At 41.1% G+C, this 72,089-nt stretch overlaps 1 protein-coding gene across 6 annotated transcripts; it reads right to left on the bottom strand.

Moving 5' to 3' along the window:
- Nucleotides 1–29,210: 29,210 nt before the first annotated feature.
- On the bottom strand, nucleotides 29,211–64,614 carry SNX10 (sorting nexin 10). 6 transcript variants are annotated; one of them, XM_066554811.1, is made up of 8 exons: nucleotides 64,594–64,614; nucleotides 60,896–60,984; nucleotides 48,631–48,686; nucleotides 43,383–43,469; nucleotides 40,647–40,747; nucleotides 39,969–40,067; nucleotides 31,864–32,079; nucleotides 29,211–31,422 (listed from the first exon to the last, which is right to left on the bottom strand). In XM_066554811.1, the coding sequence occupies exons 3-8, from the start codon at nucleotides 48,652–48,654 to the stop codon at nucleotides 31,344–31,346; spliced, it is 606 nt and encodes a 201-aa protein (XP_066410908.1). In that variant the 5' UTR covers nucleotides 48,655–48,686; nucleotides 60,896–60,984; nucleotides 64,594–64,614; the 3' UTR covers nucleotides 29,211–31,343. The 6 variants fall into 6 exon arrangements, with proteins under 6 accessions (XP_066410908.1, XP_066410944.1, XP_066410899.1 ...); XM_066554847.1 differs by lacking the exon at nucleotides 60,896–60,984 and adding an exon at nucleotides 45,306–45,432 and having other exon boundaries at nucleotides 64,594–64,611; XM_066554802.1 differs by having other exon boundaries at nucleotides 64,590–64,606.
- Nucleotides 64,615–72,089: the final 7,475 nt, after the last annotated feature.

Here is a 72,089-nt window from a genome sequence, read left to right as displayed (position 1 = left end):
GAAAACATTCAGTTTTAATGACCACAGAAAATAAATCCCTGAAGATCATGAGTGTGTTTCAAATGATGCATCAAAAGCAATACTGCCATTTCCTTCTAAAGATATTTTCCCAGTAGCTCAGTGTGGTAACAGTCTTTTCCCCCACACTTCTGACTTTAATTCAGAGCTACAGCTTGAATCAGATGAACCTTTTGATTTCCAAGATCACGGACGAGCTAGAGCAAAATTTTCACAATTCTGAATTGTGTTTGCAACCCCAGTTGATTCATCACTTCTTTCTGTCTGTATCTGGTTCCCACTCGATCACCTGAGGTGCTCCTGTGGTGTTCCACCTGCTCTGCTCTGCTCAGCCATGTGTGGACATGTGTGGGGTCAGGGCAGGGAAATCAGACTCAGCCTTAATCCTCCAGCCTCAGTGCAGAGGTCCAGCTACTGCTGATCTGCCTTAACAGTGTTCATAGTGCCAGTGTTCATGAACACCATGAACACTGCCTTAACAGTCTTCATGGTGTTCATGGTCTCACAAACTCCATTGCTGGAGTTTATGAGACCCCACACCTCTTTGGTATCGCTTTTAAGATTTGTCTTGCACAAAAAAATTACACAATTTTGTAGCTTTTTCTTTTCAGCAAAGCCAAGATTTGCTGCCTTTCCTCCCCCCACCCCTTTTTTCCTGAGAAGCTTTTATTCAGATTTGCCTTTAGCAGCCTTTTCCACTGAGAAAATCTTTCATAGAACTGAATGCTGTTTACCATTATCAATGACTCATTATCAATGACAAAGGGAAGTACCAAATACTGAAGATTTTATTTCTTCTAGTTATTAGTGTCTTAGCTGTCATCCTGGTCTGGGATTCTGTTGATCTCCTGTTGCTCTGCTACATTCCTGTCAATCTCCTCAGCACACTGCCTGGGTACCAAATTATTTGGCATTGCCCCTCAGATGCCCTCTGGACTCATTACATGGGTAATAGTGTTTTCTGTACTACTGTCTCCATCTGCTAAGGAATTACTTTCAAAGTATACCGTGTTTTCCTGAAGATCTCCCTCTGGTATGCTAAAAAAGAAATATTTATCCCTAAGAAGGTCACCACCTCTATTTAGTCACCTGTTGAATGGATTCAAGATGCTTTGATTGCAGGCTTTCTGGGGCAGGTTTTCTTTGTGTCACTCATTGATACTTAACACCTGTTAAAATGATCCTGTTCTTCAGAAGGAGTCTTCATCTATTACTGCAGCAAAAACAATAAACACAAAAAAATACACTTCCTAGATCTGGGGTCACAGTGATACAATTTTTCCTCATTTTGGTCACATTTGTTGTCCCACAGAAATTGATTCATGAAGTCATTTAATTTCTCAATCCTTTATGTGATCAACGCAGCAAAATTTATAATGCCCATATACTGTGTGGAAGGCACCAGTATGTTGCAGCATTTTAACCTTTTAAATATTCCGTATTTCAGCTGGCTAGCCATCCTACCCCTTCTGCACAGTTCACTGCAGCTGTAAATAGTGGAGGTAGAGGAACAGACAGCCAATCAAATTACAAAAAGCTGAAAAGGTCAAAACCGCACAATTTACTACTACCTTTTCCAAAATACAGGAGGCTTTAAGATCCCATTATTTTCTCTTGAAACACTTAATTAAAAGAAGCAAAAATTGTGTAAAAGGAGTATGTGGATGGAAAAATAAGTAAGGCAGTCCTTGTATAATATGTGTCACCAGTGTAACTGTTTCTTTACAGTCTTAATGTCAACTACTTCTAGTCTTTCTCTGTTATTAAGAGCCAGTCCTGCAGCTGCCTCCTTCAATTTTCTGTAGGGCATCCCAGCGACTGGCTAGCTGTCAGCCTACCACCCTTCTTCTGCTTTTCATCTGTTCTTACAAGCAATTGAGCGAAAACCTGGCAATTTTCTTCAGGGAGATAAATTTTGCAAACACACAAAATTCACTTCACAGCTTCCAGCAGACCGGAGGACACCAATACGTAGGAAAAGGAAGAAGACAAGAATTTATCTTGACATATGCAACCCCTAGACAGCACTACAATCTCCTTTGAGTAATATGCAAGGAGCCTTCTTTTAGGCTGAAGATGACACTGGAAAATGTCCCTCCCTTCTATATTTGAAACACCACCATTCATATTGCAAGTCCATTTGCTGTTATTTCTGGCAGGATCAATGTCTATAGCATCACACCACTGTCCCTGTACTCTCCCCACGCTGCCCTTCTGTCCATTGCAAATAGTTTAAAAAATTCCTGCTGTACACAGAAAGCAGCACCACCCCTCTGCTCCTTGGTGCATGGAGAAACAGCTCAAGGATGACAGACTGCCACAGCTCTGTCACCCCCAGGTGTGGGCTGGTGTCCCAGGACTCCATGATTTGCAGGCAGAAAAGGAATTTTTTGTTCTGTGTAACTTATTCAGCCAGTTCAGCAGGTGAAAAAGAGGCCTCTGCTACTTTGTCAGCTGAGTAGTCTTCTCTGTGGAAACACTGTCAAATAATTGTTAGAGTGTGTTTTCCAGAGACTTTTCACTTTTTTCTTTCTGTTGAAGTCATATTTATGTAATTTTATGAATTTTGCTTGGGTATCTTTGAGAGTAAATTAAAGCAAAAGCAGCAGAAAATGAACAGAAGATAGACCCTTTGGGTTTTGGTACATGAGAAGTAGGGTAAAAAGAAAGAAAGAAAAAAAAAAAAGTGGAAAAGAAAAACCTCCTCTCCTGTTTTTCCACAGCTATTTAATGGAAAATTTTAAAGAATACCAGAATAGTTTTTCTTCTGTCAGGCTGTATGTATATTTTCCTAAGGAAAAAGAACTAAGATCTTATGGAAGCTTATTCATTTGGTCTTATTTTCTTTTTCTGCAAAAAGGATCCCCACGTTTCGTGTCTGGTCTCTGTACTGTACATGGCAGAGGAGCCCTGGCTGAGGATGTGCTGTTGCAGCTCTACTACAGCCCTGCACTAGGGCGAGAAACCATCCAAGTGCCAGCGCAGTTTAGTGGAGCCTCCCTCTTCTTCCAGGGCTGAGCAATGGCCCCAGACAGGTAACTGGGAAGGGAAAACTCTGCTGGGGCTTGGATGAAGGGGCAGCTGCTGAAATGAAGCTGGCTGGGGTGCTGCCAGTTTAGCTGCCAGGGACCGAAGCTGGCACTGGTGCTGCATTGCCTCCGTGCAGTCAAGAGGCAGAGGTCAGTCACACAGTCACACAGCGTGGGTGCCAGCCAGGAGGAAGCAGTGTGTAACCTCATGCTCAGGGTACAAGGGACTACAGCTCACACCAGCCTGGTGAGCAGCAATTTGTCTGAGGTTACCTACTGTCTGAGGGTTCACAAGTGTAACCTGTGGAATCACATCATTGATAGAAAGGTGCCATTTCCAGATTTTTTCACAGACAGACCTTTCAATTCACTGTGCTCAAAACACTGAATGCACAATTCTCAGGTATCCTATTTTGTTAAAAAAAACATCTTAGTCTGGATTTCACATGCTCAGCCATGGGGAAACGGCCCCCACTCCCAGTGAATCATTCTAATGGTCAGTTTCTCTCTATGTAAACACTTCAGTGTTTATATGATGAAAGGGAGCTTTGGTAATTGACTTTAACTTGTAGCCATTTCCTTCTCCTTCCCGCTTTGAGTTTTCTGCTTCCTCATGTCATTTTACTCCCAACTATTGTTTATCTTCTTTCCCCTCAACTTTGCTTCCTACCCACCTTCTATTGTTTCTGTTTTCTCAGCCTTTTTGACCCTCCATTCCTTCTCTCTCTTCGTTTCCTCTTACAACATCCGCCTTTTTCTGAATTTATCTGCTCTGCAGAATTTCACAGTGTCCGAATACAACCATGGCACAAAGCCTGCTGTGATTTAGTCACCAGCAATCTGTCACTCAACCATAATGAAACCCTGTCACAAACAAAATTCCATCATATGAGAGGAATTTCCTGTATGGAAATTATATTTTTGGATGAGAAGGGCATTTCTCTTGTGGCAACTCTCCCCACAACATCCCATTCTTTGCAGAGCCAAAAATTGATCTACTTCGATATAAGAGAATGCCAAACAGAGCCTTTTGGGGAGGGAAGAAGTAGTGCAAACTACCGATAAGCAAGATAAATCAAGCCATGACGTAGAACATAAGCACTATGCTCCATTCAATTCAGCTAGGGAGCTCAACTTGTTCAGCACTGTAGGTTATTTTCCATTTGTAATTAGAGCAACAAAGAAACAGCCTTTCCCTGTTCTGCTCCATCAGCACAGCCCCAGCAAACATCCTCATTTTCAATAACTCTTCCCCTTTATCTCACTCTGCCTGATGCCTAATAAGCTGATTGCTATTTACTTTGGACCAACAGCTAATCTGTTAATGATTGATTTTAAATTTTTACAGCCATTTGTCTTTGGCAGGACTTGAGAGTGCGAGCAGCAGTCTTTCTTACCTGATGAATTGGCTTTTCTTTAAAAAAAAAAAAAAGGATTTAAGTCAAAAGTCTTCACTGTTATGTTTTGCTGACAAACAGCTGACACACAGTGAGCAAAGCTTGGACAAAAGGGTAAATCTTCATCAGAAATTTCATAAGCCTTTGAATCCACCAGTAAATAATATAAGTGGGCATTTTGTTAATAGTTGTAGAGGGGTAAAGACCTACTTATGAACTAAAACACAATTGTACTATAAATTCACAGGGCTTAAAATTCTTAGTTAACAAAATTGATGCTTGTAACGATGGTTCGGTAGGGAATAACAACTAATCCTGCTACTGTGCTCGAAAATTATCTAAATTGTATACCATATGATATATGTATTACCATGATATATGCCTAAAAGTGAATTTCATTTCCCATTAAAGGACTGCCAAATAGACAGTAGTTATTTTAATTGCTACAATACAGCAGTGTGGTGCAATTTAATTGTTGATTCTAAAAATGGAAAAGTGAATAATAACAGCTTAGCCTGTATATTCTGAAAAGAATAGGAAAAATTCTATACCAGGAAGCTATGCATATTTATAAATGTTGTTTCTTCAATGAGCCACTTAGGGACAGGCCCAGCAAGGAAATAAATCATGCTTAGAATGCCTATACTGTGTCTCACCCATAGATCTCAACACTCTTTAAAAAGCTATGCAAGTTGTGTGATTATCATTTTACAAAGGGGAGAAGCCAAATATCAAAAAGTGATTTCCCTAACATCTAGAATGTTCCAGATCCAGAGTTTGGTTTAGGACTCACACTGGAAAAGCAATCCCTGTTCAAGAAACCAGAAAAGCCCCTTTGTGCTAAACTATCAGCAAGTTCTAACAATAAATGCCTTTTAATCAGTCAATAATTGATTTATAAGATGATCTAAAAAGCTGTATATTCATTATACATACTGTATATACATTATTATATGCATCCAGGATCCAGGTACATAATGAGGGATAGTCTGACAGAAACAGGGAGGCAACCTAAAAGGTTGTGCAGCTGCTCTGTCCCCTTGTTGACAATGAAATAGCAGAAGAGAAGGTTGTTTAATCCTCACCAGTCCCACACCACAGTTCTGGTACCACAGGTAGCCTCTGTCAGGTTTGTGTTGTGAAAGCCTAAGAACTCCTCCCAAATAACCCCAAAAGCAGACTGATGCACCATTTCCTTATGTATATTTTGCATAATTTGGCCAGGACTAATAAGCTGTAACCAAACATAAACTCTGTATATACATCCAAACCTCTCAGCTCCAGGCTGAGTTACCCAAAGCTTACTACCCTTCACAAAAATTTTGAACTTATGGCTAGCTTAAAATGCAAACTGGCACTTTCTCAAAGGAAATGAACACTGGGGTAACCAATTTTGGCAATACCAGCCCAGGCCAGCAACCATCGGTGCAGAGGTTTTGCATTCCATGGACTGGATGCATAACTGCAAAGCACCGAAAAGGAATCACTGAACTCTTTGAAGGATGCAAGCTCTAATCTCATTAATATTTTAGATGCCACAAGACATGGAAGCTCCACCTGCTGTCAGCAATATCGTGAAGACAATCAAGGTGACTTGGGAACAGGACTCATGGGCCTCCACAATGGTCTATTGACCTTCTGGTGAAGCAGATACCGTGTGACAGAGATTGCCTATCTCAGCAGGCAGGATGGAAACAGGAGAAAGTGTTAAATATAACCAGGTAGACAGTGATGAATTGACATGCTGAAAAATCGAACGCTTCAGTAATCAGCCTAAGGATCTGATATCAACAACATTTTTCAGTTTTGTCTGAATTCATTGAAAGGTGTAGTTTAGCAAGCTCACTTCTCATTGGTAAGACCTTTCATCTTTATGCAGGTTTTCTGATTGGATTCTGAGACATCATCCTGGGCTCTCTGTCTTGCTGTTCTTTGCATAGAAAACAGAGAAAACATTTGCATGAGAGTGAAGTGGCCTGAGCAAACCACAGAATTGGAGAAATTACTGGATTTGTGACATTCAAAAATGTTACTCTGCTCCACTTACCATAAGAAGTCAGGGCCAGATTCATCCCCAATATTCCCACACATGGTTGTGCAAGGTCTCCAAGCAATTTCCAAATTGTGATCCTGTGATCCTCATCTTACATGAAGAAAACATCAGGGCGAGAAATTAGGGATCTATTTGAACCTTTCTTGCAAGCTGGAGGTGACATTTAGTTGAGGCATGCTCCATAGCAGCCCCCAAAAAGAGGATCTTGGAAGGTTGCAGGAAGTCTAGAGCAGGTGGTCTCCAAAAATGTAGTTTTGTGGGTTATTTGCCCTGTTTGACACTCAGAGCCCTCTCACCAGTTTGGAAGTGAATCCCTCCTCCACAGCTCTGAGTTCTTCCCTGGATGAAAGCTGTTTATTGAAAGCTTGAAACAAGTAAATGTTGCATGTATATTTAGCACTCTGAAGCCTTTGTAGCTATAATTCTAATTACAGAAGTCTAATGAATGTCTTTATGGCTTCATTAAATCTTTGGGATATTTATATTATCCAAAGAAATAATCTCCATCCATTAAGAGTGCATAAATCCTGAAGCAGAACTTTAGATATTGCTACAGATATGTTTATTTCATTGCAAAACACATATAGAGAATTTAAAGAAATCCATTAACAGAATTATATACCTTTCTTCTAAAATATATTTTGAACATAATATTTTATTACAGAAGCCTGACTGCTAGCAAAGCAGTACAGGAGAGGACATTCTAAAGTAATTACTCAGATGGTCAAATGGGCAAATATTATTCAGCTAATGTTTGAAAGATCTTTCATAAGGAAAAGTTTCGTGTACTTTTCATCTGTATATTATCTCAAAATTAAATACTAAGGGTACAAATGTCAAAATCTGGAAGTTTTTAAAAAAAAGAAGAGTATTTTTCAGGGTATATTTATCTCAGGCATGTGCACAGGACTTAAAGGTTCTCAGGACAGCTATAAATTGCACATGCAAAGCACCAGTTTTGCAACAAGACCTGCATTTTTATGGGACTGAATCTGTTACCTAGACAAGGGGGCTGATACCACCTGAGATGCCCTTGGACAGCTGGGATAGGCTTCAGCTGCCACTGCAGATGGGCAGAGGTCTCGCACAGATCCTGTGTCACCCCACCCAGCCTGAACAGACCCCTGAAGTGGCTAAGGACATATCCAATGGGAGAAGGCAACCATGTACAGATACATAACTGAGATTCACCCCATCCATCTTCACACAAATCTCATGCACCTTTATACCAGAGGGTGTCAGGAGGTGTCCCCAGACCCCGGGGAGCTCTTCTTTCAAGATACCCACTGAAAAGTGGGTCTGACCATCTGAGGAAAAAAAACCAAACAAGCACTTCTGAGACACAGATGGATTTCTTGTATTCTTTCCTTAGATCGCAGTCTTTTCCCTTTCTTCTTCCTCACATCTGTGGAAAAAAGAGCCTCAGATCATTCCCTGAGCTGACTCTCTCAGATGTACTTACTGATTGCCAAGCTGAAATCAGCCAAGAACTTTTCCTTTTCCCTCATTTCTCCGTCTATTTCCAACTTGGACTTTCCATTCCTCCACATATATCACGACTGTGGCCATATATTTTTATTCTTTAACAACTTGAGAGTTGGGGGTCTAATTTGCAGCATGATTTTGAGCACAGTACTAACTGGCATTGGTTAGGTTTCACAAGAAAGAGAGAGAATATAATTATTATTCCAGCCCTTCAACTTCTGAATGCATCAGATCCATGTTAGGTTTTACACTTTTGCATCATTTCCCATTAATATTGCAAAGAAAAGCAGTATTCTCTCTCAAATTGGCTGAAGTGTGCAGTATGTCTAGGAGCAACCTCAGCAGAGATAGATAGTGGCTGTCCCCAGGGTATCCTGCTGCTACTGATGAGGACAGATTCAGCCCTGTTCAGACATTATACGGTGCTACTGAAAGCATACCAAGCATGTCTGCACAGAACATTTTCAGAAAAATAGGAATTTGCTCTAAAATTGTGTGTATGGGTATTCATAGATCTCTTACTGGGAATAAACTCTCTGGACTATGGCAGAAGGTTAGGGCCATGGCAGATTGGTGTGGAAAGCAAGCAGGTACTAGGGATGCCACATGTCTTCCTTCTGCCTTCACTCTTCATCTTTCTTAACAGAAACAGGTACCATTTGTTGTGCTTTACCCCAGCCCCACTGAAGTATAATGATGCCTTGTAGTTTAGTCAGCTTGGGTGAAATTTTTAGTTCAGTTCTACATACACCAGGGACTGGCAAAAGTGCCTCATTCTGGTTAGCTTACCAAAACAATTATACAATTACTTTTTAAGTAGTGAATACTGTGGGCAGCATATTTTTTTTTTCTTTTTGATACTGCAATTTCACGATGCACAAATTTACAAGCAAAGGAGTATAGAGGAAGATTGGCTAAAAATGGAGCAAGATTTGTGGAAATAATGTTCTTGAGAAGAAAAAGTCTTTATAATTCTCAAAATGGGTGAATCCACAGTATGTATGTATATATATATACACACACACACACACACACATATATACACAGAGCATGCTAGGGATGTTTGCTAGTACTAAAGTAGTGGTTGTCTCACCTGGAATCAAGTCCCATGGTTTCTCCTTAAATGCAACATCACCCCAGTATCTGGGATCTCTGAACATCAGCAGAATCATCAGCTGTCAACTGAGATGGGTTTCTTAAGCCTCTGTTGGAGGTAGATGGTGAAGAAGTCAAAGCTAGGTGTTATGAAGAGCATTTCCAAATATATATTTCCATTTTTGAAGACTAAATGATTCTTCTGTATTTCCAGTACTTCTTGAGGGAGTCTCCCCTCTACTTCTGCCTTCTGCAAACTGTGTTGAGTGCCAGTCTGCAGCCCAAAACAGATTACTTAATACCCTGATTTCCTACTGCATCTTTACTTTGCTGTCCAAGATGGGGTCCCAGTTTTCACTACCTTAGCACTAAATAACATCTACCAGTTGACTTTCTATGGCAGAGAGAGAGGTTGGTTGAACAACTGCTTATAACCTTTTCTGTTTTATATTTCTTGGAATGAACCATTAGCAAGCTGAATGTTTGCAATAATTTCTGTTGCTCAAATCTCCACACTTGTCATCAAAAATTGTCAGACCTTTATGGAAAGGGAACTTCTATGAATGGGGAAACTAGAGTAGTTTACTCCTTAAAATCAGCTAGGATTTTTCTCCTGGGAAGAGAAACTTTTACCTCATACATTATGAAATAAAGGAATTCTTCCACTTAAACATGATTAAAGTAGCTGTATGTATGCTATAGATAAAGTGATATCTTCCATTAAATGGTAAACTTAATGAAATTTGTAATTTCAGGAATATAAACAGTGAAAATGATTTGGAATTTAAGCCCCCAACCATCAGTGATGATCCCTGGACTCTTCTCAGTAGCACATATTTTACCTCTGAAAATAAAATGGAAGTCAGACTTCACTTTCTGTGAAGGTAAAATTACGTAGAAGATGGAAATACTCTTAAAATTCTTAATATGTGTACCTTTTTCCCTGACTGTCAGGAGTCAAGGAATTTAAACATTTCAGAAGATGGTATATTATAATGGAAATTTTTATAATGAATGTCAGTGGACCTGAAAAGCCAATATAATGCATCCATAAGCAGCATTTCATCAAAGAATCCAGTTGTCAATGTATAATGTATTTGTTTATATTGTAATCACAGTCAAAGACCTTCTCCCTTTTTTCGATTAAATGTATTCAGATTATTATTAATTTCTTCTGAGATAGCTTTGTGAAGGCTGATGGAACTTCAGTTTTAATTGTATGTTTGAAATTTTATATTTTTGTTTCAATCCTTCAAAATTGGATGTTTTAATATTTTTGACTCTGCCTCTCCTGCTGTTTCATTTGCAACCTGATTTTTTGACATCTTAACTTTTCCTCCACCATAGCAATTCTAAAGCTTGAGTAGCTGAAGGTGAAAATGCTGATGGAGGATGCTGCAAATGCCAGACAATTTCTGGATGACAAACACTTGCTAACACTCTCTTCTTACATGTCTCTGTCTTCCTGACTTCTTCTGTCCTGTCTCCACAGAACAGGACAATATTATTTCAATGTGTTAAGCCACTGCTGTTGGTTTTGAGGCATATTAGGAAAGGCTGTATTTTGCTCATAGTTGCACTGCAGTCACAGGTTTACAACATTAAATTTGTTATTCACCAATATTCCCATTTGTGCAAGGGGAGGTTTACAACTGTTGGAGAGGCATTTTCTGAGATGCAAGTAAACAGAATAACTAGGCATTATTATGGTTTGGGTTCTCATTTCCCCTCCCTATCCTGCTCTATAGTAGGGATTACTCTGCTCTTTTGCATAGGAAGTCAGTCTGTATCTAGAATGACTCTCCCTCAGTTTGAGTTTTGGTACCCTCAATGATAGTGACAGAATTTTAGGGTGACAGTCTGCCTCTCCATGAAGAAAGATTTATGCATATAAAAGGTATGAGTGCAGTTGTCCACTTTTTTTATATGAACCTGCATGTGCATGTACATACACAAGCAGAAGCCACTCAAACTACAAAACTGCACCACTGAAGACACTCCTCAACTGATACGAAGGAGGAGAACATTGTGAAAACTTTGTCCATGTTCCTGTAGCACCCAAAATAGTCAATATTACTTAAGTGGGACAATTTTAGCTTAGGAACCACAACAACTCTGGTCTCAGTGGATCTGCACAAGACACTGTCATTATCACCGGATCATTGACACGATAGACCAAAACAGCTCCAGTCTATCGTGTCAATGTGCACTTAGGGAGCCCTTAATCCATGGATCATTGGCATAGGATGCTGTAAAATCTCTGTAGGAGATGTTATGGTGTAGCGAGTCAATGCACACCTAGGGACTCCTCCATTTGTGAATCATTTACAGTGCATCATGCCAATTTATACTCAGGGAGCCTTTAATCTGCAGGTTGGTGCATTTAGAGTAGTCCTGTATACTGGAAATTCTTGTAGGCTAAGTGTACTGTAAACATGAAGTTCACTTTCTCAAATAAATTTTGGGTTCTCCAAAAGGAGCTCCTGAAGGCATATGAATTCCAATGATGTATCATGCCATGAAAATTTGTAGCTTGCTAGGGTTCTAGGGAATCTTTCAAAATCTCATTGTAAGAACAAAGGCCAAAAAATGCTGCTGCTGAAACCTTTGTGGTTTTGACCCTCCTCTAAGTTTTTAAAAAATGCTTGAACCGGTCTTTTCAGCATGCTGCTTACAAAATAAATTAATCCCAGGGGCCTTCTGTGCTAAAGAATCATTGATCATTTTCATAAGACCACCAAAAGTATCCTTTTCTGCAAATAATGAATGAGTTGCTGATTCAAGAATGAGACTATTGAGGTACCTAAATATTTACCAGGGTGATGAATTTCTTTAATGGTTTTCTGTTTCACAGTGTATATTTGACAACCTGCAAATTCCTATCTACCTAATGACATCTGCCCATCAAACCTAGAAGCTATGATTTGTGACCACAAGTGGGTCCAGTTACTGAAAACAGAGAAAAGACAGCCTTTCTGTTAAGTATCCATCCCCCAAGTCTTCATCCTGGTATAAATCACTGTCACTCCATTGACTTCAGTAGGTTTGCACCAATTAACACCAGCTGAGAGCCTAGCCCCATATTTAGTAAAAGCTAGTTTCCAAGGCTAATGGGGTTGATTCAGACCTTTTGCTTACCAGGTAGCTTTGCCACAGGGAATTTTTAAAAATCTTTTCCTCCTAAAATGGATGCAAAATTTACCAAAGGCCAGTTCTAACTGCCTTGTCATTTATGATGCTGTGGTTCCCTTTATGAGGACAAGGTATTTCTGCAATGCCCTTTGCCAGCATTCCCTGGTGAACACGAGTCCTGGGTACGACTTGGTTGCTGCCTCCCTCCCAGCTGTATGCACAATTTGCACCACGTTCTGCTCCTCCACAGCAAAAGGGCATGGTGGGCACACCAAGCACAAACATGCCACCTCACCTTGAAAATCAACAGCAGTGTGAAACCCTTCTCTTCTGTTTGACCACAACAAATTGCCCCAGACATTCAACCTGGGATTAATGTGATGTCTTGGGAGCTTTCCTTGCAATCTTGTCAGGACTGCTGCTGCAGGCAAGGCCATGGTGTGACCGTCCAGGCACTTCAGTGAGCCCTGACAGCCCGTGTGCGTGGGCAGTGTGGGCAGTGTGCGAGGGTGGGCAGCGGTGTGCAGCCAGGCTGGGGCTGCCTGCTCCCTGGCTTGGAAACAAAAGCACTTGACAGGGGCAAGAGTGCAAGCGCAGTCGGAGCCGGGGAACCAGCCAAGCAGTAATCCAAGAAGTCAGTAGATCAGCTGTGGGGATGGGGGGAGAGCGGGGAGCAGAGGGCGGTGGTGAGGAGAGGGGAGAGCTGGCAGGTCTATTTGAATATCAGGCTCTGCCACACTCGAGGCTCCGCTGACAACTTCATTACCTCCACATATAAAAATGACTGCAGGGTAATGCAAATGGCTTTTGCGTTGTACACTCGCCTGCGTTCTCCGTGCTGGCTGCAGGCTGAAAAGACCTGGCAATGGAGCCTGGAGGCAGACGAGCTTTTGTCCAATTTAATAGGATATCTCTTCAAGGCATAATCCTCCCCTCCCACTCCCCATGCATTATGGAGTCCGGTGACCTGGCTCTTCAGGCACGGCGAGAGAAGGGGGGCTGTCTCCGGCTTGACCTCATCTGTCAATCACAGAAGAAAGAAAGCGAGGGGAAAAGGAGGGAGGGATGCCTATCTATCTATAAGAAATTTCTAATGAATGTTAAGCAAATTTCCTACAGCCTGACACGGTGATCTAATTAATATTATAGAAATGTCGACGGAATATCATTCTGCAGATAGGATTTATCACCTTGAACTGCTGTATAACTGATGGTGAAGGAATGGGCACCCCCGTCCCCCCTGATGCTGATTAAATTAGACATAAGCATCAATATGTTACTTATTGGAGACTAGAATTTCATGCTATTACTCTTCAGTTAATCAGAGAACTGTATCTTTTTTTAAAAGATATCAGACTCCCAGTTCTGCTTGTCTGATAAAACAGATGAACGGTTTGACTATACGACACTCACTGTGTGGGGGAAAAAAAAAGAAATCCTACCTAAAGCAGGCTGAAAGGTCCTGCAATGACTTTGGGAAAGCTCATTCTGAATGCACCTGACCCAAAATTCAGGGTGCCGTTTGTTCAGATGAAAGGAGAAGGAATGTAATATTATTGCCCCTTTATTGAGCATGAAGAGACTATTTTGGAGGAGGTCTGCCATTCACTTACCCAAGATATTTGGAGATAAGCCTTTTTCTGCTGTAAAAGATGCATCCAAACCTTATTTCCTGAAGCAAGGGCACCCGAGAGTGCCTGAGAGCCCTGGGTTGTGGCACAGTTCTGCTGCCTCTTGCCAGAACCAGTCACAGCCCATTGGGCTCTAGTATTTACCTACCTACCAAAACCTGGAAATACAGAGTAAGCCTCAAGCTCTTCTTGTAAGGAGCTTTATCCTAATTATTTTTTGTTAGGGGACTCTCATGTGTGAGTAGCAAACTTCTCTTTCCACAGTAGTGCATAACATCTGAAAAGTTGTTGGGTTTTTTTTCCAAGACTTTCTTTTGTTCAGCCTTTAGCATCCTTCTTCAAAGGCTGTGAGCAGAAAACTTTTCCTCTTGGAGCAACTTCATTCAATGCAGAATGATCAGGGCACATCAGCACTGGCACGCCACCAATAATGATAACCAGTGGGTGAAATAATTGACTTTTTCTTTTCTCTCCTGCCTAGGAAACATTATACCAAAAAAAAAAAAAAAAGCAAGCAAGGGGGGGATGGTAACTGTCATTATGTTTTGCAATGATGTGGCTATAAAAGAAGATAGAACTGTTCAAAAACATGTAACTATGTAAAAAGGCATGAGTCTAAGCAGAGGAAGATTGTGGCAGAATATCAGGAAACATTTCCTTACAGTGAGGCTTTCAATTCTGCAATGGTCACTCCAGGGAAGTGATAGAAGTCTTGGCACTTGAGTAATTTAAAATTAGAGTGGGTAAAGCACAGGGGAATATACTGTTGGGAACAATCCTGTATTGATAGTTGAATAGACAGAGTCACCTAATTGGTCTTTTCAGGGAGAAGTGGGAGTCTGTGATGACTGATCTGTCCCTTAGGCATTAGGTTTCAGAATGACCATTTTGCATCACTAAATGCCTGTTCCTGATTTTCTGGTTGGACAGTTTAATGCATTTCTAAGCTTGGCTAGCAGAGATGAATATTGTTGCATCCTACATGAAGCATAAAAATGTTAAGCTTGAAAGAAGTTCTTATGGCAAATAAGAGGATTTGTGATTCTGATCCAAAATGTTGTGATTAAAATCTAACAGCAGGATACAAAATTTAATGAATGGGTGTCAGCATCCTTTTGCTTTAGGTTCAATTTCACAATCTGTTAATTTTGCACCGCCACCAGCAGCAGCAACCCGGCCACCTCACAACATCGGCAATCACTGCCTTCCCATCTTTCTCCCTTGTACCAGCACTAGTGACTGCGGGGCTGCATGGTCAGCTAGATCTCTAAAAATGAAAAGTTACGCTGTGACACCCCCCAAAGACTTGTGCTCAGCCAAATCAGCTCTCAAAGCAGCTGCCTGCTGTGCTCTGTGGATGCTGAGGCCAGCAGAAGTGAGGGATACAGATATAGCAATGCAGCTTCAAGCTGGGGGCCCTCAGTGACAGCCCAGGCTTAGGTCAGCCTCTGCTGATCAGCAAATCCAGTCCTCTTTATTTTAATATTTTGGGAAAATAAGGCACAGCCAGCATAAGCACTTTGCTATGGTTGTGTGCTCAGTCTCCCAGAGCTTCAGCTACCTTAGGATCATCATTTGATGACCTTCCCTTAAAGATCCTCAGCAGAAGTCAGATCCAGAGGCACAGTGTGGGATTCAGCTCATCTCATTTAGCAGACTAAAATGTTAGGCTTCCAGTATCAGCTTCCTGCATCCCAAAAAGAGAGCCAGCATCTCCAGAGAGTGATTCACCTCCTGTAACTTAGGCTTAGCCTCGAGCACCAGTTTCAGGCTGGGATGAATCTCAATGACTATGAATGGAACCCAGGTGACTAATTCAGACTAGATATCTAATTTTCCACAGCAAAAGTGAGCTGGGGTGAATGCCTATCCTTGGATATAGAGAATTAGCCCATGAAGTGTTTGTGATAATGATAAGCTTCAAAATGATATTGAAATATTGTTTTAAATATGCTTTTAGCAATCAAATCTTCTTTCAGAGAGGGAGCTTTGAAAAATACCTTTTGGGATTGAGAAAGATTTTCTGTGGTCCCACAGCAACACTTCTCTGTCTCAAACAGGTGTTTCATCTCTCACACACATTCTTCTCAGACCCCAGAAGGCGTAAACTCACAGAGTAATTTTGTTTGGTTTTTTTTTATTAACTAGAACCATTTTCCCCTTAATTTGCAAAAAGCAGAAACAACTTGATAGCAAGCTAAGGTGAAGGAGTGGTAAGAGTGACATGGGACACGGTTCCACTTTTAAAGCCTTTTAGTCTGGCTGATATTCTCCGGGGTCCAGGCACAGCCACACAACTCCTCACTCAGGTCACCGCCCTTGGCAATACATTAAGGTTTGTGTTCGTGTGGACCAACTCACCCACGGCCCAAGAAGTACTCAGATGCACTGCTCCACTCAAAATAGATGTCTTATGGTTGTTACATCTGGCTATAAACTTGGACCACTAAAAGTTGAGCCTTTCTAATGCCCCAGGCAGACATGCATTGTGTGAAGATGGTGTCTGTGTGACTTCTGCTAAGGCACAACACAACACACAACTCGAGCAAACACAGACTGCACCACCCACCATTTTGTGCCACCTATGTGCTCTCCCCCAACAAATGTTCAGTCATATTTGTGCTTATGTGTAAGCATTCATTCATCACCTTCAGTCCTAAAATGCCAGGGGATAAATACAGTGCAGTTCATCCCTCTTAAACACTTGGGAACTCCTGTGTCCTAAGGAAAGCAAGAGTGGGATATAACATTCTCTTTAAACTACACAAAGCTGCAAAACCTCTCTTCTTTGATAGCTGTCTGTTTGCAGAGATGACAAAGTGCACCTTTCCAGCACAACTTAAAGACTACTCTTCTTACACATTTAAAACAGAGATGAGGAAAATATATAACGATTTACTAACATTCCAAAATGATGAAATACAGTAGGAGAGGAATGATAACTTTCCTTTTCAGCAGCTGCTCTAACCTACACTAATGAGTAGACTGTTAGGAATTTTCTTCACTTAGCATTTCTCATTATTAATAAATTTTGCACTGACAACTATAAAGTGAACACTTTGGATTTATGCACCTAACCTAATTACATATGCTGCATGTACGCATTTCATTATTTACTTGACAGATTCATTCCTTGATACCATAAATAATTAAAGAAGGATCAAATATTAACAATCAGATTCATGTTAATTCTCCTCAAATCTGGGGAAACAAACACATTTTATTTTCTGTTCAATAAAAAAATGGAATAAAATAAAATGCTTTCATTAGAAGGATTTAAAAAATTAGGTAAAGTTCTTGAGTGTCATTTTTATTTTGCATAGAGTGAAAATTAAAATGTCCAGCTGGTGCCTAGTCCCTTTACAGGAACACATACAACAATTTCAACAAGTATAAAAGGTTAGTAATTCCCTTTTGACAGTTTCTAAATGAAGCACTTTGGTTTAGTGTTTGTCAGGCAGTTTGTCAGAGGGAGGTGACTTCAAATGTAAAGTCTGATCTTGTTCCCATGAATGTCAACAACAAATTTGTACGGAACTTCAAGCAGGACAGAATCCATCCCATTATTTCCTACATATTAGTGGTTCATTTTTTTCCAGACTAAAAATCCAAGCTTGCCCTCTACCATCAAGCACAATTAGCAAAGCAAGGGCCTGATCCTGCTCACTGAGCAGCCCTGCTACAAATAAAAGGTGAAATTCTGCTCCTGCCCCTCTCTGCTGCTGTGTTACATCCTCTCTGGAAACATCCTACTCTGGGTTTGGTGGGGTTTTCTCTAGAGGGCATTGCACAGCAGGAGCCAGGCAAGGCAAGGAACTATGTGGCCTTTCCTGCACTGCCAGATAGCCCCAGGAACTGCTCAGGGCCTCCAGAGTTAGGGTTCTTCTCAGAAGAGCTACTGCTTAAGCTCTGAGTGATAATTAAATCTGCAAGAAAATTATTTGTGACGGAAAGTTGCTCCCAGTCACAAACCCGTACAAACTGTCTTGCCTGCTGTGCAATTTAAATTGATGTTTAAATATTTCTCTTCACATTATTCAATATCTCCATTTGATCAAAAATATTCTCCAATTTGAGCAAATTTACTTTTGGATATCACATTCCACAATTTTATCATTTTAAAGGTGTTAAAAATTCATAGATTGCCACATTATTCATCATGCAAGATTAATGCCAGCCTGACAGGTTTTGCAAAGATGTGGGTTTTTTTTTTTTTTCTAAGTGCATATACCATATCTGTATGAGATGTACCATGGTTGTTGAATATTGATTATTCACATCTCCTTTCTTATTTCTGATGCTAAAGAGAGAATATTAGGGTGTGATTGTCAGGGTTAGCGTCTCTCTGACCTACACATGTACTATTAATAATTTATGAGTTGATTTGAAATAGATCTCTGTGAAATGAGCTGGCAATAAGCAGGGCTGTCTAAGATGACAAAGATTCAGAATAGGCCAACTCATGTACATTAGCTTCCTGGTTTCAATCTGAAAACAAAATAAAACAAAACCTCACTGTGCCTTATGCAGCAGTTAGGGATATATTATTTGAATACACAAAGCAATATCACTGCTCCGTGTGAATCTGTGTCTGAGTGATGCAAACTTTAGTCAAACTTTTTAAAGTATTACACTTTTTCAACTATATAAATATATCTACATGAGGCATAAATGAGCAATACAAAGTACGGCAATCTGTTGGTCAAGCCCATGAACAGAGCCAGCTCACAGACTCCTAATTCCATTTAAGAGTCGTCTCCCTGAATCCATAGAAGATAAAAATAACAAAGGTCAAGACCTGCAAGTGCAGCTGCTGGATTGGCTTGAGGTTGCCAGCATCTAATGGGAGCTCTTCAAAGACTACTAACATTATGGAGTTTCCTTCATTAAAAGCAATCTTTCTTTGCACTTTATCCCTTAATTTAGAAAGCAGCCCTACGTATGTCCACAGACTTACTACTGAGGATGCCCAGATTGCATTTAAGGGGTGTTCTCAGGAGCAGACCTGGAAAAGGCAGCCTGTCCCCTGATTGCTAACAGCAGGCACACCCTGAGAAGGTGCCTCTGGCAGAGCTGCACCCTGCCAGAGCTGCTCATGGAGAGGAGCTGGCAAGGGGCAGTGGGACCACAGAGTGTCCCACCAGAGCAGGGCAGGGGCAGCCACACTCAGGACCTCCCAGCACCGGCTTAGGTGAAATGGCAGCAAGTGAGACACAGCCAAGAAATCACAACAGGGCTCCCCACTGCTTTCCAGAGGGCCCTTGTAGAAATTTCATCCTAACACTGACTTCTGCCAGCTCCCCCAGAAGAAAGACTTCTAGTAAACCTCAGGCCTCATCAGCTAATATTTGGCTCTCTGTGTATATGTCCTTCTTTTCTTGACTGCTGGGTTACATGTGTTTGTTACTCACTAATGAGGGGTACTTCTGGTTTCCCTGTCACAGGAACTCTTGAGATCCTGAACCCTTAACCTGCATGGAAATATGTCATATAAAGTTGGTTTTGGTTTTCTATTTTTTTTAATATGATGGAAAATCAAATGGTAAAAGCAAAAATCCAGCTGACCTGAACAGGAAAGAGACATTTATTTAAACAGCAAACAGCCAACAGTTAGGCATAGGGAAACTAGTTAATACCTTGTTGCAATTTTAAAATAAAGATGTTCAACCAAGGAAATTACATTGAACTGCACAAGCTAGGGCAGCACAGAGCAGTGTGTCAGTCACAGGGGTGTTGCAGTGACACAGAGACAATGAAATTGGATGACACCAGCTCTTCTCGGTGGGAGGGTTTTCTCTGTCTGTCTCCTGGGAGTTTTGCTGCACATTCTTTGCAGGGAACCTTTCCACCCAAAGTGGCAGCAAGCCTTTTGGAAATCTTATTAATATTCTTCCTCAGTGCTGTGAAGTATGCTGCAGACAGGAGATGACAGTTGCCTTACCATGAGCAGGGGAAGAGCAGGGGACTAACACCAGCACTGACATACTCCAGTAAAATTGCCTTGCTGGTATCTCAGAACAAGAAATGAATCAGGAGGGAGAATTGACTCATAATCCCAAGCCCAGCCAGTGGCCAAAGCAGTTATTTATTATTTGTGATATGGCACACCAAACACATTCTTCCCAGACAAATCAGAGGGCAAGGTCCTTGCCCTGAAGAACATACAATTTATGGAGCTGACCCTGTGAGATGCGGTGGGCCCTCCCGGGAAGAGCGAGGCAATTTCATCTCAGGATGATTTTGGCTCATCTTGGGAGGTCTCACCTCTCTTGCTAACACAAATTGTTCTTCTGACCCCAGGGGATGACTTCTGTAAGTGAGGATGGTTTGGTTTTTAATCTGTGACTCACAAGACGTAAAATCTTTTATTTGGCTGTAGAGTTTCTGCATGTGCGCAGTATCAATACCTGCATAACTGAGAGGGAAGCTTCAACTTCTCTGGGGAGCTGCAAACCATCATGCATTCAAGTAGCAGAGTTCAGCATACGTTTCTCAGCAGGCTCCAAAGCACCATTTTTGGGGGGTGATTTAGGCAGGACAAAACCACATTTAAAAAAACAGGGAATGAGCAAGAGAGGTGATTCTCCTGCTGCTGACATCACTGACACTATCCACAGCCCTTGTTGGGTCAGGAGAGCTTTAGCCAGGGGCCCCCTTACTGTCCTCCCTGCTATGGCAGACAGAGAAACTGAGAAGTGCCAGAGGAACCTTCTGTAGGAACAGCAATTCACGTTACAAAAGCAATTCTTTAAGGTCTCCTTCTTGAGTTGTTCCCACAGGGGAATTTGGGTCCTGTCTTCTAAGAAATTTCAGAGGGTGCTGAGATTGATGGTTATGAATTAGTGCAAGCACATCACCACCACTGCCATGATCTGTCTCACCAATGTTTCACTACATTTAACATTCAGATCTCTGCTTTCTTGTGTTGCACCCAGAAAAATACCAAGCACTCAGTTCTCAGACCACCAAAATTCCTTTTGGACTTCTAAGCCCTGAAGTAGCCCAGAAAACTCTTCTTACAGGATGCAATGCAGCAGGGAACATTCAGCTCATCAATCCAAAGCATCAATGAGTTTGCCATCTTCAGAAGGAAACATAAGCCTCATCTTTTTACAATGGCTCCAACATCATCCAGGAACAAGGAGGGACAAACTAAACCAAGGAATTTCCTAATGGCTCTCCTCTGTGGGAAAGAGGAAAGATAACATTGTACTTCTGGCTTTTGGAAAGGACAAAAACCTCTCTTATTTACAGGCAGTGGCCTGCCCTGATAAATGTGTTGTAGGAAGCCACTGTGATTAGTAAGGAACAAAGTGGGAGGGAAGAGCCAGTCAAGCTCCAGGAACAGCACAATGCCCTGTCCTTGGCACAATCTTCATCTCCTGCTCAGAAGTCATCGTCACTTTCTACAAACAATACAGAATTTAGGATAAACTTGAAGAGCCTTCTGGTGAAGTCTCTGTCACTACCCCAAGAAAAAAAATCTGTCCAGAAAGCAAAATATGAACCTTAAAAGATTCTGCTTGGATTTAATCAAATGGGTTGTTGTAATCTAGAAAATTATATTTACCTATAGTGCTTGCATGTCGTGTCGATTTTTGAGAATTGTTTTTACTTATGAAAGGCCAGATCATACATCCCACCAGCAAAATAAACTCACATGGAGAGGAGGTCTGCTGAAATCAGCTGAATAGGCAACATAGCTTTGGAAAAGGAAGTTTGCAGTGCTCACTTACACCAATGGTCTTTACTCATACTAGCAATATGAGTAAAGACCATTGGTGTAAATGGTCTTTATGAGCAAATTGTTTTAATAACTAGAGTAATGGATGAATAAAGACTGAAGGATCTGGCCAAAATCAATCTTTCCTATACTTTTTAGTCAACATCAGCTCTCTTTCCTTCAGTCCAGTTCCAGCGATAACGCCATCTAATATCAACAAGACTGCAGCACTTCTGCAAGTGTCCCTCAGAGAAAATCCTGTCAGTCCTGCTTATTTAACCAAGCTAAACAAGGTACCCTAATTACCTCTTTCTTCTCACTTCCTATTTTTTAATTAGTGAGAAGAGTGAGTAACTCTCTTTTTGCAAAATCAACATGAATCTCTGTTATGAATGCTGCAGCCCAAAATTTACAAATGCAATAGATGCCAGGGGGAGTTTGGTTTCCAAGTGCCAGAGTGCACGGTGCTGGGAAGCAAAAAGCAAATCCCTTTCAGGTTTCAAGTCAAACATCAAAAACCGGGACCCCCCCCTGCTACCTCTCTGGAGTGCTTTGTGCTGGCATCTGGGGGTGAGATTTTCAGAAGGAGCGTGGCACTTCATCCCTACCAGCAAGTAATGCAGTGGAGCCCAGCAGCAGGAGGAACACTCCTCCTCCCTCATCTGAGAGAGATGTCCTGTACATCATTGTGGTCACCTTACTGTTCCTCAGTTTCCTCAGCTGTAAAAAGAGCAGATCCTGTTTATTGTAAGGCTGAATTTATTCCTCATTGCAAAAGACTTTGAGACTCTGGACAGGAAAGCTTTATCATAAACACAGACAAATTATTAACTTCCTATATCCAGCCCATGATGTGTGGACTCTGGTGCCAAGGTGGATGTTGATTTCCCAGCAAAACTCAAACCATTCAGGAGCCAAACTTGCTTTCAGACTTCTTTTTGTGTGTGACCAAATTGGCAGTATTTTTATGGACAGACACTCATATCCCACCTCCTCTCTCAAGGCCTCAGATCATTAGAAGCAGCAACAGTCTTGAGTCTTTTAGAGAGCAGGAAATAGTAATAAAAAAGATTCATATAAACAGCACTTAAAGGGTATTTCTTGCCAAAAATTAAGAAACTATCTTATATAAAGAGGTCTCTCTGCCAACAAAGTTACTTATTGGGGTTACAAGAATATCCCAAGGTGGACATACATAGGTTTCTTTTCTGTCCTAGGACCAGGGCTCCCAAGGCTCTTGCACATCAGGAGAGTGATGGGCTTCTTCAGTGAGTGAGCCAGAGTAACTAAATTTGTTTAGGAACTAAACTCCCTAGGTCAGCATTAGCTTCTAAGAAAAGCCATCCCTGCACTTTTAGTGCCTCAGTCTCGCAGCTCAACACACAAAGCTCTCAAATGACCATCAAAAGTAAAAAGTGTTGTGCAGACACAAATGGGAACACAGGAATGAACATTGTGGGTGAACTCCTGTCCCACATTTGAGGATTCTAATTGAAGCCCAATTTCATGGGATGAGTGCTGGTCAGACCAAATTCTACATTACTGCGGGACAGCCATTGCCTTCAAGAAAAGTAAGAACTGGGCAAAACAAGCAGGTCCTGGGACTCTGAATGTGCCCTTGGATAGGGGCTGCCAGCACATGGTGAAAGTAGACTGCAGGGGCAAGACAGAAACAGGGTGGTGCCTCTCTCCTTGGAGACCTGCCCAGCTCTCAGCCCTACACTGGCTGTTCTTATCCACAGACAGGGATAAAAATACAAGCCCAAAATTTATCAAAAACTAACCAACTCCAAAAAATAATTTTATGTCCAGAAATGCATAGGTCAAAGAATAAGCTGCTAAAATACCTCATCCAGGCATAAGTGAGGAGTGTTATGAATAGCTCAGGGCTGCATTTTCAAGTTTTTAACACCCTCATCTGACACAGGTTTTTAAGAGCCCTGGCCACCTATGGCTGCTGACTGCCTTTTCCTTGCAGAAACCTTTTAAGAATTGTATTGCTTATACAGGAAACAAAACAGAATCAGGATTTCTGACACTTGGCTCAGAGGAGTGACTTCAGAAAAATCACAAGTACTCTCTTTCTGAAGCACAAGGAGATACTGTTCTTTTGAAACTGTGAAATAACAGGAAATAAGAACTTATGAGAGGTCTTAGAAACTGGAAATATATGGCATTTTGAAAGCATGAACATGAAAAAGGAAAGAATAGACTTTGTAGTCCACTTTATCATCACTATTATTGATCCCGTAGGACAAAGGAAATAGCTTTAAACTGAAAGAAGGTGGGTTAAGATTAGATATCAGGAAGATACTCTTTACTGTGAGGTTGATGAAACACTGGAACAGGTTGCCCAGAGAAGTTGTTGACAACCCATCTGTGGGAGTTTTCAAGGCCAGGTTGGATGGGGCTTTGAGCAAACTGGCCTAGTGGGAGGTGTCCCTACCCATGGCAGGGGGTTTGGAACTTTAATATCCCTTCCAACCCAACCCATTCTATGAGCCTATGAAGACCCATGACTTAACACAAGTACACCAAAAATAGGAAATAAACCCAAAAGCTCACCTATATATTGTCTTCCAGAAATAAAAAAATCACTGTATTTGAAAATGACTGTTTTAAGATGTTCTCTATTTCAAAGCAAACATTTTTTCTGTTTTCAGGAAAAAATTTACTACAGCATATTCAAAAAGGCCACATATTGTTTCCAACAAGAACGTCATTTTTAATCGCAGCGTCATTCAGAAACCAGAATCTTTTAACCCCCACACAAGCAACACAAAGTTTTTATCATGGACTTCAACTGAATCAGTGCTTGATACGTCTTAACCACTTTTACTGTGAAATTCGCATTTAGTATTTGCACAAAGACTAAATCAGTCCTCTGGTATAATTCTAAGTAACAAAATATCTGAAGCAAATACATTTTTGCTCAGAAGGCCTAACTGTGGGGCTTTTTTCTGTATAATTTTTCCTTGCTTTCTGAATAACCACTGAAGAATAAAAATAGTGTAAGAATCTGACAAAATATCCATCTCATCTGATGACTGTTTTCTTATCTACAAGCCAAAAAAAGAAAATAAAAAGGAGCAGATACTACAAGTAATTTTGCAAGCACTCAAAATCATGGGTATCACAGGAAAGTTCTACCACTAACACATATTTTAAATATAACTATGGGAAGAAATGAGAGAATGTGCAAATACTTGTAATTACAGTATCCATTTAAACTTTAAAATGTTTTTTATTGTTGTTTGAAATAATTGCAAACTCAGACATATGCTGGCACATTTAGCATGGAAATTAGATATGCCTGATCAACATTTTAACAAGAGGAACGTTTGGATAAAACCTATAATTGCAACAGTACCTGGGTGGTTTGCTGCTCCTAATAATCAGAAAAGCAAAGATAAACTGAGTGAGACAATGGTTGAGTTGGGTGTACTGTCATAAACAATAACTCATTCCCTAGCTTTTGGAAAATATGAGATAGTTGACATGTGTCAAGATTTTTTAATGTATCAGGAGCCAGTAAGACAAAATACATTCTTTGAAGAAGAACAATCCAATTGCAATCTATTGGTCTGTTTTGTTTTGTTTTGTTTTGTTTTGTTTTGTTTTGTTTTGTTTTGTTTTGTTTTGTTTTGTTTTTACAGCAAGAAGATCAAAGCTATGATCCAGATTATTGGCCCAAATTTAGGACTGAATACATTTTAGTGCCTGGTTTCATAAATTATCCCTACACATCAAGGCCAACATGTATATGGTCAAAGATGTCCAGAAGATAAGAGCCACATATGCCTTATTAGCTGTGGGGTTTTTTAAATCAGCATTTGACTTTACAGTCTTTGCAGACAATTGTGGTTTTACTGTCCATACACATTTTACGACTTTTCTCCTCACAGCAGCAAATGGTGGCTCTAAGCAATTGTGAAGAGGAAATGTTCAAGTGCCAAATGGCATAAAGCAAGGAAAAAATGAGAAAAGGAAAAACACTACTCCATTTCTGCATGGCATTTATCACAAGAGTAGGTAAACACTTAGCATGTAGAAATATGATGAGGCCTCATGAAAACCTTTTAATGTCATTGCTAACAAAAGTATTCACTACCAGGGCAGTCATTAACAGGTTGCCAGGAGAGAAAATATAAGCTCCTAGACTGTTTCCATACAGACTGCACTCAATGTTATTACTACCACATCAATGCCAAGAAATGATAATGGGATGAGGGCACTCCCCAGCCAGGCACCACAAAAAACTGAACTGAGAGGTTGTCACAAAGCAGCAGACATAAGAGACTTTTCTTTTTCTTGTTCTTGTACTGGGGAAATTGAAGCATATAATGTGCAGTCACCCTTGCCATGGCTGCATGGAGGCTTGTCCTTGTCCTTGGATCTCTTACCCACCCTAAGCATTGTTTTCCCCATGAGGGAGGTTGCCACAGTCCAGGCTGTGGGGGTGTCACAGTAGCTGTCTTTACAGGTACCTCCCAGTCCTGTCTTCTCCAGGATCATGCACCAAACCCTTCTTTTCCTAAATCCCTGCAGCTCTTGGCAGCCCAGACCCTGTTCCCAGAACCTCTGACACTGCTGCCCAAGTGCTCAGTGGCTCCTGGGAGGGTCCATCTGAAGGTCAGCCCAAGAGGCAGCAAGGCCCATGGTGACAGCACAGACCTGTCCTCCTTTCCCTTTCCACCACCCCAGGGCTGCCTTTGTGGCATTTTCATTGCCACAGAGCTGGGAAAACCCCACTCTGGTGCCTGTGCTGTCCAGGATAAATCCCTCTTCCCTCTCCCTTGCTCTGCTCCATCCATGAATACATTTCTCCTTTTTTTTCTCTCTCTGTATTTTTTTTTCTCTTTCCCATTACCCCTTTAATGCAGAGCAGGGCCACTGATTACAAAAGAGGCAGTTTGACTTGAGCAATAGGTCTTCTTCACTAATCCTCACTGTCATGGAAATTCCAGCTGCTACAAGAATAAGAGGCTCAATCCATATTTGCCAGCTCTAATATGAAATCTGTCAGGGCCCAAATTAATGAGTTCCAAATTCCTTACATCACGATAACAGGTTAAGACTGGTCAATTAATTACATAAATCCTTCCCGATTCATTGTGCATTTTGAGGCGTGATTGTGTCTTACATAACCGGGTGACACAAGGCCTTTTGGCTCTCGCTGTTCCGCAGAAAGGCCCCCATTTAAAGCAGCCTGCCTGCCACCGAGACCGGCAATGTCGCACCTGGGCTCTGCACGGGGTCCCAATTGCCTTTGTATAAAAATATAAATAAATAAATTAATTAATAGGAACATGTGCTTTCAAAATAGGGCGGAGCTGTGGGGGTGGGTGCACGGAGGGCGGCGGGGGCTTTCCCGTGGGGCGGCAGGTGATGCCCCCGCCACGCCGGCTGCGCCCCTCCCCAGTGCGGTGAGCACCTCCCTGTTTCGCCCGGCTGCGGAGCTGCGCGGCTGCGGGAGGAGCTCAGGGATGGGGGGAACCGGTGGACAGCAGGAAAACACAGAAATGACCCAGAAACACTGGGCAGCCCCCGCGGAGAGCCGCGCCCGCGGAGCGCGCTCCCGGCGCGGGGCCGCGCCCGCTCCGCCCTGGCCCCGCCCGGCGGCGGCTCCCGCTGGCGCACAGCGCCCCCTGGCGGCCGGCGGCGGGCGCGGAGCGGGCGCGGCCCCTCCTTCCGCGGGGGCGGCAGGGAGGCAGGGAAGGAGGGAGGCAGGGAAGGAGGGAAGGAGGGAGGGAAGGAGGGAGGCCGGGAGCGCTGCGGCAGCGCTGTGGCCGCCCCCGCCCCGGCTCCCCCTCCGCCGTTGCCATGGGCTGCGGTTGCCACGAGTTACCGGATGAAGGCTGGGCGGCCCCGCTCCCTGAGCAGCGGGCGCGGGGCGGAGCGGGGCGGAGAGCGCGGCGGCGCCAGGTAAGGCTCTGGCCGCGCTCCGCTCCGCGGCCCCGGGGCAGGGCAGGGCGCGAGGAAGGGCCGGGCCGGGGCGCAGCGGGGAGCGCGATCCGGGATGCTGCCGTCCTTTTCCCCTTTTCCCCGCGTTGGTTGTTTTGTTCTTTTTTCCCCTGTCCCCCTTTTTCAAGTCCTCCCGGCCGCTCGCCGCTCGTAGGGCTGCGGAGCCCCGTGGGCGCTGCCGAGCCGCTCCGGCGGGCGCACACGCACCCACGGCCGCGGCCGCCGAGCATCCACGGGCGCCCCGCTAGCCCGAAGGCCGCAGTTCGATTTCTGTTTTACAAGGCCATTTGAATTAATTTATAAGGAGGTTTTGTTCCAGAAGGCAAAGAAGCGACTTAACCCGTTATGGTGCATTTTTAACACCGAAGGAGAGAATAATTGTAATAATTTCCTAAAGCGTTTACGCCTTTCGTGAAAACAATCAGCCCGAGACTGGAAATTATTCTTTACATTTTTGCTACCTCGTAAAAGCTAGGGAAGAAAAGTAAAGCCCCCGGTTCTTAGCCCTGAACCTAGTCCTGCAATTATAGGGAAACGACACAGGACCATACAAGGTTTATTCTTCTTATCCATACCGTGTATAACAGAGCAAGTCACAAACAGTTTTTGTTTCAATAATTCATAGTAATTATGTAAAATTTAAATATTAATCTGGAAAACAAATTCAGTATGTCACCTGTCAAAAAAATACATGGACACTGAAGTTTGCACTGTTCTACAGTGTGGGATTTAGAGTGTAAATTTCCCTCCGTGCTTATAGAAATACATTGCAATATAAGCAACAATTTGCACTCCAAATACACCATCTTTGTGGAGTTTCTTTGCTGTTCTTTTTGTAAAAAATGTAAAGTGGAAACCCAAACACAGCAGAGTGTGTGTGTGTATACACAGTGTGTATATATATCTACACATATATATACTATATATATATGTATACATATATTTATGTATATATACACATATTACAAAAATAATTGAAGAATAAATTACATGTGGTAAGTCATAAAGTGATTAGGATATTGATATTGAAATAAAGGAAACCTCACTGTCAGGTTTAAACATGAGCTAGAAAGTAGTAACTTGTTTTATTTAATTACTTAAAAGCTTTTAAGAAATCATCATAAAAATGAGGATGTAAAGCTATAAGCGAAAGAGGGAAAAAAGCTTTTGAATGCAGAATTATTGCAATTAGATATAATGTAATCTGATTACTACTTCTAATTTATAAATTAGGTATTATCCTGTTTTTTAAAAAAGCTAGCAGGAAATGTCAGCATTGTTCAAAACTAAAAAATGAGAATCAAAGTACCAGTGACAACTGATCAAAGTGTGTGTCATAGTGCTGAAAAATTACCAAATCATTAAAGTAAAAAAAGGCATTAAAATTATTTTTTGTTTAACATTTACATTTGTAAAAGTTACATTTAATGTTCCAATGAAACAAAATACTTAAAGCCTTTATATGTGATTATATACAGCTGATACATGAAGGAGACATACTAGAGAGCATGGAGTACTTTCCCTCCCCCATTACGAAGAAAAATTCTAGTAACACTAGCTACACAAACATCATTCAAAAGATAAATATTTGAACAAATTTCTGTCAAAGTTCAGAAGAAAGTTATAGTAGTCTTAGATTTTTTTAACAGAATGACAAAGAAAATAAGAGAATAACAATAGAGCTATTAGAAAACAAACATTTATTTCAGAAACATCTTCATTTGGAAAACACTTGCTGGTGTACTGATAAGCTCCTAGAATTAAAAAATGCAATTAGCCACAGAGGCTCTCCAAACCTTGTGTTTCTGTAATTTTTGTCAGGTACTGAGGATGTGTTAGTAAGCCAGAACTGTAAAGTGCTTTAAGAGTTTAGCTCAATCTTTTAAAACAAAAGAAAAACTACATTGTCTTAAATAAAAATGGTAATATTCTTCTCAACATTATTCCAGTTTTCCTTTTTAAATTCTTCCCACCTTTTAAATAAATTTGCTAAACCATTTTTTTGTAACGTGCTATCTTAAAAATAATATAGAAAAAAAATCAAATAATGAAAATCTCTGAAAATTACTGCCAGTAACAGCTGTTTTTAAGCTGCTTTTAGTGATAACTTGTTGCTTTAGTTAAGCATAATCACTTTTACATTAAAAATAGCGTTGCTGCTAACTCACATAGAAGCTGAGACGGTGAATAGATACATTTGTGCAATTCAGTAAGACCGAGCAAAAAGATACACGGATATTTATCTTACAAAGTGCTACCATCAACAAAATACAGTGGCTTAAAGTAGTTACCTAAGAGATGTTATTCCCAGGCTACTAAAACCTGTTTCTAAAATTACACAGATTCCCAGCTGGATGCTTTAAAAGAAAAAAACATGCCCACGCATGTTTATGCTACCCCTTACTAGCTGTCTATTTAATAATCTGTTGTTTCTGTAATTCACATGTTTAAAATGCTCCTTCTTTGAAAGTAACCATAGTTTTCTTTAAAAAGAAAAGAAAAAGAAAAAAAAAAAGGGGGCCATGTATTTACATCCATTTCTAGGCCGGTAACTACCGCACTGAAGTTAATAGGAGCTTTGCTAGGGTGATCAGACCCCCTAGCTCTTTTTAATAGCAGTTAAATGTCAAATATAAATACAACACCACAGTGAAACATACTCCTTTGACAGGATCTGGGACAAGACACTACGCAGCTGCTGTGAACAATAAAGAGCAAAACTGGCGTTTAATCAAAATAAGTGTTGGTGGTTAAGAAGTTGTGTTCAAGCCTGCCTTTTGTTTGTGAATAAAGTCAATATTCCAACGTGGTAACTACAGCCACAATGAAATCAGCAGCTCCTGTAACTCACGGAGAGTGGAGAGGGCCACATCCATGCAGGGTGTTACAGCTGTGTGATTATCATCATTTCACAGAGGGAGATACTCCCCACTTCTGCTGCTGAACCAAAACACCTCTACCAGCACCTTCAAATATAGATGCCTAAAGTTAAACATGTTGGGTGAAATCCTGGCCCTAGCGAGGTCAGTGCAAAATTCAGCCATTGGTTTCGATGGACCTCATCCAGGATTTTCACTGGGAATGAGTATCCATAATTCCTTGGGAGCTGAGAATCTCCAGCAAGCCTAGAAATGATGTAATTTTTATTTATGTTTCTAAACTTCTAAGCAACCATGCTCAAGAATTTTTGCCTTCAGTACTTATGCATGATAAAACCAATCTTTCCATAAACATTACAGAAGGACCAGAGGAAGATGTATTTATATCTCAAATTGTCAGCAGCATATAGTTTGTACCAATGTTGTTTTGCTGATGTTGCTGAGCTACTTTAAAAAGTGAGTACCTTGGTGGGGTGTGTAATTTCATCACCAATGTCAAATGACTTCTAAAGATGAAACTTCTCTGATGCAAATTACTAAAAGATGCTTTGAATATGTTTGATATGATATACCAACTTTTAAGATGAGGAATTAAGTTATCTTTATTTTTTAAATCTGAGACACGCACTCACTGAAGGAATTATTTTAACTGCCACATATGTCAGAAGAGCATGACTTACCCAATACTGAGATTTTAATAGCCACAAAAACATAAATAGGTAGCATGTAGACCTTCACCAAGATACATTAAAAAAAAAAAATCACCAAAAAGATAGGTCTGTTTTGAGTATTTTGTAAGGACATATGGTTGCATTAACAATGGGTCTTTTAGATTCATGTTACCAGACAGCCCTGCTTGTGTGGTATACACATAACCAGTAAACAAAGCAGAAACTGCTCTGTACTGTCCTTAAGGTAGCAATACAGGAATGATTTTTCATGATTCTTCAGAAGCTGGGCTTGCTTTACATCCACATGAAATGCTGTCATCACTAGGTCCGAGCCCGGAGGATGAACTGCAGAAAAGGGGAGAGGGGGGGAGGAAAAAAAAAAATAAAAGGAGGAAATTGGTTTTCACAACACACTCAAAGCCTGAGTAACAGAGGAGAACTTTAATTATCTCCAGTCACAAAGAGAGACAGGAAATTTGGACTTTTAATTAGCCATTTGGAGTGCAGTTGGATATTTTTTTAGCAAGATAATTTAAACGCGAATAATTCAAGTCTGACTAAATGAAATTCACATAATCAGAATGCAGATAATTGAATTTCTACTGCATTCATTAATTCAGTGTGGAGGTGTGTGTGAAGACTTCTATGATGAGCTGTCACAGCTCAATAAAATCTCAGTCAATTAATTTTTTCATTATCTTAGTATTACATCAACAAAAAAGTGAAGCATGTGCGTGTGTATGTATGGATATATAATCTCAGAAAGTAAGAATATACAGGAATCACCTCTCTGAATCAGAGTCTGCATCGTTTTTTCCTTGTTTTTCCTCTTCATCTTCTATAGGAAAACGTCTGTTCAGAGAGGCGAAACTGAGAATGGCATCAGCAACAGAGTATTTGGTCTGTCCAGACACACAGGCCTCCATGTCCTCTGGGCTTAGCTGAGTCTGTAGGAAGAGGTGAAGCCTACTATCTGAGAGCAATAATGCATCTTGTAGGATCCTGGAAAAGGAAAAAAAGGCAAATGTTTATATATAACCTGCACACACTCTTATATATATATATTCTAAAGTGTTTTCCTAGAACAAATTCTAAATGATGCCCTGCTTTTAAAGTTTTCAGATGAATCCTAAATCAGTAACAGAAGGCAATGAACATATTAAAATGATTAGGTGCGTGTTACTTTCTTATTACATTATTTGGAATTTTAGGTGAGTAAAAACATGAAGCTAATAGTTAGGCACATCTGCTATTAGAATAACTTCAAGGACATTTCTTCCATTTAACCATCTGCTATTACCACATGGATCAATTAATGATTTTTAGGCAGTTGGAGGCATATACTCTTACAAAAATTTGGTCTCTCTCTTTTTTTTTGTTAGCCAAGCTTTTATAAAAATGACAAGTCACCGATTTGTTTGGTGGAGTAAAGAAGTGTGTAGAGAGACAGTGCGTAGGCAGAACAGACTTCATATATGTGCAACATCAGGACTTTGAAATACCTGTCAACATCTGAGCCAACACTAGCCAAAATTATTTACACTGTTATGCTGGTTTTAATTTACTTGCAGATAGTTTTCAGGGCCTCTTAACTTTTATTAAATTCCATCTATTATTTTCAAAAATAGGTTTTAAAATTTGGTTCATATATAATTTAAATTAAGCATCCAAATAAATTTAGCACAGAGTATTTACTTAAAACACATGAAAGTAAACAAAATACAATACATTCCAGTAACACAGAAAGTTGTAGAGAGACTTTTCCAAGGCCTGAGAATTGAGGATCATCATCTCTATTTTTAAATAAAAGATATGCAACTTTTCTTCAACATATCTTTAAAGAAGGAATTCTTTACTATACAAATCCTAGAATGATTAACAACAAACTTCTTCAATTTGTGTCTATTGTTTTACTCGTGTAATAAAGACATCAGAGGCTATGACCACGCCAAAGAATGCTCCACAGAATATTATTAAAATATCTTTAAACATCTCAAAGCTACTCAGGCTCAATACTTACTTATTTATACCCGTTTAGGCTACAGTTTTTACCAAAAAAAGTCATTGCTGTGCAACAGGAAACAAGAGATGACATTAATGTAAGAACTAGTAAGAGCAGCAAGAAATATTGCATTTTAAAGGTACTCTGACTAAAATGAAAAGTGTAACTGATTAGTTCCTTCTCTTGAATAAGATTAATGGTGTGTTTGGACTGTAACGTTTTAAACACAAATACGTTCTGAAAACTGTTCACTAAAGCAGCCAAGATTACAATAACATTTAATAAACACACAAAAGGATTTCTGGCTTCATTCAAGCCCATAAAAATCTGTCAAATTAAAATAAGTAGTAAGAGATATCTACATGAAACCACAAGATACTTGTGTGCATGCACATTTCACTTGCCTAGGTGAACACGCAGTCTCAACCAAACAACTCTAACTCTGACACCTTCCAATGAGGAAATGTCTCCAACAACCCTAATGATCTACCAGGTGCGGGTAAAATTGAGCCTCAGAACGACCACATTTTGCTGAAGTTCAAAATAAGCACACTTTTCACACACAGAGAAAGCCTTTTTAATCCAATCTAAGTTCTCACAATTTTAATAGCAAATATACGTCTATAAAATCAATGTGGGTAATGTATTCATAGACAGAAAAACTTCTTTGTAGTCTAAAATCCAGCAAAGGCTGTGTAAAAATGATTCAAAACAGAATTTACAGGTCCACACACCTTGACAGCAACAGCTTCATGATTACAGTTTGAAAAGCCATCATTCAGCAGCCACTAAAAGAGGATTTCAGCCTTGACTCTTGATAAACGCACATTCCAAACAAAGACAAACATTGCAACAAAAAGAAGAGGTATCATTCCAAACAATAAATCCACTTCTATAGTTTATGCAAGTGGCAGAGTAAATATTCTACTTCTCTTAAAAAGAAAAAAAAAAAAAAAAACCAACAAAAAGAAGAAAAACAAAAGAAAAATAATGTGCCGGAGTTTCCTGTAGGCTAACTACAGTTACTGTTTTTCCCAGGCAGTGAGGAGATGCACATTTCTGCAATTCTAACATTTGCGTGTCTAATGCTAAGGAACACAGCAAAAAGCCAAGTCATTAAATTCTGTGAATGGCATTTAGTTTCCCAGATTTTCCTCTTGCTGTACCTTCAAAAGTTTCCTGCCAACCAGTGAAAACACAAGTAACTAACTGTTCATGAGATTACACTACACTTACAGCTCTGTTGCTGTTTGAAATGTATTTTATTTTCTTTATAAAATAACGGGTAATCTTTAAAATTGATTTTAGATGGTTTGAGGCATTACACCAGAGAAGTAATGAGCACTAATGTCAATGATATTGGACACAAATTCATTTTAGCTTTATTTCATGTCCAGTACAATTCTGCTAAGCCTTGAACTGCTAGAGCACTGTTATTAACTCGGCAGTAACCTAACACATGGAACAGCAAACAAAAGTGATAAGAGTACAGACTGATCAGGACCTCAAGGCTACTGTCCTTTTTCTGCAGCTATAATTCAATTTCCAATTTTACTTTACATTGGACTCATTATTTCACAGTAATTTTCTTTTCTGCTTCATAGTGCCATCTGGAGGTAAAGGGAGTGAAGAGAAACCAAGGTGCAGAAATGGCAAGATGTTCATAAAGCTAAATCACACCCACACTCATACATGTATATGTGTGTATTCACTATGTGTTCACACTGAGACCAAACACTCAATGCATTTTGCAAGTCATTTAAAACCATCCTGAAAGCAGATATACAAATACCTTTTACCTGGTTGTACCCTTGAAGAATTTCTGTTTTCTCTTAATTAAAAAAAAACTGCTACTTTTCCCACCCCCCTCTGAACCAACAGGTAAGATTGCTTTTTAATTGCAAGCTTCAAGCAACCAAAATGTAAAATAAATTCTGCACTACCTATAAGTGTTAGGCTTTCCTGTTCAAAATACTCTTTCTTCAAGGAAATACCCACACATTTGTCATCAGATAGTACTAGTAGTATTTATGCTGGTATAGCAGTTCCTCTCTGGGGGCTTTTGCTGTCCTGGGGGCTCACTGTGTGAAGGGCTTGACATTTAAAAACTAGACTTGGCTTTGAGGACTTAAAAAATGAAAATTACAAACCACCACCTAACAAATTAAAAAGGCAGGAGGAAGGGAGGAGCGTCACAACATTAATACTCGGATGCGTTCACGGAGGCCGGACGCGTGCGCAGTCTCGACACAGCAGGGAGAGCTCCCAGCGCTGCTTCTGCATTTTCACTGCAGCCAGAGCAGGCAGGGCTGTGCTCACACTGATGGAAATCAGCACTCCTGGAGAGTCACGGCTCACGGTAATCATTCCTATGAACTGACTGAGCACGCTGACGGGAACAACGGACCTTCTATGCACGCCTGCAAGAACGAAAGGCTAAACCCTGCAAGTCTTGATCCCATCAGCAGTCATTACTTGTCAGAGATTTCACTCCTCTTGGCCAGATTGCTCACATGCATAATGACTACTTATGTGATTAAGGGGGCTGCAAGATAAGGCTCTACATTAGAATTAGAGATAATAAAATAATTTTTTATTCACAGCCATGTGAATCTTTGTTTGTAAGCTTTCAGTAAATGCTTGTGATCTCTAGACCTTTAAAGAAGCAAGACTGAAAAACACCACAAGAAGAAGAAATAATGTCATTTTTGAGGAAATGCTGGATACTATATGAGAAATATTTCTCTTTTCCTGTGTTATGGAAAAAATATTTACAAAAGAAAAAAGCATGTGTTTTTTGTTATTTGGACAAGGTCCAAAATCTGGTTTTCTTCACCATGATTTTATTATGTATATTATACACTGTTCTGCTGGAGAAAAACAACATATGGCTGAACAGTACAACTTAATCCTAACTGAAGATTTCCTGTATCTACTGTAACCTAATACAATGACAGATGCATACTTGAATGTGTGTGGAAGGTTAACACTCCGATTTTGTTTTCAACAAATTCACTCTGCCCATTTACAACAGCTCACGAGAGCAAGGGAAAAACCCAAGGAGCTGAGAGACGGATGACAGCCTGTGCTGTGGTGCCCTCTATTGAGCATCCAGCCCCTCAGCCCCAGCCCACACCAAACAAAGCCCCAGTTTCCTCTTTAAAAAAGCTGACTGTGTTCCTCCTTCACATTTTATAAGGGAGGAAATGTTACTGGTATCAAGCAACTGTGAAGCAACTGTTGTGTATGTGATAATGTGTGCGGTTAGGAGAAGATTAACCCACATGTGCCTGCTACACATTATTCCCTCACCAGATAGGAAACAACAGCAAGGCTCTACTGGAGAGAGGCAACTTGCCCAAGGTAGTTCCACCTGCCCCACAACTGCCAATGCTCCTGCCTGAGGCCCTGGCAGGGGCAAGCTGGCATCTGTCCCTTTAGGAGCCAGTCTCCCAGGCTCCACATCCCTGAGACAGCGCCCACTGGAGACACCTTCAGAAGAGACCTCTGACCCTGCACCAGCTGCAGCTCGTGGGACTGCAGTGGAAAAGGCAAGGAGGTGCCTGACACCAGACACCTTCAGAAAATGGCTCTGCCTTAGGCTGATTAATTCTGGGTGGCTTCCCCACTCTGGCACTCAGCAAACCATGGCCCTCTGCAGGAGCAACACTGTGGATGCCCTCTGTTCCCGCTGGATCCATGCATTTTGTTTCTCAAAACTCTCAGTGTCTTCCACCCCATCATAAACTGCATGTCTGAAAAGTAATTGAAGAGTAATCCTTCTCCCTAAATCACGTAAGTTTTTGGGATCCAACTATATTCAATTAAAAAAAAGTCATCAAATGAACTCAACTTCATTCAAAATGGCTTTGTTAATTAGTTTTCTCATGAGCAAACCCACTTGATTTTCTCTGAGGGTAATCTAAATCCCAAAGTTAGATCTACACAGCTACAAATGGATGAAAGCAAAGAGGATCTTGCAGAAGCTAAAATTATAAGATAGTGTTTTAAATTTGACCTCTAGTTTAAGAGTAAACTTTTCTGTTCACAGGCATCCTCAAAGGACAAGGATACTTAGCAGGAAAAACACATAATTTTCCTTATTCTTACAAAGTAATTCATAATTGAAAAGGGGCTAGCTGACTTCCGTTAATGCAAATGGCCTCTTGAAATATTAAATTATGCCCAGACAAGAAGTGAGCTTTACAGCTCTTCATCACTCAGAGATAATAACCTGTAAGACAAGTAGATCTTACCCTGCATTTGTGCAGTAAAACCAAATCAAAATGGGACACCTGTTCCCAGATTTCAACAAAGTCTAGTGCTTAACTTCCCAGCTGTTGGCCTAATTCTTGAGCTACTGTGCTCAGCACGGAGAGGCTTCAGAAAGGCTCTAAGTACACCCTGCGCCCTGTGCTAACTCACCCTGGAGTGGAAAGTGTGGAAGGACAACAGAGCTCTGTAGCCATCCACATATAGGCAATATGGAAGTGCTCCCAGGGCCAGAAGCTGAGCACTAGAGGGCCTCCAGCTGCTCCATCCTGGCTCCTGCACAGGCAGGCACTACAGCAATCTGGTCATACAGCACAGGGCACAAACCAAGACTTTGAAAGATCTTAACCCGCTCTTCAGAGATGTCTTGGATCCTGGTAACACCTGGGAGTCCTGCATCACAAGCAGGCATTTAAAAATGTTACCTGCAAACCTCTCCCCAGACAGGTCCACAAAGGCCTGAATCAAATTTCTTCCCATTGCCACAAAGAAACACAGAGAAACAACACAGTAGGATTGTGAGCTTGTCATTGCTGGGGTGAATGGAGTTCTCAGCTTAGCAGTTTTGGGTTAGGGTCCCCCCTTTCTACTGTATCAGAATGTGCAGCATCCAGACCCAGAGCTTCAGTAAATTCCAGTGTGTATGCTTATTATTTGTATTATATGTTTATTACATGTAATATCTATGTAACATATGTATATTGTTCATATATGCATATGATAGACATAGAACATACATCTATACAGAATATATGTGTATATTTTACATACACACGTATATTATACCTATATATTATACATAGGTATATATTATACATAGATATATAAATATTTTATACTAACTCTTGTTAGGGAATTCCACAAAATTCAATTTCAGAAAAAGAGTCATAACCTTTGGTTCAGCTTCATAACTGGGAGGGGGAAAAGCATCACGGCAGCCGAGCCAATAGGAAGATGCCTCCTGTGAGCAGCAGCAGCAGCAGCAGCAGCACAGTGGATCCAGCCAGCAGAGGGCAATGGTACAGCACATACGGTGCCAGGCTAGTGCATCTCAACACAACCTCTGAAAATTCCTTCCAAATGCTCCTCAGGGCTGAGAGAAAGCTGACACTTTTCTTGCACTCAAGTTCAAACATTTAAATCATTCCCTTACAATTGAGTTGCTTCTTTTCCCACTCCTGGACTAACAGCAGCATGGTGAAACGTTCCTCATGCTGTCATTTTCTGCTGTCAGTACTCATTTCAGCTACAGTCATCCACAAAACTGGAGCATGAGGATGTCTTTTAAGTTAATCTACCTTTCTGTTCTAACTTTTGAAGTGCAGACAGCAGTTGTAAACATTTCTGAGGCTGATATACCTTGTTACCAGACAGGCCTCTTTCAAAATGAGAATGTTTTTTGAAATACAACTACTCCATGGGGCAGCACAGCTAAGACAGAACTGCTCAGACACTGGAACCTGAGCTACCACACTCTTCATATTATCACTGACATGCTTCTAGGAGCACAGCCCTTCCATTTCACTGCTTTTCTTTCCTGAGGTGTAAAAATATCTTCTAATCCTTTTCTGCTTTCTCTTCCCTGTCTCACATGCCTTCAGCCAGTATTTATTGGCTGACCTTTTGGCCACACATCCTATAGAACTGCATGCAGAATATTATTCCTGCAGCAGTTAGCTGTCCCTGCCTTCAGCTGCTAAGCCTAACAAATATACCTCGGGACCAATGATTTGTTGTCTGTTAGGGAGGCTTATAATGCACTGACTGGAAAGAAGATGAATAGTCTCTAGGTGCAGTGTTTCAGCATGTCCTTACCCCGAGCAGCAGCTAAAGGCAGCCAGCAGAGGCACACACAGCTCCTGCTCCAGCAGCTGTGAGCAGCCTGCTCTCACACCAGCAGTGCCAGGGCACGACAAGAATGGCAGAAAAAAGCAGAAAATTACACCAACAGGGGCTCAGGCACTGCAGTAGGTGAAGTGGTCACAGCAGTGGGACTGAGGGATGCAGTACTGAAACTCATACACTGCTCCCTTGTAATGCAGGTCAGGGTCTAGCTAAACCTCATGAATGATTTTATACAGATTGCAGCTGCACTGAAAATGGGCACAGCTGCTAGAGCTTGCTTATGCTAGTGGGACTGGTAAACAAAGCAATTTGCATTTTAGGAAAGCTCTGTGTTAGAAGATCTCACTAGAGAATTCTCCCAGGCTCACAGGGGTTTAGCCCACAAAGACACTGATTTTCCATGAACATAAAGGGGGGAGCTTTCTTTGTACAAGAATATCCAGCTCCTTATTGAAAGCTAGAAATAGAAATCACAGTGAAAGATCTCCCAAACTTAGTATGCAATTACAAAGTGATTTAAATTTAGGCCTATTATCTATAATCAGTGCAATGAAGTACAATGGAAAAGTGTCAGCTGAAGCCTCATTATAACCAACCAACAGAGCTGAAGTCACGTGTATGAATTATGACATTGCAAGTAAAAAATATACCTAAATGTGTAGCATGTACAGATGACCACATGGTGGCTCTCAAGTACCAGAGATGAGCTATTTTAAACCAGAAATTGATGACCTCATAAAAATTCCAACACATCTGGATAGGCTGTACTCACTTTTCCAGGAATTCTTGTAGACCCTGACGGCGATGGTCCACGTGATTAGGATTGTTCATGTTGAAAAAGGGAGTTCTGGACGGCAGTTCAGGTAGCTGTCTTTATAAACAGGAAAACAATACACAGTAAAACCAAATGTAAAACAGCAGAGAAAAATGCAGAAAGCAAGTACCAACCCCAAGCATGTGAAAACATGAGTTATGTTCCAGAAGCTCTTGAAATCAATTTGGGAACACAAGGTTGAGAAACTGAAGGGCCTCTCACACACCTCAAAGGGGAAAAATAAATTAATCTGATTTTTCTGGGCCAGTTGTTAAGCCTGCATCCATGTCTGGCTGGGTCTCTTATGGTGCTTGCAAGACCTAAGCACATTGAAGAAGAACACAGAGGAGGTACAAATACCTACACTAGATTGTTATTTCTGCTGCTCATGCATAGCAAAAGAAAATACAAATCAAGTCTCTTACAAATTGGAGGGGGGCTCACCAAAAAAAGGCTGTAAGTACAAAACACATTCTTCTGGGTTTAAAGCCCATAAAATGCATTCTACAGAATAAACTTGTGCTAGTAAGAAACACAGGATACTTTCCAGATCTGATTTCTGTAGTTCTCTGAATTAGGATGAAACAATCCTTCCCTCCATGACTGACAGATTATTAAATATATAAAGTTGCTCACATAAGCACTGCATTGCTCTGAAGCCTCTGCCGGAGCCAAACAAATTCTCGATAGCGTCGTCTAACACAGGATGTTTTCCTTGTAAAGCATATACTATTTGTCTGTTGGGAAATAAAAAACATTTACTTTGCAAATCAGCTTAAGCTCAAGTGCAGGCATGGTATTAACAACACATCCAAAATGTTATACTAATAACCGAGACACCAATGGAAAGCCTGACATTAATTCAGTTTATGTTAAGGGCTGTGCTTTACCTCAGGCAGGACTGCTGACAGTTTCTACTGCTTCTCAGGGAAATATTTTTCATTGCCTTCTTTTTAAAAGCAAGATATTTGGATTACAGTACAATTCACAGTAAAAGGAAAAACAGACCTCAGAAAAAAGTTTCAGTAGATAATGCCAATCTTTGCAAGGGAAAAAGATTCTAGCTATTCTAGTTACAATCCTGCAAACAGGTACACAGAGTTTTTGCAGTGTGCAATCCCAACTTAAATCAAACCAAAGAAACCAATGCAACTGCTCTCTTCAAGTAGCAGCATTTGGAAATTTTCCCACAGAACACTCTTAGTTCACTAGGAAAATGCCAATTCATCAAAAGAGAAACAATTTGTAGAAATTAAATACTTTTGCCAAATTTTCCCACGGAGCATACATTTAGATGAAATCCCATATACCAGACAAAACCCCATTAGTAAACTGCCTGCAGTCCAGCCCACCCTCCCCGCCTGCCAGGAGCCATAACTCCAGGCAGCCACAAGGTGCAGACTGTAGAGAGCACAAAGATGTCAGCCTTCTGGAACAGAGGAGCACACCCAGGATACCACACAGTTTGAGAAGAGAAATGCTCTAAGAGCTGGGTAGAAGGGGAACTCAGCTGGTTTAAAGGCCAGGCAGACACAATACTTGGAGTCCACTGAGAAGTCTGGATGGTAGGAGTGACCTAGGGACTTGGTCTCCGAAAGCCCTGGCACGGTGGTGGCAAGAAGCTGAGTTGATGCTTAATAGCTTCAGAGAGGCCGAGTGATGGATCATGTATCACTGTATGCTGGCTTTGGCTGGGGCAGAGTTAATTTCCTTCACAGTAGCTGGGGCTGTGTTTTGGGTCTGTGCTGAAAACTGTGCTGGTAACACAGGGATGTTTTAGTTACTGCTGAGCACTGCTTGCACAGAGCCAGGCTTTCTCCTCCTCACCCCAGCCCACCAGCGAGCAGGCTGGGGGTGCATGGGAAACTGGGAGGAAACACAGCTGGGACAGCTGATCCCAATGGACCAAAGGGACATTCCATACCATATGGCATCATGCTCAGCAACAAACTAGGGTGGAGGCTGGCTGGGGAGTACCACTGAGGGACTAGGTGGCATTGGTTACTTGGTGATGAGCATATGTTTTCATTTGCATCACTTGTCTTTCTACATTTTTATTTATTTTATTTTAAAATTATTTTTATAATTTTAATAAATTTTCTTTATTAGTATTGTTATTATTACTATTTAATATTATTATTAATGTTATTACTACATCTCAATTATTAAACTGTTCTTATCTCAACTCACAGGTTTTCTCTCTTTCACCCCCCCAATTCTCTTCCCTCCATCCTGCTGGTGGGGCAGGGGGGATGTGAGCAAGCACCTGTGTGGTGCTTAGCTGCTGGCTGGAGTTGAATGAAGACACACTGGGTGTAAACAACATCTCCCAAACTCAGCAGTCACTGAGAAAGCCTTAATACATTTTTATTCAGAGGCACTCATGTCTGTGAAACGGTAATACAGCACTCACCCTGCCAGATCTACAGAATTTCTATTTACCAGAAATGAAAAATATAATTGCTTTGGAAGCGGTACTTGAAGCACATTACAAATTTAAAAGTTTCACAACTCTGATTGCCACACAGGAAAGAATTACTTATCACACAGGCATTTAATAAGTCATCATTTGACTGCTTGCTCTCATCCACTAACTGCTTAACTCTTCCACACAATAAGGAAATGCTTTAGGTCTTGTGGCAAGCATTAACCATGTAACTTGGTGCCCACAAATACCTTTATTTTACACTTCAATTAAAATCCTTGGATCTAGATTTAGCAAATTAGGATAACATCTTCCATATGTTAGCCACCAAAGAACAATCAAGAAAACAAAATTATGTATAGGACAGATTTAAGGCAAAAAGAAAGCACCATAATGCCAAGTGGACTCCCATTAATATATGGTGGACTACAATCACAAACCCAAATGCAACCACTTCACACATCCAAGCACCACTAAATTAGCATAATATGAATGTCAACATACACTGAAAACAACCACATTGCAGCAACCAATAACTTGGCAAAAAGAACTGAGGGGAATTTAAAGTACAAATAACCAGATAATTACTTGAAAAGAAAGTTGTTTTCCCATGACTACCTGAACATCAACATTTTTCTACAACAGTAAGATATCACTGTCTGTAACAGTCTTCTAGTTGGTAAGTAAAGCTAAGGATTGGCTGTTGCAAGATACTGTGGAATGCACATGTGAGCACGTTAGGTTCCACCCCAGCTCTGCTAAACCTACCACACGGCCATTGGCAAACCCACTTTACCTGTTCCACTGCATCCCAGTTGTTAAAAGGAGACTAATAGCCTCCAGCATCCCAGAAACAGAAATTCCATTTATACCCCAAAGACAACCCTAGCTTGGACAGAAACTGCAATAAGAGACCGAAGAATCTGTTCTCATATTTTTATACTTACGTGAATAAATATCTCATAGTCTATGTAAGAATGCCATGAGTCTTCTTTCTGTATCCTGGGGTCTCGCACCAAGACAGTTACAAATTCCTGTAAGTGCATAATAAAAATCAAGCAATTAATTGCAGAAGACAGAGGCAGCCTTAAAGACTCTCTTGATTGTTCTGCTGTTCCACAAACTACTGAGTCAGATTAAAAGCTGAACTGCTGTTTTATTGAATTTTGCAACCCTCTAAATGGAGAAGCATAAAGCAATGAATCATCTGAGCTACACCACATGTCTGGGAAAGTCCCTGCCAAATTGCTAGCTGAAAAGGAATATTTCAGATTAAGTAACACTGTGAAAAGTCATACAGGTTTCATGCATGGGAAACAAGATCTTGGCAGTGACAAACTGAAAATTTAACATTCAAAGTCACCCATGTAAAGGAGAAGGAGGCAGGTATTTCAGGCTTTTCCCACATTTGTAATCAACACTGACAAAGAGCACAGCTGCAGATGTGGCACTGGGGCATTTCTGTTCCATCAACCTGCCCAAGGAAGCAACATAGCAGCACTGTCCCATTTTGAAGGGACAATCATATAGAGTATTTGTTGTAGAAGTTGTCATATCTAGCTTACTTCCTTGTGATTTCAACATTTATATAATAATTTAGAAGGATCTGAAAAGAGAGAGAAGGAGGGCCTGTGGACATTACTGTAATGTAACACTAATGGGAATTGGAAGAGACTGAAGAATTAAATATTTCTCAATACTCTCAGCTAATGATCAAAATTTTGTTGTAGAAAAACAAAACCAAACTAAACCCCATAATCCTGATAAATCTGTATATTCATGCTAGGATGGAAAATATTCCTTTAAAATACAAAGGTCAAAAGTGTGCCTAAATACCTGCTGGTTCTGGAGCACATGCAGAGGCTGCCTTACTTCTATTGCTTAAATAAGCTATTCAGCCCAAAAGCTAAGCCAACCACTTAGCAAAGACTTAAAGAAAAGTGTATCACTTTAAGCTGTAAATATATTCCCCCTGAGAGGAAGGCACTGCGCAGGATCTCCAGGTACAGGAATCAACTGTGGGAGGAATGACAGCGTCTCTGGTAAAAAAACATGCTTTTTTTAGTGCATATTTGCATAAATCAAGAAATCTTGAACTAGAAAGCTCTTAAAGCATGTCTTCCTATGTCCAAACCAAAGACATCAGAAATAAAGGCTTTATTCCTCAGCCAAGTATTCTCCCCTAACACACACTTGCATGTACCACCATTGCAAACCTTCAGTGGACTGACAGGAGAACAGTAACAACCTTGAAAGATGAAGATACACTTTTTCCTGTACAGCCATTGCACTCTGTAGGTAGCAGGGAGACATTCAAGGCCTGGATTAAATAATTTCCCTCCCTGATTTCCAGGTGTTACTGAGATGGGGAGCCTGTGGCCTGATGGCTGGACACAACTTTTGGTTTTATGTTACTTAGCCCAGCTCCTGATCCCAGGGGTGTTTTCTGTATAATTGGTGGTTACTCTTCTGGTGAGTATCATGAACACTTTGCCAAATAAAGCACATTTGAAAGGCTCCTCCTGCCACCTCTGCTGCTTCTTTCATCCCTGAAGAGTACCAGAGGGCCAATTCTCCCCCGCAGCTTTTTAACCCCATGCCAGCATGACACAAGAGGAACGAATGATCAGAGCTTTAATCATTTCTACCAGCTGAGGATCATGCCTTTACTTTTACAAAAACACTAGTAAGGCCTTATGAGGAAGTTATTTCAGCTTCAGAGAAGATATTCAGCAATGTGTTGAACACAGGAGAGGACACCATTTTTTGGGTTGTTTTTCTCCACCTGCCTGTAGTATTTACCATACATAGGTAGGTAGTTAGATAGATAGGTAGGTAGATAGATAGAGCAGACTTTCAGACCACTGTACCATCTTTTTACGTCGCAAGGTTTTGTCTTCCCCAAATTCCTATTTCCCTGTGTCCCAATCTTCTCCAAAGCTGCAACCACTTCTCAACCTACTTTCTTTCCTTTGCTGGGCACTGAATGAATCAGTCCTGCAAGTGAAAGAAGAGAAATTATGCCAAGAAGCTTCGAACAGGACACTGCACTCATTTTCTGTTCAACTGCTGCAGCACAGGAGTCACAACCTCAGGCAGCCTGCTTATAACCTGACCTCAGCCTCCTTCCTCTCATCTACTGCTGTATCAGCTTCTTGTTGACTTTCCTTTTGTCCAGGTTCCCCAAATTACCCCATTTCCAAATAACCTTCCATAACCTTCTCCTTTGTACAGCAACAAAACAGTCTTTGAAGTAAAATGCTTCTTTCAAACCTTTATACTACTAAAGTATTGTGATTAAAAGTTGCTACTGGATATGCTGTTGGTTAGCTATGGCTTACTTTGCAAATCATTCCAGACCACAAAATTTGCACTGGAAAACTTCTGTACACTTTTAACTTGCAATTAACTAGTCACTGAGTTTCAACAAGGAGCAAGTTCAGACTCTACCTAGCAAAGAAATGAGACCTGCTGTATATGCTGTGGCAGGAAGTGTCTAAGCAGTAAAGAACTGAGCCAAGAGGAAAAATGATGTACAGAACAGCAGAGCACCTCAGCAAAATGCAGCCCTCAGACACAGTCACTGTCAGCTTTGATTTGAAACACTAGGATTTCAACACAAGACTGGGTGTTCCTTTTTCCCCCCCCCTTATTTACCAAAAATATGACAATATTGAGTTTAGAATGAAGCAAGATAAACAGTAAGCAACTAGAAATGAAAAATAAAAATGTACAGCCTTTCTCAAGATTTAGGGTTACTTCCCCTATTCATCTCTTGAATCTAGGAAGTGTTATTCCCATTACAGATTTTGTTGCTCTGAAACAGTGGCATTGCACATGTAGACTGTTCCTTCTCTTGACCTTTAACTCTTCTCCAGAATACAAGATCCCACTGAAAAAGAGCATTGCTCTAATCAAAGCAGACCTAACTACCCAGTGTAAGTGATGATCCGCAGAAAAGATACCTATGCTTTTGCATCCCTAGAGTAAAGGTCAGTATTCACAAACAGGCTATGTTATGGTCCAAGCAGAGTTGGATGGCAGAATACTCACTCCTCTGTGAGAATGCTGTTATATGCTCAGTGCATCCTGCATTCACTGGTCACAAACAACCAGGAGATTACAGCAATACTGGGTAATAACTGCCTTTCTCCTCTCTATGTATCCCACTCCCTCCCTGTTTTGCTATAAAACTGAGGACACTCTCAATAGATATGTCTTTTCTCAAGTAAGGCACTGCTCACCTGGGGGAGGTGATGCTGACCTCTCCCTCCCACAGACCACTTGAAGACTAACTTAATCATCTGTCACAAAACTGCACTCCAGCTGTACAACGTGGGAGATTCAGTACAAAGACAGCCAAGGTTTCAGGGACTTTTTACTTTTGCCAGCTGCAATCCTGTACAAGGTGTCTCCCCCCATTGCCTAGTGCTGCTTGGTTTTTCCAGAACTGCAGATTTATCTAGCTATTATGTCACACTACACACATTTTCAGTTTTCTTTTTTTTTTTTTTTCTTGGTTGTGTTGTTGTTTTTTTTTTTTTAATTGAGGGGCACAATACATGCATTTATATCAATGCATTCAAGAATATGTGTCCTGTAACACTTCAGAGCAACAATTCTCTCAAGAAAATGTGCTGTTAAAAGTGTCCAGGCTTGGGCAAGGAGGCCTCTTGCACTGGAAACAGTATATACTCAAAAGAAAGGTACTGGAAGATGTGGCATCTCCATTTATTCCTTCTCTCTGGAAACTACTACATTCAGAGGCAAACAATTTTCTGTCCAAACTGCTAAAGCTATAGCTTTGATATGGAGTCCAGCAGCCACGCTGACCTAAACATGCTCATGAATTGTCAGAATCTTCAAACCTGCCCCAAAAGCAGTCAGAACTACTTAACAAGCAGGAATTGCAGAGCAGTTTCTCTGGCTGCATGTGCCTTTTAATTCCTGGCTAAACCAGCCAGTTTAAGCATGACACTGGTGGTATTTTGCTACCCTGTCCTCAAGGCCAGGAGCAGTCCAAGTAGATAGGGTCACACATAAATGACAAAACAGCCCAAGTGACACCCAAACCTGGATTACACCTACTCCCTCATGATTACAGATCTATGTAAAGAACATGAGTGTTGACAGGAGACTATAAGGACAGCACTGAGGTCACATAGACACAAGCATGGAAAAACAAAATGTTCCATTTGGATTTGCCTCAAAAGGAAAAACAACCCATAAAGGCAGCTGAAGCAATCACAATAAATCTTTCTAATTTTTCTGTTTCTTTTTTTCTTCCCCTTCTCTCTTTTCTTGGATATATTTCTGCATAATGCTACGGATTCCTCAGAGAAAAGCATAAGGCAGAAGCTTTCCTATACAGAATTTGATCACAAAAAATGTGCCTTTCTCAGAAATCTCTTAACATTTTCCTACTAGGAAAATAGGAAATCTGACATGGAAATATCTATTTTTAATATGAGGGAAAAATCTACCACAAGAAGGAGGAATAAAAACAATCTCACATTGGTTGACTATTTGTCTTTAGTCATTTCAGCTGCATTTTAATTCAAATGTCTGTGCTCAGAACTGTATCAGGTGATGAGCTTGTGCTCCTATTATACATGTGATTAGTCAATAACCCCTGAAGAGTAATTTTCCACAAAGCTTCCAAGAAAAATAGCATAACCCATCAGGTTGCCTGTTAGTAAAAGGATCAGCCACAAAGGACATGGGACTTTTCATGCTGTGGATGCTGGCATCTTCACTCCATGCATGCTGTGTAGTAAGGCTGATAAGAAAATAAGAGCTGAGACAAAATAATTTGTTGAATCATTGGACTGAGCAGAATAGAACATGCAAATAGGATTCTTGTGGTCCATGCAGCTGGTAATCAGAGCTCAGATCCAGATCCAACCATTGTCCCTATAAAATATCTAAAACTGATAAAAGAAGACTCCATCCAAATCCTTCTCTCCTGTCTCAGTGTCTGAGCCCTTTGTGCACAGTCACTTACTCTGAATGAATATCTGATTTTTCTATCAGATTTTAACAGAAGGAACAGGTACTGCATCATTCCAGAATATTCTGTATCCTGGCAACTAAAAGTATGAAGAATACAACCAGTCTTCCCTGATCCATGTGAATCGTAACAAAATTCAATCCACAACTTGAATCCTTTTTTATTAAAGCTTAGATACCACTTACCTGTTTTTCATGTTTTGGCGTCATCTTCACTGGTTTGTAGTAAAAAAAAAATCAACCTGAAAAAAAAAAAACAAACAGAATAGACATCAGATTGGTACTTAGTAGTTATTTAAAGGTCATTATCACTTTTGCCTTGTATTAGCAGACAGTGGAAAAAGCCAGGCTTAGTGCCATATATGGCAGAAAACACACTGCATTACCTGTATCTCAGAATTTATTCATTTTTAAAATAATCCCTTTTTAGAAGCACTGGGCTAGTCCCCTCCTCTATATATTTGTCATACTTGACAGTCCAGTTCATCTCTGGAAGTCAGTGCTTTTCTTCTCTGCTCCAAGAGCCACCTCAGGGTTCATCCTTGCATCCACCTCCCACAGCTGCGCTGAGCCAGCACTCCCAGTGCACAAACACAGCCGAGGCAGTGCTGCCTGGGCCTCACTCCCAGGTGCCCAAGAACAAGTGTAAGTGATGATCCACGGCCAGAAAAGATACCTATGCTTTTGCACCCCTAGAGTAAAGGTCAGTATTCACAAGAAGAAGTCCCCAAGAACAAGTCTGTGGGACTGCAGCTGAAGTCCAGAGACCCTGTAATATCTGAGTCAAAAGAATCGAGTGCCCATCTTAACCATCTTCCTCAAACTCAGAGAACTGGAGAAGCAAACTGCTTGGATCCTTCAGGAGAGCTAAAACTCAGGCTAAATTTCACAACATCTGTGTTTTTAAACCTCCATGCAGGGAGGGGATAATCAGACCCTGATTATCCCCTCCCTGCATGGAGGGGATAATCAAACAGAAACATCCTGTCATTAACTTACATTTCAAATCTACTCTTTCACTGAAAATCTCAAAAAATTCTTGACTGTGTCTGCAGTCCAATAAACTGGACAATATGCTCAGGACAGGTACCCACATGGGAAGAGCAGGACAGCTTTATTTACTTGCCACGTTATATACACACCACCTCCTGTTTAGTGATACAGAGCTTGAGCAGCTTGAAGCAGGCTGCTCTTGTTATTATACAACTACATATTTATGTCAAGCCCAGCCAAGGAGTGCTGAACACCCCACCCCTGCCCAATGCCTCTCACAAACACTTTCAAATAACAAACCCCACCCATTTTAATAAAATAGAGCACAAAGATAAGCACACATACATTTCTTTGACCAGGAAGTTATTCTGGAACAAACACTCTGTTGTCAAGTTTCTATAGGGTCAGTCATATCAAAATAGGATACTCTGTTTCTAAATAAAAATGACCATACATAAGACTTCATCCTAAAGGGTGCCATTGTACAGTTCCATTTCCATAAAGATAAGGCCATCATTTCACTTCTATAGCTAGAATGGTACTGATAAAGTAGGAATATCAAAAAAACACTCAAATACTATTGTTTTTAAAAACTCCATTTATATATGCTTAACTAGCATGTATGTTCCGAGTTGAAGTTATAGAAGAGCACTCAAACACTTCTTGCTGCACAGGCTCAGTAGTGTCAAGCCTCTCTGCAAGGTGAGGGTAAAAAATTGGCTCACTGGGGCTAACTGCTGTTAATGCAAATGTATGTTAGAAACTTTCCTTTTAGGGAGATAATTGGAGGGCACCAGAACACATCACAGGATTTTCATGGAATTGCATAATCATTTAAGCTGTCTCCAAGATCATCAAGTCCAACCTTTGACTGACCAACACCTTGTCTACTAGACCATGGCCCATGTATAGCTGTTGCCTGAACACCTCCATGATGTCTCCACCACCAACCCTATTCCAATGCTTAACAACTTCCTTTCTGTGAAGAAATTCTTCCTGAGGTCCAACCTGAGCTTTCCTTGGCACAGCTTGAGTCCATGTCCTCTTGTACTGTCGCTGGCTGCCTGGAGAGCAGGCTGATCCCCAGGCAGCTACAGCCTCCTTTCAGGCACTTGTAGAGAGCAATAAGGCCTCCCCGGAGCCTCCTTTTCTCCAGGCTGAACACCCACAGCTCCCTCAGCTGCCCCTCGTAGGACTCAGTCTCCAGATCCTTCCCAGCTCCCTGCCCTTCTCTGCATGGGCTCCAGCACCTCAATGTCCTTCACAAGTGAGGGACACAGAACTGGACACAGGACTCGAGTTGCAGCCTCACAAGTGCTGAGTACAGACAAAACCAGCTATGTTGGGCTCGGGCTGTTTGAAGAAGATTCTTTCTGCTATCTCTCCCCATTGAGTATAGCTGTACACCTATGCAGTTTGATGTAATTTTCCCCCCTTTCTTGTTTGAATGTGCCGTGGTTTTTTTTCAAAATGGCAATGCAAAATTTTTTTTCCAGTTATGTATCTTTATTCCATCAAATTCTGCAGTGTGTTTCTCCCCTGCCTCTAAGCTGATTCAAGTGAGAAATTATGCAAGCCCAAAATATCTCATTCCTAACGCTGTTAGCGAATGACAAGGCTGAAATAGCATGTTTCATTCTGTCATCTGTTTTTCTAATGACCAAGTTATGTGTTGGTACAGGTCAGCAAGAACAGATTGAACTCCAAACAGCCACCAGAATTTTAAATATTTAATGGCAAAAAATTAATATTTCAACACCAAAAAGCTTCCTAAAATATTTAAAATACATCAGTTTTTCATCTAGTAATTAGGGAAAAAAAATCAATAATGGAAATGCAAGCCCCCCAAGGCTGCCATTTTTCACTGATTTCAGTGAGATCACCCAGTCATGCTTCAGCCACTTGCAAATATACTTAATGCAATATTCTGTCTGGTAGCAAGATATACATTTGGGGACGTCTGTAACACACAGAGAAACCAGCGAAGCAGAACGCACAGTGAAGTGAGTGAAACTTCTGCTTAAGAAGTTATCTTTGTATCTTGAGAAAAAAACTACCCAAAATACCAGTGATGGAGAAAAACAGCCATCAGAAAACAAACAGAAGGCTTTTGGTCTTTTTACTCTAAGCAAAATTTCCTCTGACAGGGAAATGAACAAGTGCTGGGAAATAGAATCAAAAAAGCCAGTGGTCGGTCTGTAGTTTTGATAAAACACTTTCTGCTGAGAGTGAGAAAACCCCCCCACACTGCTTTGAGTAAGTTTTTGTTCTGCTTCTGATCCATTATCAGTCTGAAAACTTCTCTTTTTTTATTAGTTTCATATACTACATCAACTGCTTCTTGCAGTACGTATTTTTTATGGCTCTTAATTGCATAACCAACAAAACTGCCAGGGAACAGCTCCACAGCTGCTAACAGCAACCACTCAAAAGCAAAAAGATTACATAGGATGAATTGCCATACTTCCTGTGCCTGAAAAAGAACCAGGAAGAAGAGGGAGGAAAAAAACACAAGTACTGCAGTACTTTTCTTAGGAAAAACAGATAAACTGCAGTGCTCTTCTTAAGGGTAATAGATAAATAATATCAAGTATTATATTTTATTTCATATTTTAGAGATTAGTTTCTATTTTAAAATCTAAATTAAAATAGATAATCTAACATTACTAGGGATATACCCTTTTATCATGTAGATGGACTGCTCCTGAAGGAGGAAGTGATTTCTCCCCAGTGTTCTCACACTGAAAGATGAAAACTCAAGCAGTGGTGCAGACAAAACCCACATCAACTTGCTCTAAGAACAGCATGAACAAATGCAAGCCCTCCTGGCTGCCTCACCAGTAGCCGTATTTAGCTGCACTGAAATTTTACAATTTCATTCATTACTGGGCAGTGACCTATAAAATATCCTTATCAGCTCTGGAGTGCTCATGCATCCCATGTGGCCAGTGTTTCCTCTCAAGGATAAATGCTAGCAGTCAGCTCATCCATCCATCCATCCATCCATCCATCCATCCATCCATCCATCCATCCATCCACCCACCCACCTTTGGTTATTTCTAATCATATAACTAAATGACCATCTTCAGGCTTTAATGGGGAAGTGTGATTTAGTTTTAGACCTTGGTGATGATTCAAAGTACTGTCCAGTCATAAGCAAAGTCCTCAGCTGTGCTTTCAGGGTTGTTCCCATTTGATCAGTGTCAAGTGAAACTTTAATTCAAGGCTTCAATATGACCAAGAAAGAGAGAAAAATTGCATCTCTAAATGCTTACAAGTCTTTCCTGCATTTTGTGTTTTGCTCACCTTAAGACTCAAACAAAGTCATAATTATTTTCATTTACGGCCTGTAGAAAGTTCAGCTGCATCCATACATGGAGCTCACTGTCAAAGAACATGCCCATGTGCACCTGGCCACACTATGTTCCTGAAAGGCAAGCAGTCTGTGTGGATTTGTAAGGAAAATACACAGGCAGAGGTGATGGTGGAACTGGGAGGAACAAGAAGAGTAATTAAGAGACTAGAAGAATAATTAAGCTCTGGAGAGCTCAAAAAACCCCTCAACCTATAAAAACACACCATTTTGTGTTGCCAAACTGACCACATCCTAACACAGCTTGGCATTTACAGCAATCAGATACATGGCTATCACAGAATTTCTGCTCTTGTTGATGGGAAAAATCTTATTCAGATGCTGCTCCTCAAGCAGGGACTTTCAGTCGATCCAGAATAACTCAAACTCAGCATAAACTAATGCTTTCTACTTCACCTGTTCCACAAAACACCTGGGGTCAACCCAACTGTACTGATCAGACCCTTGAGTTCACTTCTGCTCCTCACTGTCCATGAACCAGATCGTGAGGACTGAAACTCCAGACTGTGCAGGTCACAGAGCACATTTCCTCCTTTCATCGATCCTGATGGTTATTTGCCTCGCCCTCAGCAAATTACTGTAAGGATCTGTTGGTCAAAAGTGAAAAGAGTATGAACGTCATGAGCATTTTCATCTCTACACAACACTCTACACAACAGTCAGGGGTCTGCAGCTTGCTTAGTGAAGTCCACAAAATTAAGTACTCCTGGAGCAAATCCTTCTCATTTCCCAGGATCAAAGTACCAGTTTCATTAGTGTTGTACCACAGTAGAAGCACAATCACTTCACTGCTGAGAAAAAAATAAGCACACTTATGCTATTTAAAAGAATGGGAGCTTTCCAAACCACTGACAGAATTCATACACCTTCCTTTCCACCACAATGCAATGTAGAAAGGCACTGCCAAATATCATGCCTTTGTGAATGAAATTCCCAGGCACTGTTGCCAAGATGCTTAGTTAACTACTCCTTCCTATGGAATTTCTAAACACTTTTTTATGGCCATGAGGTATAAGACAGTTTCTCCTTAACCATTACATTAGCATTTCTCCCCAGTCAGCCACTTCCTTGTCCTGCAATCTTTCTGGCTAGTAAAACATGTTTTACCAGAAGGATGAATCTAGATCATTAAAAAAGAAAAAAAAAAAAAAAAGACAATATATAAGAAATTTTCATTTGTTTCAGAGGAACTTGGCAATCAAACAGTTAATGAAAAATACTAATTTCCCTCTGCCCTCCAAAATAAATACATCACAAGGATTACAGTGTCAGGTGTGGGTCACAGACTTCCAATTACAGTGGTATTATACCACGCTTTCAATTGCTTCAAGTTAATACAATATTGCTGGACAGCAGTATGATTTAAGTGCCAAGCCCTTCTGAAACCTTTAAAAGCCTAAAGACAAACAAGGAAGAAGTACTAAGAAATCTGTTCAGAGTAGGAGAGAGCTATTCAGATGTTTCCCCATTCTCTTTTTGCTGTTGCTGATGGGTTGGTTTGGTTTCTGGGGGGAAGGGGGTTTTGTTTGTTTTGTTTTTTTCTTTTTCAGGCTCAAATTGCAGATATACACACAACCAACTTCATGGATATTCTGCGGTTTCAGTGGGTTGCTGATTCAGAGGATTGCTATGGTTTTCTCTTAATGGAAGCTACTGGTAAGGCTAACACTGATCTTGGGATTTTAGGTAACAACTACAGAACAGTAATTGGGGGTCAAGTCACTGAAAAAAACAGTACATGCCAGAGCTGGTAATTATTTATTCCTCCGGGCTAATGCTTGCCATTACTTCTGCAGACAACCAGAGGACCACTCAGAACTTTCCTGCAGCTCTAGCTCCTGTGTCTTCCAGGCAGCCTGTCAAGCTGGTCTGCCATGGGAGCCTGCCTTTGTTACTCTTTCCAATTTTTATGGTGCATAAGAAGTAGATTAAACTATGCAAAATTATTTTTGTGCCATACATAATCATAGGTTTTGTTGCTAGGGCATTTTCAGAAGGTTGAGAGAGAAGGCAGTCTTTGAAGGAAGCACTGGTGACCTTCAAGGTCAAGTTTCAGGAAGTGAGCTTGCTTCAAGAAGCTTTTGAGATTCCTTGAGCTAGGAGAAATCAATTTCAGAAGAAACAGCAGCCTTGGCAAGCTGGCAAATCAACCATCTTTACAGCTGTACTCAACATGGAAAACACTGGATCAAGGCTTCTTACTAATACTTACACAGAACAGGCACACCACTGGTACTGAAACTACCTCTGAGAAGGGAAAGAAGCAAATAATTTCCAGGCTAAACCACTTGCTGAATAGCACTGTGTACTTTGCAAGCGACAGTTCTGTTCAGTTGCAGAGGTGATGAGTGAGGATGTACACACTGTGCATAAACCATACAGAGATCTTACAAGGCACACCAACATAGACAGATAAACCACCCCTAGGTATTTTATACATGATGCAAGTTACAAACAATACATCAGACAGCTGTTGCTTTTAGAAACCAACAAGGTGGGGGGTTGTAAAGAGACTAATGTCTCAGCATTTCAGAACATAGATTAAATTCCTAAGAAAAATATTAAATGCTTCTGAAGGAAGGTTCAGAGAATGTATATGTCTTTCTTTCAAAAAACACGTTTTTCTCAGGACTTAAGTATTTCATTGCATAAAATAAAATTAAGTTGCCTTAAAAATAGTATCTTTCTCAAGGTATCTCTGTAATAATTAATTTTTACTTATCACAGGAAAAGAAGGGCTGATGGAAGCTGTATCTTTGCAGCTGAGTAAGCAGAGCAAAAGTCAGCAAATACTATGCAGTCTTATCACTACATTTCCTTCTCTGTCTCTCAGATGCAGAGGCTGCCATCACCTGACCCCTTCCTTCCTGACTTACCCGCTGGAACACTTTGAATCGCATGTACCAGAAATTTCTCACTTTTTGCTTATTTCAAAATATTTTAATTTATGATACAATTTTTGTCTGCTGCTTGAATTGCTGTTACTTAGCACTACATGTTCTAGCTTAGCTCTTTTCCTACTGCAGATTTCCTTATGCTATCAAAGCATCTATTTTTGTGATGTGTTACCTGCTCCAATCCAGGAAGTGTTAGTGTTTGGTCTTGTGCCAAGAGAGGAAAGTAAAGCAAAAGTTATAGTTTTGGCTGCAACCACAGAATTAGAAGTCCCAGTCTCATGACATGGGTGTGGGGAGATGGCTGGGAAAGACCCAGCACAGATATAGTAAAAAATGAAATGAACATCTAAGCAATAACATCCTGAGACAGACTGATCCTGAGTAGTCTGTATAACTGCAGCTTAAGACAGTGGGTAAGACAGGAAATACTGCAGTCAATATAGTGTGCCCACAAAGCATTCTGATCAACACTCTTCAAACTGTTGTGTCTCTTGTGTCTTTTTAAGTTGACCAAGCCCATGGCAGATCATTACAACAGTGCAGCTGGATCAGATATCCAGTCTTTCATACTATGGCAATTTACTATTCAGGCTCTCTTCCCCTGAAGAATGCATCAGATGGCCCATCACTGACACAAAATCTTACTGTTGTCACATTTGTGTACCTGCAGCCACATATTGCACTACTTTGTGGGCTGGGTCTATCAGCCATCAAATTAACCATTAAAGAATGTATTAACAGTGAATTTAACTGGGCAGTTCACTTGTTCAACAGGCTTTGTTACCTTTCTAGATGCTAGACTGTGCCAGTGGCATGAAAACAGTATCTTGGAAGCAAAGAGCTTCTGAACAGTGTTACTTATTACTAAAGCAGGCAATTCTAAAAAACAAATAGCGTTTGGCAGGAGAAACTTTTCATGAGACTGACCAGTAAGAAAACCAAGCTGAAAATCAGTGATTCATCCATATAGCTGGATTTTCTACTTCTCATTTATTTTGTGTCTACTGAACATTAAGATGTGATTTTTATTGCTTTCACCCCACTGCTGCACCCTGACTTTATAAGATTGATATCAGCTTTTGGCCAGTTTCTGGCACAAGAAGCTCACCTATGATGTGGCAAACTTCTTTATGAAGTTGTGAGAGAAGAGCAGGAGGAATAGCAAACACGCAAAAATGGGAGGGAGAGAAGAAAAGCAGCACTTGGCTGCTCTGCCATCACAGCCAAGTCAAAGAAGTTGCTGGTCAGCCTGGAACAAACATTGCTCAAGATAAAGTGGTAAGAGAAGCAAACGTAGAAAACAGCGCTTGCAGGACAAGTAAGCCTCACAGCTTGCTTTCACAGTGCCCAAACCCATGTGATATTTTTCCAACAATGAATTCAAGTAGACCACTAAGTACTCTGAAAAATAACTTCTGCCTTCAGTAGGAGAAAGATTTCACACTCACAGAGTAGGTGCTGCTGAAATGAGCAGAATGCAGAGATCTGTATGGCAAGCCTATGGGAAAACAGTGGACCGAGAGGAAACTGGTTTGTGTTAAATAATGCTTATTCCAAGTTCATTTATTAGTCACTGTCTTTAAACACAGAATATATACACTAAATTTTTGGAAGTCCCGAACTGTTTTCTGCCTGTAAGCACTTCAGAGGCAAATACTATGAGAAAATGCATACAAAGTTACCAGTTGAAATAATTTATAGTCATAAACAATGTCCCAGAAGTCCTTTTCTTTTGCAACACTTGCAACAGGCCCAGTCCTATTCTTTTTGTTACCTGTTAGGTTTAATTTACTTCAGGCCAAAAAAAGCACAATCCAGTCTTAAAACAGAACAAGTATCAATTCATACAACCACACCTTTAACTAAACCAGCTGAAACCTACACATTATGAATGGATGTATAAGAACTCCTACTTTGCGGTCTTACAGTTAAACCCATACCAAATGTCCATCACATGGCTGGTAGGATCTGATAACCATCAAGAGATCCTCTCCAGCCCTACTGGTTTGTAGAAACACAGTGAAGTTGCAGTGATATTGCTTTTTGGCCCAGATCTCAGAACAAAACCACAATCACAGCACCTCAATGAAACCAAGGGCCCAGACCAAGCAGGAGCAGAAGGTACCAGCTACCACACCCCCCTGCAGCTGGAAGCCCACAGAGGGAAGCCCCACTGCAGGTATCCAGCCTAGATCTCACTGATAGTAATTTTTCTGCAGAACTGACACAATTAGGTCACTCAGTGCCACCGGAGAGGTAAACAACCATTAGTGAGGATGCTTTTCCCCTTTATAGATGAGTTTCAAATCCTGCACCACATTATGCACAGCAAGTGTTTTTTACATTCTCAGAAAGCACTCGGTAAAGATAGTACTATCCTTGACAGGGTCTGTATTATTGTTCTAGCAGGAGAACAGGAAGGAAAATGGTTAGAGGTTTTGGTCATCGAGACTAAAAACAATACAACTTTTGTAATTTAAAAGCTAGTTATTAACTGACCACTGAAACCCAGAATTTCATCTACATTAAAGAGAGAATAAAGCTATTTAAGGTTGGAAAGTTATCTAGCTTAGCCAAGCCTACAGAGAAAATGCAGCACTCCTTAGAATTAAGCTTTGCTAGAAACCCAGTGCAAGGGCAATCATATACATGAACTCACATGATTTTTCCATACTGCTAACAAACTTCTATTTCAGATGGTCTAGGACAAGTCAGTTACCACCCAAAGCTGGAATGACAGAAGTTCTAGTGATCCTCAGGTGGTCAAATAACTCCGGAGTGTCAACTATGTTTACACAGTGTTGTTCAGATGCTGTAAGTTCCAAAGCCTTATTTTTTTCAAGCAAACCAATAGGTTTGCTCAAAGAAAAGATATTTAATGTGTACAAGTCGCCTTGGTCCAAAGGATCTGTGACTCTGGAAATCTGTGAGAAAAAGAATCCTTTTTTGATAGAAAATCATTGCTTATGCACATATGCTGTAGCATAGGATATTATTTTCCCAGTCTGACTGAAGCCTAAAGATTGCCTTATGTTTTCTTAAAGATAGTCCACAGGACTTCAAATTATCTTCATGGTTATCTTGCCTTAGTTACAAGGTTTGGTGCAAATATTGATGTTTTCCTGAGAAAATCAAGATATTTTCTTTGCAAGCTGACCTGGACTATTAACACCAACCTACCATGGTTTGCATCAAACCCCTGTAATTCAGCTGTGGAAAGCTCACAAAAAAAGACCTCAGCTGGGAGAGGATCTTGCATTTCTACTCTAAGGTTTAGCACTGGATTACATACCTACTGTTGACATCTTTTTCCCAACCAGCATGTCAAGCAGATCTTCCAACTCAGCATATTCTGTGGTTCCTCTTCATCCACCCAGAGAGGGGTAGACAAGGGGCTTTCTCTCATCTGGGATGAGTCATTTGCCTTCCTCCCTCCCCAACTCCAAACAGTCATACCTGCAACCAGTGGCCAGACAGATCTAACAAATGCCACGTAGTCCTACATCCTTGGGGAGCACAACAACTCGTGTCTCAGCCATTAAACATCACTCTTATTATTTCACACGCCTGAAGACATGTGAGGGTGTCTTTGGGCTGTGCATGAGAGACAAGGCTGTTGGACTCAGCTGTTCTCAAAGCACGATTGCAATGACACTGTGTGCCAACGTGACTATTTATACACAAGTGCCTGGCACGTCATAGGCTCTGGTATTATCAAGATGTTCTTCAGTGCCTGAGACTTGCAGATATGTCCCTTCTCCCCATAATCACTCCCCAACTCCTCCACTGCCACCTCACCTTTTCATATGTCATTAGTAGAAATTCATTTCTTCTGGGAAAAGACATACTGCTCTTGAGAAAACAAAGCCTTCCCCTCTGGGAAGACAATTGAAGATCTCATTAAAACAGAAGCTAAAGTTATGACTAATTTAAAACCACACATCACCATTACACAATTAAAACAATGAGACTAATAGAAGGCAGAACTTATAACCTGGTGACTGCTGCTGTACACAAGAAGCAAGGTAGGTGAGCAGCTAGGGCGTCCCTGAGGGAAAGGAGGAGCAGGAACTGGAAGGATGCGTGGGCAGCACACAAACAGAGGTCAGAGTAAATTACTCATTGTCAATTCTACAGTAAAAATAGATGCTTTATTACAGGAGTAGAACATTTGGCTTTGAAACATAGTTTTAGCTATAAGTGAGTGCATCTTCCTAGACATCTCTGGTAGAGAAGAAAGGGAAAGGAAGAAGTAATTTTCTTAAACCTCAAATTCTTTCAATATCAGGAAACAGAAATTCCTCCACAGCACAAAATATAGGCATGAAGGGTAATTGGCTTCCTCTTTTTATGCACAAGAGGGAAGATCCATAATGAAATGATTCTTTGTTTACCCATTCTCAAACAAATAGAAGTTGATGGTGTGCATCCTGCCCCTCAGCTCTGTGACAGTCTGTAACACCAGGCACATAAAGATGCTGGAGCAAAGAGGAACTCCCTTCAGTCCTTCAAGTACTTCCTTTTGGGCCAGGCCCACAGAGTGATGCTTTTTGTAATAATTTTTTCAAGGTTCATATCTATTGCTGAAATTACCTGCCATACTGGGAGACAGTTTGACATAAGTCACACTGAGGTGCCAGTGGGACAATGTGCAGTGCTGCTGTACTGCAGACACCTTGAGCAACACCTGTACAGCATCAATCCAGAGACATATCCTGTTTAACTGCAGACTTTCAGCAAAGCAGCAGAAAACAAGCAAGAATGCAGTATGTATGTTAGTTATGTCTGTACCAGAAGTACTGAAGGACTAAGCACACCAGGAAGCAAGTCAAGGGCCAGCACAAGGGCTGGCAGACCATGTGGGCTCCTTTCTCTGTGGAGAACAGGCCCAACAAAACCAGAAAGGAAAGTGAAACCAGGAGCCCTGAGGATATTTAAGGATTCTGTGAAGACATGTCACCAATTAGGCCTTGAGAAGACAAATACTGGTTTGAATTTCTCCAAGTTGAAAGACGATCCCTGGAGGAACAGTGTGGGAATTGCAGAACCATTTGTGATTTCATCATTGGATTATGTTCCATCAGAACTCCCACTGTTCCACCTTTTCTACAGAAATCTGGACAAGTAGATTCAGACAGCTAAACCTAGATGTTTGTGTCTTTGTGAAAGCTCATAGTGTCCTACTTACTCTTCAGGTGCTGCACAAGAAGAGGGTGGATCGACTGTAGGTCATGTGCCAGCCTCACACAAGTGTTCTGGATCCCTCTGGACAGTCACCTGAAAAGGCAGCAGTCACACACATCAGGCCACTGACCCGTGCCCAAACCTCTGGATGCTACACAGGCAGCACTTTGGTGTTATGTGCAGTGTGAATGGATTCCTCAGGAGACCCTGCTCCTTCTGCAACATCTCCAGCCATGAGGGCTTGTCTGTGCCAGGGCTGCTGCAAGTGGTTTCAGCTCCAAGCTGCCTTTGCAGTCTCTCTGCTTCTTCCTTCCCTCCCACAGATGCTTGATTTTAAAAGCACAGAGAGCTGTTGACCAAGCTCTCAGCAATTCAGTTGGAGCTTTTGCCAACAAGGAAATCGTGATGGCAGTCTACCTTCTGTGGGTGGAGAGGTCACACCTGCAGCCACCAATGAAGTGGCATGACAAGCTTTTTATTTTTGCCTTCCTGTCTTTCAGTGTCTATATACAAAACATGAATGTTTTGTAAACATACTAATCAAGGATTCTTCTGGGTTTCTTCTCTTTTTTTCCCCCTCCAAGCTGGGGAAGAAGAATGCTTATGAAAGGTGTTTCTATTCTTAATTTCTATGTAGAGATTTAGCAAGCTATGATACAAAGATCTAGAGCCAAACACTACGCAGCCAACTTGTGCATGTAACTCCCTGTAGACATGAAGCATGATTTGCTTCTCTTTTCCAAGACTTATCTTGCCAAGAAGTTGGGAAATTCCTGTAGGACACATAGCTGGGCTTTTCTCTTTGTATTTTTATCGGAAGGACAAAAAAGTTTCTGAGGGTTTGTTTTTTATATAATAAAAATATGCAAAATATTTAATGAGAAGAAATAAAAACTACAATACCCTAAATTATAGAGATCTCTTTTACTCCGCTGTTTACAAAAGCCAAAACCTTAATGCATACTACACACTACACACATGGAAATAAGATCCATGTGACACATTACAGAGATATGATACACCAAAGTTGTCACCTGTCTCATACTACCTACCTACTTCCAGGAAGCAAAAAACAGCCTCAGCAGTCCTGAGTAAATGTTCACAACTTTTTTGCTTTGTCATTTATCATAGTGTGCATTTTGTTCTTTTGGGTTTGGTTTTTTTGTTTTGTTTTCCTTTTCTTTTAAAATCAAGCTGCCAGAGGAGTGCTTCCTTCTTTCACATGCAGAAGTTACAAAATTGTTTGATAAAGGCAGAGAAGGTTGCAGTTGCCCGAAATGATGGCAATTAGGAAACATACTGAGCAAAAATTGACTGAAATGAGACCACAAGACCGATTCAGCCCTTTATGGTCAGAGAGGCCCCAACTTCTGCATTGGTACCCTTGACAGTATCTCATTCCCCAGGAGGAGGGTGGGTGGAGGGGAACACCACACTGAAGCAAGTGCCTGATCTGCAGGCTCAGCCCATCAGGCCAAAGGCAACGCTGCTCTGTGGCAGGGGCAATATGCTGACAGGGGAAGGAAGAAGGGAAGCATCAAGGAAACGTGCTCTAGGGTTTCTTAGCCAGGTATGTTTAAACTGATGACTGCCATGGCCTGTGTCTGGGTGGAAAATGCTATTCTGTAAGGGATCCATGTGCTGCAGCAGCACAATGGATCTAAAATTTCTGTGAACAGAGCCTGCACCCCATTATGATGTTCCCCATCTGTTCAGTGGTAGCACTGAAATGCCCTGCATCAGTCACGTTGCCAGTCCTGGCTCAAGGGTGACCAAAAGTCCACCAAAAGGTCACCCCACATTTGCCAACTGATGGCTTGATTCAATGTTCCACTTGCTCTTATGCCAGAAAATTGCTCAGTTTCACCCAAATCCTCAGTAGTTTTTGCTCAGTATGGATTAGTGCTTGGGAAGGGAAATCTGAGGACACTCAGAGCCTCGGCACAGCAAAACACTACTCATGTGCAATCTGTACACTGCACCTGTGCTAAAAGCACCTTATCACTGTGGGCATGCAGAGATCACAGAATTAGCTCAAGCAGCTACACCAGGGCTGCCTAACCTCCAGAACAGCTGTTCTTCAGAAATTAATGTGGAAAACCACAGCTGTTTTGCAATGGTAGAAGAGCACAAATCCTTAGTAGTAATATTTTCAAAATATTTCCCTCCTTAAAAAAAAATATTAAGTATGATTCTTTTCCTAATAAAATTTGAAATAATAATAATCATCATCTATAATAAAGGTACAAGTATTTCTATGAATACAACCATGGTGTACCAATGCAAGATCTTTAGATTCAAAATATACAAACACAAATTATACATTATAAACAAGAGGCTTCTGAATTTCAAGTCACACATCATAAATAACACCCTAGGCTGAGTCAGGCATAATTATTATTTGCATCTTCTACACAAAGCAAACATTAGTATTTCCACTGTTCTAAAGAAAGTCCAGTATTGTGTCATTCAGGAAAGCCCTGCCTTGCATTACTTTCAGTTTCAGTTGTCCCTGGCACAAATAGAAAAACCTCTCCCTTCACGTGAGCTATTTCTATCAATATGAGGCAATGAAAACTCCAGCTTCATTTTCCCTTGGGTTATGGGTGATGTGGGCACATGCCAGGTGGGTGCCTCAAGCACACCCGCGAGGGCCAGACCCTGATCCTCAAGAGCTTAGCTCCACATTTCCACCTGCCTTTCCTCCCTGGAGGCTGCCAGCAGAACGAGGCAGTATTTCCTCAGAACTGCCACATCCTTGAAGGGCTGTGAGAACACCCAGCCAGTTGTCCTGATCTGATGGCGACTGTGTCTCGGGGTGTGACCCCAGCAAGTGCGAGATGAGCAGCAAACACAGGCCTCAAGGAAAAGCACCGGCAGCTGCTCCCGTTCCTTTGTGCCCAGCTCCAGAACATGACCCACGGCAAACCCAGCAACCCTCAGCCACTGGAACTTCCTTTGCTTTATAAAATCAGTTAGTTTTAATTGCATACTGTGTTTTCATAGGCTGTCCCCATACGTACCTAAAAATTTCTCGTGCTGCTTAACTTGGTTAACACAGAATTTAAAAATAAGACAGTCTCCTAACAGAATAGTACATAAAATGTACTGATTTAATACAAAAGCATGCTATGATATAATATATATATTTGTATGTGTACATTGCATGTTATATAATGTACATACACAACAATAAGAATATGTGTATATATACACACTGAGCTTTTGCACATCCCTGTGCTCTTTAGATCACAGTTGCCGAGGGCGATGGATTCGCCACAGCAAAACAAAGAGGAGCGGACCAAAACAAGATTAGTAGTTGCTTAAACCAAATCTCCCGCTGCCCGGCGTTAATCATTACCAAGGGCAGTCATTTACCGCGCCGTAAACCGCGGCGGAGCCCTCTGTCAGAGACCAGGGAGGAAAACACACTCCGCAGGGCCGGGAGGAGCCGAGCGCCGCCGCCGGGGCCGCAGGGCTGCCCGCTGGGCCAGGGCTTGCCGAGCCGCCCCCGAAGCGCGGCCGGTGCCACCGAGCCCGGCAGCGCCCTCCGGCACCGCAGCGCGGGGCACGGCCGCACCCCGAGCCCCACACCACCAACCCGGCCAGCTCCGCCGCCGCCGCTCCGGTGGCCCCCAGCTGTCCGGAGGTCTGACACCCCCCGATCCCGATCCCGCTCCCGCTCCCGCACGGCTCACCCACCACCGCCGCCGCCGCTCCCGCCGCCGCCCAGAGCCGGAGAAGCCGGCGCGTCACCGACAGCAGGCGGGGCCGCGCTGCCCGCCCCGCCCGGGCCCGCAGAGCCAGAGGTGCAGAGAGGCTTTCCTTGAACAGCGGATCTGACAGCCCCAGCCGCCGGGCAGGGGAGGAGGCTGAGCCCTGGGGCGCGCCTGTGGAGCGGAGCGGGCGTGGAGGTGTCCTGTGACCTGCATCTTGATGGGATCTGCATCTTGATGGGATCTGCATCCTGATGGGATCTGCATCCTGATGGGATCTGCGTCCTGATGGGATCTGCGTCCTGATGGGATCTGCGTCCCGTGATCGAGTCACCTTGATTGAGTTGAGCCCCTTGGTGTTTACGACTTGTTACATCTCAGTTGTACTCACCCCATGTGCTTTATGAGATTGCATCCTAAGTACGCATCTTGCTCCGACTGAAAAAGTCCAGGTTTACCGGGAGTTTCTTAGAAGCCTTTTAGTTAAGAGGGGGGAAGAAAACAAAGAAATTAAAATTATCCCTGGAGTTTTACAGGAAATGGCTGGACACAAGGGTTAATGCTATGGTCTAGTTGACAAGGTGGTGATAGCTCAAAGGTTGAATTTTATTATCTTGATGGTATTTTCCAACCTAAGTGATTCTGTTGCTCTGGGACTGATAAATCAAATTGCCTAGTTTTTAAAACCTGAATAAAACATCACCTCAAGGTTTATTTTTTGCTTCACTTGGTTGCTCAGGAAATCAATGTTCTAGTAATTTTATTTCCTCACTGGCTAGGTGTTAAAATTCCAAGAGGAATTTGAAATACCTGATTAATGTTGTGTGCCATCACTTGGAGATTTTCTTCATATTAGCGTTTATGCCACAGCTCCAAAACCTTGGATTCCTGGGTTTTGGAATCTGTCTTCTGAAAAACAGCTTGGCAAGCTGCGGGGAAATAATTTGTCTGTGATAGTGCTTGTCTCTTGCTGTTGCAGCTTTTCTTTTGTGCTGAAATTTGTTTAAGAGTGATAAATGAAAGCACCTTGCAAAATACCCACTGATGAGAGTGGAAGGAAAAGAGTTAAGTTTCTGTTGCAATGAGAAGGGGTAAGGATTTCTGCTTCTGAAGAGCTTGAATGATTACTTATCTCAGTGCTGATAAGAATCCTCAGAGGATCTGAGCAACTTCTCCTATTTTGAAGAAGAGAACTAATTTTAGTACCATTTACTTAATTTCTAAATACTGAAAAGTCTATAATATTTTCCTTTTATTAGCTTTTTTTTTTTTCTGTAAAAAAATTTTCCCATAATACATCAAAATATGAAGCAAGTTCTGGGATAAAAATTCTCAAAGAAAATAATTATTAACTTGTCCTGAGTACTCCAGAACTTTTATCCAAAAAGAGCTCTTGAGCAAAACACTGCAGATACAAGTAGAGATCAAGATGATCAACTACTGGAACAGAGAATTACAGGGATGTTACATGAAGTGTCTGCATCAGTCTTTTCCACACCATGTGGATGTATACAGGGCTCCAATTGTCACTTGTCCTGTAGTGGCAAATTTTGTGGTAGGATGGTGAAAACACCTAAAGGCTGAACGTACCTTTTTTGCCATTGCTGTCAGATGTTGCTCTGAGCGACCACCCTGTCCAAGAAAAGATTCACAAAGGATGGCCAGAATAGGAAAAGGCTGAAATGAAAGAATGAGACTAGCACAATTAAATAGCTCTCGGTGCGATTGCCAGTGTAAACTCATTTTCAGAAATCAATTTTTTTTCTTATATTCTGGCATTCAGAATTTAATATCAGTGAGATTTATAAACCTTGGTTATCTGTTCATAAATGTGAAATAGTGCTACCTGTCAGCCACACAATTTTGCCACCAAAAAAAATATCACAATTAGCTATAGTTAAATTTAGCAAAAAGGACTATACAGGCAAGTGTTCTTAATGGAATGAAAAACAATTATGATAGGGAATAGTTCTTTTCTTTTGGAGAAGGCCTGTTCAAACTTCCAAACTGCTTATTTGCAGGATTTCAATACTTCATTCATTTTCCAGACTTTTTTTTTGTTCTGTCCCACTTCAGTGCTGTACTGAATAATCACCTTTCATAAGGCTGCGGTGTGCAGATATATTCCACGAAAGAATGGAAAATGAAAGACCTTACTAAGGTGACTGTGACAAGCAGTAGAATGAAGATGTGAATGATGCCCCCACAGAATTTTTCTTCCTTCATATTTTTGTAGGAAAGCTTGCATGAGGAGGACCAGATGCCAATCATCATAATATTCACATTTTCTGCTTCTGAAGTGGAAGATCTGATCAAGCTCTTCTTGATGGATTTCCTCATGGGGTGGGCTTCTCTTTCCATAACCTAGTTTGGTCTAGTTGTACGCAGTTTTTTTTAGCAGGGACAACATTTTCCTACTCTAAGTCACCTTCATGATGTTTCTTATTTTATGTTTTTCTCTCCATTTATTCATGGAAGATGAAGGCTGCATACTGCAACTGCTCTTCCTCCTTGCTTTTGCCAGCAAAACAGGCTCTCAGCTTTGATCTATATAAAACTGTCTGGTGAAAGATTCAGAAGGACCAAACTTCAAGATTGTAAATAAATAAATAAAAAGTATAACATCCTAGGAAAAAAACCCAGGAAATATGAAGGAGAAAAAGATGAAAGGACTGGAAAAAGGAGATTGATTTCCTGAGGAAAGGGATATAAATCAGGGCAAGGGGGAGTTTTAGAAAACTGGTGTTGCCGATTTAGTTCTGTTTACAGATGAAAATTTGCATCAAGGAAATTCCTGTGCATTTTCTGTGAAGTCCTCATCATATTTTGGTCCAGTTTTCTTCTGCCAGTGGCATTGTGTCCTGACATGATGCCCAAGTGTTTCTCAGGGTGCAGCTGTAGTGCTGGAATGGGTGATGGGGCCTGCTGCTGGCATTGGCTGAGACCTGCTGGTCTCAGGGGACTTCATTCCCTATACCAAGAACTTGACTCTCAATGCTCTGATAAACTAAGTGAGCTTCAGGGAGTTATCCAATCTATGTAAAGTATTTTTTCCATATTTCAATAACAAATAGAAGAGAGAACTTTATTCCACAACAGCTCCTTCTTAAAATTTCTACAGAAAAAAGATTTTATTCTGCTATCTTTCCATCGGTTTGATTTATTTCAGATTAAGTCTGCCACAGATATGACCATCCATTTATTCATAAGGATAAATTGAAGTGTGCATTCCTCTACATTGATATTTTGTTTTAGGTGAGGTATGTATTTTTTGAAGCTAATCTCTGGTTGCCCTCCCTTCCTGCTCTTTGGTTCATTTTGCAGAACAGCCCCAAAAGACACAGTAAGAGCTGTTCCACCTGAAACATAGCAAAAAGCAGCATTCCAACCACTGATGGAGCCAGCCTGAAACAAATCTTCCAGAGCACACAGAGGGAGAAGGTTACATCCTTCACATGAGCTGGTTTGAACTGCAGAGCTTTTCCTGTAGGAATCCTGCTGCTTGCTAACATAGACCTAGCCTAAGTTACAGAGTGATTACAATGCTGGTTTTGTTAGCCCATGTTTATAATCCCTCAATTATTTCATTCAAGTTGAATACATTTCTGCATCCAGAGAATGTTGGATCCTGACTGCTTGATCGTATAATGAAAAATTCCAGATAAAAAGCAAGATTCTTAAATTTGAAAAATACACTGCTTCAAACTAAATAATTAAAGAACAAAGAAATGTGGAATATTATGAAGACAAATTGAAACATTATTTTTAAGACAATATTTTTAAAATATTTCCCATATTTTCCTTTTCATGGCTGAAGAGGAAGAAATCATGCAGCTGTAGGCTGCAGAGGGATTCTTAGGCATTACTTTTAGAAAGCATTAATAAAAAATGAGAGGAGTTGTGTCAATGATTGCAGTTCTGAAAAATGTTTGATAAAGATGCTCAGTGTTTTCATCTTGTGGAATGTGTAAGGATTGAAAAAAGAGTGTGATGAACAAAAGAAGGAACTCTGTTTCCCCTTACTGGTTTGTGTTCTGAGGTGAAAAACAACAATTGTCCCTCAACTGTGGTGTCATGTTTGGCAAGGAGGGATTTCTTTGTAGCTCATTTAATAAAGCATGAAATCAACACATTTTCCAATGTCTTGCTACTGATTTACGTCCATTTCAAAGTATGTAGGGCAATAAGCAGATGAACATACTTAAATACTCCCACCTGCAAATAGGATGTTCCCTCATGCAGCTTGGACAAATGTTCTCCTGTCTAAAACTGCTGAAGGAATGAAACTCTTGGCTTTAGCTTGTCCATTTAGGTGACCATGGCTAAGGGAGGACTTGTGGTTAGAGCAAGCAAGTTGCCAGGACCCTGGACATTTCCATGCAATGGGTGCAGTAGCTTTAGACTTGGCTTTCCAGGGCTGTGCTCTCACATTCAGTGGTATCTGCTAAATTGCTGTCTCAGAAGTGCTGGGCTTACAAGCACAAAGTCTGCCCAAGCAAAATTGGGTCAGACTGTGGGAGGGAGAGGATTATTTGGATTTGCATGTAATATGAAAAAGGACTGCTTATTTTGTTTCAGTTTTTTTTTTTTTTTTTCTGATAATTCCAGTTTTCCGTACTATATCTGATCTGCAGACAAGGTCAAATGGAAGGCCTTGATGGTTTTAGTGGGAAGACGAAGAAAATTATCAACTGACAAGAAAAGGATTATTAATGAAATTCCTTTGCCATCTTTTCAACTTGAGCTGCAGCCAAGCGCCTTATTAAAAACTGAAAACCATCAGAAAGAGCTACGATTTGTTGCCACACACTTGTTTTTGCATAGCGTTGTCTAGTCAACCTGCTGGACTTGCATAGTACTCTGCAAGAAAAAAATGAACAAGGAGGAAAGAAACATGACTATTTTTAAAGGGACTCCTCCTTTACATGTTTGATAGAAGCAAAGTAATCCTTTTTTTCCTTTTTCTCCCCTAAATTTTCTTCTTAGGTTGTTATTTTATCCTCCCTTTCTTTCTAGGCAATTTTTATTCTGCTTGGTTTTGTTTCTCAAAGTCAGGTTAAATAAAATTGCGTAGAGCCGCTGTTTATTTTTCATGAATACACCAGACTGACCAACTAAAATCAACATCCAGGGTAAACTCTAAAATAACAAAAGATACAGCCCTAAAATTTGGCTTGATATTTATGACTATTTCAGAGAAGGCTATTATAGTGTAAGGCAGTGGTTGACTGGAAGAGCCTTATACACTCGTTTTCAATCTGCAGTTTCTTATTTATTGTGTGCTGGTTTCTTGCAGAATGTGAGACCAGAACAATCTTGTTCTTGAAGGGGACTCCAGCTAAGTGGGTCTTCCCCATCTTTTCCATCTTCCCTTTCTATTTGTATCTTTCTAATGGGATGCAAGGCACAAAAGCCAAGCAGCTGGCTGCCCTATTTTCCCTGCTTATACAGCATACTGAGGTTTGCAGTCAAGGCAGACACAAACATCTCCTTCAAGACAGCTCAGATTGCCCAGGATTTAATTGGTCCTGAAAACACCTGTGCCCCCAGGGTCCAGAGCAGCAGCCAGTGGCAATTCTGTACCTCCAGTGGGAGATGTCCGGGTCAGACTGGCTATAAAATGGTGGCTTTTTCCTTTAGTTTCCAGAGGCTTGGCCATGAGCTGCCATTTGATTAGCACAGAAAATGTGCATGTCATTTGAAAAGCAGTGCCTATGTGGATTGTGTACTGCCCACTGTTGTCCTGATAAATTAATAAAAAGAATAAGGAGAGGCTTGTGATATTTTCAGTCCAAATACTCTCAGTTGGTACAAACCTTTCTGGTTTTTCTTTTGACAAGAAGAAGCCACTAATGAACTTTCATGTGCCATTTATTCCACATCTGGAAAACATAAAATAAAATTTTAAAAATTAACCATTCTTCATAAACTTTAGATGGAGCCCTGCTTTAAGCAGGTCGCACGTGTGTATTTCCAAATGAGCATCTCTTTCCTTCGGTAAATTACCCCAGAGTTCTCACCACACTCCTGAATGCTTGGAAACTTGCTTCTTCTGCTGATGGGACCCCAAACCTGAGGGGCAGGTGGGTCTCACCTGGTGAGGTGACCGAGACTTCTGCAGTTGACTTCTAGACAGTGTCTGTGCAGTGACTTGATAATGTAACTTTTTGTTCCCTTTAGGCAGAAGGAAATGGGAGTACCAGCAATGGGAACCAGGTGTGACAATAAAGAGGATGGGAGGAATTAGTAATTTTGAAAGATATTTGGATTAATAGTTTTTGTCTGAGATGAGCACGGATGGGAGGGGTCAAGTTAGTGGTGAGTGTTTTAAGACAAGCTGCAGCCACGTGGCTACCAATGGGGTTAGAAGATCCAGAACAGCAGAGATGCAATCAGGAGAAGCAGGCTTGGAAATGAGAAGTTTTACAGGGTCTGGCATTACTGATGGTGGTTAGGGTACTGGGGAATGGACCCCTTTTCCTAACATCCAAAGACATCCTGGTCACACCCAGAACAAGCCTCTCCCATTGGTACATTGACAGCAAAGTGTCAGGGCTCACACCTCTGCTGAAGATGCGGCAGCTGAACAAGTTGCTGTGCACCTCCTGAGTTTCAATGACTCTGCTGTTGGTTCATGTAAATGCCACATCATACAATCTCACTTAGCAGGAAACAAGAGAGGTTTAAGCTAAAGGCTGTCACTTTGCTTTCCCAGCGCTCTGAGGTGCTGCCTGCAGATGGATCTCACCAGGCTGAGGAGCAATGGGAGCTTGCTCCCGTGGTTGACTCCTCCTGCCATTGCCCCTGCCTTGGCTGCATAGCCTGGTTACATGCAGGGTTTGTGCTGGTGTAGGAGACATTTAGGGTGAATTTTTTTTGCCAGAATAAATACACTGGTACAATTCCTAGTATTAACGTATTAAGTCGATTTAAAGCTACGTTACCTCAGTGTAACTTAATCTCTTCCTCAGCCCAGGCATAAGCATATAACATTCAAATGCTAATTTAGTGAACTCTTCAACAAGGCTTTATTATTTTAGGCAAACATGCATAGTTAGACTGAGACTAGTCTCATGTGGTGATAAGATTCCCATAGGCAACCTGTACCTCCAGCATTTAACATGTCAATGGCTGAGGCTGTTACTTTTAGTTATATCAAAACCTCATTGTTGTGAATAAATATTACAAGTAAATGTGGTTGAAATCTACTGAACCAACTGGTTTGTTCAGCAAAGGAGATGGACAAGGAAAACTATCAGTTGTTCAGAATCACCTCTTGTATTTTAGGATGTTTTACTTAGTTCTTTTAATAGTAAGTCAGATGCCTCCTGCTGTCTGGCACAGCCACATCAGACTGGTTTTGCCCTCCCTGTTTCCCACATATTCTGTTCCTTTCAGAAGGGTGTATCCAGTCTTAAAGTTATTACAGTGAAGAAAAGCTACTACTTTTTTCAGACTCAGTCTAAAATGTGCATAGAATAA

Source organism: Molothrus aeneus, chromosome 1 (assembly GCF_037042795.1).
Source record: "Molothrus aeneus isolate 106 chromosome 1, BPBGC_Maene_1.0, whole genome shotgun sequence".
In the NCBI taxonomy this organism is placed as follows: Eukaryota; Metazoa; Chordata; class Aves; order Passeriformes; family Icteridae; genus Molothrus; species Molothrus aeneus.
The sequence above is the reverse complement of the archived record's forward strand: the minus strand, read 5'-3'. Positions and strand labels throughout refer to the sequence as shown.

Excerpts from the sequence above, each read along its gene's own strand:
- SNX10 (XM_066554811.1), bottom strand. The coding sequence starts at position 48,654 with ATGACGCCAAAACATGAAAAACAG. Across the intron at positions 43,470-48,630 it reads CGCCAAAACATGAAAAACAG|GAATTTGTAACTGTCTTGGT; the intron begins GTAAGTGGTATC and ends ATGCACTTACAG. Across the intron at positions 31,423-31,863 it reads GCAGACTCTGATTCAGAGAG|TTCATCCTCCGGGCTCGGAC; the intron begins GTGATTCCTGTA and ends CCTTTTCTGCAG.